Source organism: Podarcis filfolensis (genome assembly GCF_964270895.1).
Source record: "Podarcis filfolensis genome assembly, chromosome: 5".
NCBI classification, from domain to species: Eukaryota; Metazoa; Chordata; class Lepidosauria; order Squamata; family Lacertidae; genus Podarcis; species Podarcis filfolensis.
This window is the reverse complement of record NC_139608.1, coordinates 63,728,671-63,784,272: the sequence shown is the minus strand read 5'-3', so window position 1 is coordinate 63,784,272 and position 55,602 is coordinate 63,728,671. Positions and strand designations below refer to the sequence as shown.

At 43.2% G+C, this 55,602-nt stretch overlaps 3 protein-coding genes across 6 annotated transcripts; 2 read left to right on the top strand and 1 right to left on the bottom strand.

Annotated features, from left to right (window-relative positions):
- Positions 1 to 930: 930 nt before the first annotated feature.
- LOC310762733 (putative lysosomal acid lipase/cholesteryl ester hydrolase) lies at positions 931 to 24,030 on the bottom strand. 3 transcript variants are annotated; one of them, XM_083614201.1, is made up of 10 exons: positions 23,490 to 24,030; positions 13,928 to 14,036; positions 12,872 to 12,989; positions 10,140 to 10,338; positions 8,728 to 8,837; positions 7,513 to 7,649; positions 6,196 to 6,342; positions 4,686 to 4,757; positions 4,495 to 4,566; positions 931 to 3,726 (listed from the first exon to the last, which is right to left on the bottom strand). In XM_083614201.1, exons 2-10 carry the CDS (start codon positions 14,027 to 14,029, stop codon positions 3,493 to 3,495), a joined length of 1,191 nt encoding a protein of 396 aa, XP_083470327.1. In that variant the 5' UTR covers positions 14,030 to 14,036; positions 23,490 to 24,030; the 3' UTR covers positions 931 to 3,492. The 3 variants fall into 3 exon arrangements, with proteins under 3 accessions (XP_083470327.1, XP_083470328.1, XP_083470326.1); XM_083614202.1 differs by lacking the exon at positions 23,490 to 24,030 and adding an exon at positions 16,032 to 16,056; XM_083614200.1 differs by lacking the exon at positions 23,490 to 24,030 and having other exon boundaries at positions 13,928 to 14,071.
- Positions 24,031 to 30,954: 6,924 nt separating this feature from the next.
- On the top strand, positions 30,955 to 40,244 carry LOC310762693 (uncharacterized protein). 2 transcript variants are annotated; one of them, XR_014548141.1, is made up of 4 exons: positions 30,955 to 31,104; positions 34,345 to 35,778; positions 38,144 to 40,064; positions 40,099 to 40,244. XR_014548141.1 is itself a non-coding variant. In XM_083614076.1 (3 exons), the coding sequence occupies exons 1-3, from the start codon at positions 31,049 to 31,051 to the stop codon at positions 39,558 to 39,560; spliced, it is 2,907 nt and encodes a 968-aa protein (XP_083470202.1). In that variant the 5' UTR covers positions 30,955 to 31,048; the 3' UTR covers positions 39,561 to 40,244. The 2 variants fall into 2 exon arrangements, 1 of the variants encoding a protein (XP_083470202.1); XM_083614076.1 differs by having other exon boundaries at positions 38,144 to 40,244.
- A 9,040-nt stretch (positions 40,245 to 49,284) lies between these two features.
- Positions 49,285 to 54,914, top strand: LOC310763212 (interferon-induced protein with tetratricopeptide repeats 5-like). The gene is made up of 2 exons (XM_083615043.1): positions 49,285 to 49,476; positions 52,782 to 54,914. The coding sequence occupies exons 1-2, from the start codon at positions 49,472 to 49,474 to the stop codon at positions 54,217 to 54,219; spliced, it is 1,443 nt and encodes a 480-aa protein (XP_083471169.1). The 5' UTR covers positions 49,285 to 49,471; the 3' UTR covers positions 54,220 to 54,914.
- Positions 54,915 to 55,602: the final 688 nt, after the last annotated feature.

The following is a 55,602-nucleotide window of genomic DNA, read 5'->3' as shown; positions in this document are numbered from 1 at the left end:
CATTAGGGAAAGGTTGGGGCAGCTTCTCTCTTTTTTGATACATGTTACAAAAGCAGTGTCTCCCAGCTAAAAATGTTACGGACCAGTTACAAAGTATCACTGGTAAGTTCACAATGCACCATCTTGTGGCAGAAAACAGCATCAACTTGCTTTAAATTGTAGCTTGCTCCAGAAATGCTTCCAAATTAAAGCAGAAAGGACAGCATTAAGAATTTCCATCTAGGATTTTCTGAACTTCAGACTTTGGGTATTCAATCACAATGAAAGCTACTTCTGGGGTACTTCCTCCCTTTTTTCAAATTCACCTGTCTGCCACCCTATGTCTGCTGGTACCACTCCTTCTATTGGATCACTGCTGGGGTGGCTAGGGGAAGGCCTTTGAGTATAACAGGTTTGTGGCCTCAGATAGGAACACCTGTTAACGCCATATAGCATTATTTTAAGTGTTGTGTGTACACTTGTGTGTCTATTGTGGCAGAGCAGTGCCTCTACAATGTGAAGCAGCAATACCACTGAACGGTCACTGATAAACTAGACTTATGAGGTAAATATTATGCATTGGTTTGTGGGGATGGGAGAGAGTAGGGGTCTATTGTTTCAGACAGACAACAGGAAGCAGACTCTGGAGGCACAGTACTACCTATAAGGGTATTCTGTTATCCAAAATCCTTGTTCTGAATTTTCAGGCATTTCTGCCATGATTGAGCATTCTTACGGACTTTCCAGTCAACTATTTTAAATTAAGCTCATAGAAATTCCACCAGGGATCTCTGCTTTCTGTAACACAAGTAATTTCCTTCCACTATCCAATCTTGTTTGGATAAGACAGGGGTCCTTCATATGTACAATTTTTGTGATTAAAAGCCTTCATTAGAAAGATCTTTTCAGAGTATAATACTTGCATCTGTGGGAACAACACATGGAGACCACTTTTAGTTTCAGTTATATTTTTATTCAATGCTGTCATTTCCTCCCAAAAAAGCTTAGACAAACATGAGACACAGTGCATGGGTTTCCCAGAGTGATTTCTTCAACAAAGTTTAATATTTGCAACTATGCTTCCTTGTTTTTGTTATTAAAATATTAATTTGCACCCAAAGCAGAAAATGGCATATAATAGTAAGATTAAAAAGCGGGCATAACTACAAGTATCAGTTTTCATATTTAGGGGAAGTGGTTAGAATGTCTTAATATTGCACATAAAATGTAGAACTGATATTTGCTGATTTTACAAAACAACCCAAAGTAAAAAGTATTTTTATTTTTTTAAAAAAAACTTTATTAAAGCATTATGAATAATGTTAACTTGTCAGATCCCCATTTCCATCTGTTAATTACAGTTCAGTGCAAAAGTTAGAAAAATTAAGAGAATCAGAGCATAAAGAATCAGAGCATAGACACAATATAATTGAGCATCTTTGGTAGTCAGTCTATGCACTGCCGTTCATTTCATCTCTGCAGAAAAAAAACACGTCTCCAAGTTGCAAACTGAACTTTGCTTTATAAAATCCAAACCATTCCTTTTAATCATTCTTTATGGATCTGTGAAGTTGCAAAAAGAGTCATTTTCCATATAAGCTAGTTCTGAATTTAGTTAATAAAAATATTTCATGCCATCTCAATTCTGAATTCATCTCACAGTTTGAACATATATTTTCACAACACTTCTTTGATATAGAAAAAAGCTCCATAGGGTCTGAAATATCAAGGAGGTAGGTAGTATTGGACGTTTCACTGAGGCTTGGCCTGTGAAACATCAGCCATAGGAAGCTACCTTGCTCTGAGGATGCATTCAGACATGGGGTTTATTGCATTAGTTTTACTGGTTATAATGCTAAGTGCTTCTGTCCCGATCACTAACATTCCTTTTATACTGCAGCACCTGTTGCATTTTAGAACTTGGGCTTTTTGATCAATATGCTGCCATGTTGTGCTAATTTAAATGGTGGTTAAAGAACTATATGCTGGGATAGCGCCCCAAATTTTGTCAATGCAAAACTCCAGCAATTTTCCAAATTAAGACAATTGCAAATTATTATTATTATTATTTCCTGGAGAGAATTAGCATTGGGCATGAGTGCTAAACATCCACTAGATTTCCAGAGGTGGCTGTTGCATTGCGTGAAAGATCACATAAAACACAAAAATGCACAGGTAGGCAAATGCTAGGAAGACATAACTAAATGACATCTGGATGCAGCCTTAGTCTGAACATTTAGCCCATGTAACTCCATATTACCTACAGCAGTTGGTAGCAGCTCTCCAGGGTTTCAGAAAGGGGTCTTTCCAAGGTATACCCAGAAATGACAGGTTAAACATGGGGTGTAAAGGATGTGCTCCACCACTCAGCAATGTTCCACTGGGGACAGCATTATAATACATGCTCAGAGCTTGTATTCCAATAAAAAAGGACTTGTTGGAGAAAGTTTCTTTTTCTTTCAAAACCCTAATAAAATGCATTTAGGCTCAACCTGGCAGCCTTTAAATAAGTGCTACGTACCTTGCTGCTTTCAAAACACAGGGTCGCTGCCTTGGAACAGCACCCACATATTTTAAACATGAACACTGGAAGGCTAATACTTTCGTATAGTTCCACAGCTACAGAAGCAAGCCCTAGATGCAGCTCCTCTTTGAAAGAGTCACATGCATTGTTCTCCCAATGCGACACAGTGTCACACATTTTAAGGCATGCATTTTAATTCCTGAACACATGCCAGTTTATCTTCAAAGAAGTACCAGCTTTAGAACACAGTTTGTGCTTTGATCACAAGGGCACAGCTATAAAGCATTTGTCCCTGAGTAGTTCCAGAGCAGTCCAGGGAACGCACTTCAGAATAAGGTGGACTATAAGGTCCAACACTCAAAAAAAGAGCCCTAGAGGAATCCCATGCTGTGAACACTTAACCACTGCAGTGTGTTGTTTTCTTCTTGTAATGTGCAGAGTCAGCCAATATCGGCAAATGATGGAAGCTTCCCACTGGCATTATCAGACACACTTGGAAATAGGCCTACAACATGCACCCATGCTCTCTGATCGAAAGTACAGCTCATCTTCCTAACTCTGCTATGCGAAGTGGGATGAGCAAAGATCTCATTTTATAAAGCTTCCTGATGTTAGCAAGGCTTTAGCCAGAACATTTCTCCACCCTGCTCTCCATAACAAGTTTGGGGAGATCAGATTTACTTTCAGATACTTATCACTAGAGAAGATTAGCAACAAGGCTTTTCCTTTCCTCAAGACTACCACAACGAGAAGAACACTTAAGTTGTGTCTCAACATCTTCATTCAAGATGCATGAGAACACTTATGAGCAGTGCAAAAATGTAAATTTCCTGAGGTATTACTAAACTGCATGTAGACAGGTTAATAAGAGAATACGTATTTAAAGAAGGAAGGATTTCTTTCCATGATTAAACAAAAAAAAAGCAGCGTGATCATGCTAGTTTCTTGAAGAAATGCTTCAGAATCACAGCTCCTAGGATGATGTGGCCTTATTGATATTTCTGCATCAGTTGAATTATATCTTTGTACATGCGCTGTGGGGCATCGAGGCCCCAGATGAAATCCAGATGTTCCCATTCAGGGATATTCTTGTGGTAAACTAAGTTCGGGACCTGAGTCATCAATAGGGCAATGTCCTTTGGGTCAGCAAGCCAGTCATGACCTCCAGTCCAGAGAGCTGTTGGAACAGTCATTTCCTTTACTTTGTAGAAAGGTGGTGTTGACTAAAAGGGATGGGGAAGGAAAACAGTTAGTTAGTTAGTTAGTTAGCTTGTTTGTTTGTTTGTTTTAAAAAACGGCAAGTTTGTAGTTCAGAATACAACAAAGATTTATGGATAAAAAAACAGCATATGTATACACAGTCTACATTAGGAATAGGGAATGTGTGGCCTTCTAGATATTGCTGGACCACATCTCCTATCACAGGGTGTCCAACTTCCAAGAGACTGTGATCTACTCCCACTGTAAATAAACTGGCAGTGATCTACCCATTGGAGAGGACGAGCAAAGTTGTGGAGCTTTTTTGGGAAGGGGTAAGTCAAAGTTGTTGAGACTTTTTTAGGGAGAGGGATCAGAGTTGTTGAGCTTTTTTGGGGGGCTATCGGTGGAGATCGTAGGATCGACTAGGATCGACCAGGGACAGCCCATGATCGACCGGTAGATAGACCTGTTGGAAAGCCCTGTCCTATCAATATCACTGGTCATACAGTCGTACCTTGGAAGTTGAATGGAATCCATTCTGGAAGTCCGTTCGACTTCCAAAACATTGGAAAACCAAACTGTGGCTTCTGCAGACAATCAGAAGCCACAGAAGCCCCGTCGGACGTTCAGGTTCCAAAAGAACATTCACAAACCGGAACAATCACTTCCGGATTTGTGGCAATCGGGAGCCAAAATGTCCAGAGTGTTCGGGATCCAAGGTACGACTGTACTGGCTAGGGCTGATGGGAATTAGGAGTCCATTGCATTACAAATGAGTGAGAAATTCTTACCTGGTTGTAGTGAGCCATGTTTGCTTTCTTGCTACCCCAGTCAAAGGCTTTGAGCTGCCCAGACTTCACAGCCTAAAAAAAAGGCATGCTGCATTTGTAATGTTTGCATATACCTTCACATATTATTTATTTATTTATTGTTTTTATATGCAGGAAGCTTCTTTAAACAGAATTAAGGGTATAGGTTCTACCTGAGCCCAGTGCAGCATGTTCTGAACAGATGTCCCAGCTGGACAGTGTGTTGAATATACATCTACTCGAGTCTGTAACAAACAGCAACATTATTGAGTGAAACCATCACAAAATGGCACAGCCACTTAATTTCTTTTGTTCCATTTGGTTTATTTGAACAAAAGTACTGCATCAGAGATCATGCAGTTCTGTGTTTACTTGCAGCAAAATAGTAACTACCTACAGCTCTTTACAGAGATCAACTTGGCACTCTAAACAAGCTGCAAATCTCAATATTATGTTACCAGTGACATTACCTTAGGGCAAGGTATTTGAGTTTTTACCTGATTGTCCCACTACATTAGTTTTAACTAACGTCCCACAACATGACTGCATTTTACATATTACGTAGCAAAATTATTTCAGTGAAATCCTATGAGTGTGTTGCGAGAATTAAGTTTTACTGTGTTCAGCAAGGCTTTGCTTCCCAGGTATGTTAAAGCCCTGATAATTCATATAATGATCCAGCACAACTTCCCTAGGGCCAATGCAGATATGACAATAAACAACTGTGGGTGTGTCATGGGATTGCATACTCTCACCTCTCTAGCACATGAACTAATCCTACCCTTGTTTCACGTTGTATCCAATAGCTACCAATCATGGTTAAGGGGCATTCTAGGATTCTAATTGGGAAAAGCTAAAATAGAATTCAGGAGCACTCTTGACCATGTTCATACTGAGTCAAGGTGGCAAGGAAAGAGTGCCTAATGCCACAGCCTGCTTGCGGTCTACAATACATTTTTAAATAGTTCCCTGTGCACCAGCCCTGATTGGTATTCAGGGTGTGGCATAACAACTACAAACATTCATTTCACATCATGGTTCACATTGTAATTCTAAAGCTGTAGTGTGCCACAGATCAATGCATATTTTTACGTGCATTTGTACAAGCTGGAACATAACAATTGTGTTATGTTCCAGCTTGTACAAATGCATAAAAAATATTCAATACAACTGTATGATTACATGAGTACTTTACTTTATTCACATTGTTTATCATTGTAACCCTAGGAAAAGAAGAAATCTGGTAGAAAAGAAAGGAAATAATAATAACTACATCTAGAAGATCACCTAATAATCCACACCAACATTTTTTTCCCCCTTTCCATTTTTACAAAGTGGGCAGTCACAACTTAGTTCTATGCCAGGGTCACTGTTTTTTATTTTTTTTATTTGTATACCGCCCTTCGTCTGCAGATCTCAAAGCAGTTCACAACATAAAATTACAATATACAATCCCATAACAGGAAGAGAAACATATGGAACTATGAGTTATACCCAAGCAATCATGTGTTTTCCAATATGCCAAAGCAACATGTGCAGACACTTGTAAGATTCAAGCAAATTTTGCCCAAGGTAAAGTAAGATATGGATGGCATAAGCGGTAATAATTTTAGAAAAGTTCACACACATCCAAATTATTTAGATCATTGTCTGTACCTTTCATTAGGTAGTCAGAAAACTTACCATATTTAAGTTTTTCTCATTAAACCCACATAGTAGGAAGAAAACATTGCCACAAAGATAATCAAATACAAAATGGTCGCATAAGTGAGTAGCAAGCCAGTTCATAACTTTGTTCTGTGGGAGAAACTGCTTAGTCCCAAACATTGCCTGCCAAAACAAAAACATTAGTATACAGGTCACTAGGTTAAGTCAATCGTCTGTTTCCTGCGGATACTGCAAATCGTATCAAGCAGCAACAAAGCATGACAAAAAGTATTATGAGAATCTTCTACTCAGTCACTTAGGATAGAGAACCCATTCAAATCCCACACACATAGGCAAAAGGATCCTGCACTATATTCTCAACACAGACATTGTCTTTTTTTTATAATAATTTTTTATTCATTTTCCAAACATTTTTATACAATCAACTCATATTAACTCTCACATTCATCAATTTTTGACTTCCCTCAGTTTCTCTGCAAATCTTTCGTTACTCAACACAGACACTGTCATTACAGCCCACTGAAGGAAACAGTACCTACAGCAACACCCTGATGCCAAGTGGCAGCAGCAACTAGTTTGAGCAGCTTAGGTGCTGAAGAGCATTACAAGCAGTCTCGGGTCAACTGATGTGTTTACTTTTGAAACGAGCCACTCATTTAGGCTTTTGTTAAACGGTATGTTCCTTCTTTTCTTCAAGTATGTACAGAGCCAACAAAAAAGCACACTCCCAAATACTTAGTTACATCCAGCAACAATCGCGGACTGTGGTTCAAGCAAGTATTTGGTCCAAAATACTTTGGATGTGGGTGGCGCTGTGGTCGAAACCACTGAGCCTAGGGCTTGCCGATCAGAAGGTCGGTGGTTCGAATCCCTGCGACGGGGTGAGCTCCCGTTGCTCGGTCCCTGCTCCTGCCAACCTAGCAGTTCGAAAGCACGTCAAAGTGCAAGTAGATAAATAGGTACTGCTCCAGCGGGAAGGTAAATGGCGTTTCCGTGCGCTGCTCTGGTTCACCAGAAGTGGCTTAGTCATGCTGGCCACATGACCCAGAAGCTGTACACAGTGGCGTAGCGTGGGGGGTGCAGGGGGGTCGGCCGCACCGGGCGCAACATCTGGGGGTTAGGGGGTGCAAATCCACGGGTTAGGGGGCGCAAATCCACGGGTTAGGGGGCACAAATTACTTGCCTTGCCCCGGGTGCTGACAACCCACGCTACGCCACTGGCTGTACGCCAGCTCCCTTGGCCAGTAAAGCGAGATGAGCACCGCAACCCCAGAGTTATCTGTGACTGGACCTAATGGTCAGGGGTCCCTTTACCTTTACCTTTTTACATACCTTGAACATTAGTTCAGGAAACACTCCAATCTTGGCTAGCGGGCTGGTTGAAAACTTTACGGTGGCTACTGGCGCCAGTCCAAAGAACATCTTTACCTTCTTTGCTAGCTGTGGCATGGTTGAAAATGCAATGAACGCTGGGTAGTGGGATGGAAAAGGAGAGAAGAGAAATGAATATAGCTAGCTGGGCATTCTCAAACAAAACCCAAGATCAAAATTTTAACTCAGATCTCTCATAACACAAAAGCAATGAAGTATTTTATGGCCTGTGTGGAACCATTTACAATCAGAACCTTCAAGTCAAAAGGAAGTTGTTTGCATTAAGAAATCTGAACCCTTCTTTTATTTATAAATAAACTTAAAGTGGCTTAGGAAATTACTATCGCAGCAAACAATTCTAATACAACCAGCATTGGCAAAATTTAAAAGTGGGGGGAAAGATACATGAAATCAGAGTGAAAACCTGGCATAATAGAAAAGCCTTTGCAGCACACATGAAGGTTAAAGCAGAGGGACTCAAGCACACCCCTCTATGGATCTATGGATGGAGTTTTTTAACCTGGGCATTGAAACAGAAAATACCCTTTCTTGCTTTTGACCAACTTAAAACGTTTACGGTTGCATATATATCCTCAACAGTGTAGTAACTGTAAATTCACTTGATCAATAAACTTAAGAATCAACAAAACATGAAGTGACAGTCAGTGGTGAGGTTAAGATATGACTGTGTTGGTTATTCAACTGCAGGTTCTATTCAACATAGCACTGAGGCAAATATTCCATTACAGCAAGGACTTTTCCTTGTGCAACAGAATGTTCTCTCCTTGTGTGCCCCCTGAAACTGTCATTGGGTTCACCCAACTCTCCAGATCAAATTTAAAGCAGATGGTACAGGGGAAGGAGTAAATCTCCTTTTACTACTACTATTGCCCTGTGACTTTTCTGACTGAGAATGAGTGTTCAGCCCACACACTCCCTTCTTGCCTTCTCTCATGGGCCTTAATGCAATACTTCCTGGGTTTGCTGGACTGCAGCTTCCTGTTACAATTGAGAAACGGTTGTTTTTATTTCCACTGTGTGTCCAGTGACACCATGTGTAGTCGTGGTACTATGAACAAGCTTCTTCCTAAAAGTAATTTGGAATAGCAGCTGTACAAAGAAATAGCTGTAGCTATTAGAATTGTCAATGTGCATTTAAGAAACCTGAAAACCTACCCATTGTGGTGCCCTGGGAATGGCCAACATAAAATATTTGCTCCTGTCCGGTTTTGTTCAGGATAAAATCTATTGAAGCGGGAATGTCATATCTAGCCATTTCATCAAAACTGCAAAGGAAAGGAAAAAACCAGCCTATGTTTAACAGACTTGCATATGCAGTGGGACCCACATTTTGTTAGTCTCAAACGCAATGTTCTCAGCACAATGCAGTCGAAAAAACAGACTTGGATTTGGCAGATCAAAGTTCACCACAGACCCATCAAGTCCCCAATTCTCTGAAGGTTTGTGAAGCAGAGTCTTTTTTTTTAATGAAGCCATTACTCGTCCTCCTTAGATATCTCCACCAGTGCTGTTCAGAAATGGTCAATGCCACATTATGAGCAATTCATGAAAAAAGGCCACTACCTAGTTCACAGCAACCACGTGGCTACCAAAATGTGACAGTTTTGACAGGGAAGCTGTCTCTAGATGTCAGATAGCAGCACCTGGAAAACCAAACAAGGCAAACCAAACTTCCACCAAAGTTCTTATAAATCATCAGGGCGGTTTACAAATGCAACATCGACAGACTGGAAGAGGAAGACAAATGCTGCTCGAAAAGGGAGATGAAAAAGCCATGTTTCTCCCAGTGTGATAAATACTGGAAACAATGGAAGAAACAACTATTTAAAATGTCAATTTGGAAGGAACAGAATTTATGCAGTGGGCAGCTTGTTCTAAATTATACACCTCTGGTGTCAAGGGCCAGAGGAAAGAGATGACTCTTCAGCACATAACAAAAGATACATTAAGTGCACCTCTATGAGGAGGGAACTCCAAAACTTAGGGGCTGCCACACAGAATGCCCTCTCCCAGGTGGTCACTTTCTGAAGCTCTGAGGGTGACAGAACTACCAAGAGGTTCCGTTCTCCCATAGAGGGTTTGTAGGCATGGGCACCAGGATAAATTTTCAGCGGGGTTCAAAAACTGAAATGGGAGCAGGCTAGTTTCTCATTTTTAAAAAAAGAATAATTGCACCTGTACAATTTGCAACATATTACAGATTTTACAAATGCTAGAAAGAGTTAACTCTTTTTTAAAAAATTAAGAAAAGGTAGGAATCAGGAAGTTGTAGTTCATCAGCCCTTGCTGCAGATGCTAGTGTCTATAGATATTTTGGTCCTAAGTCGTTTAGAACTTTAAACACTAATGTGAGCACCCCGAATTGGGCCCCAAAATGAATTGCCAACCGGTTTCATCCTTTGATGCTGGGGTTATCCCAATTGTGCATTTCAACCAAACACAATTCCCCATATGTGCAAAATGTGCAAGTTTGATTGTTTATTTAACTACCAATATGAAGAGCATGAGTCTAAAGGGCAAAACCAGGAACCAGCGACATGCAAGTAAGTTTAGATATTTCACCCTACCTGAACATCCAGAATTCTTCTTGGTCTGCTGTATAGTGTATGTGTTTTCTGGACCAAGTGTTACCTCTGCTGTTTCCCAGCCAAACATCATACCCAGCATCAGCCAGCATAAAGCCCAGGCTGTTGTAGTCCAGATTTGTCACCCAGTTACTGCCATCAGCAAGCAAGCCGTGCTGCAGAAACACTGAAGGCTTGGGACCTGAAAGTGAAATGTTTTAAGCAAAGTTACTGCTTCAGTGTCTGCTTCCAACAAGACTGAGATCCATCGAAATTTTTAATGCCAGCCATGTGATCATTCCATGCCTGCTATAAACATGGGGCAAAGACAATGCACAGCCAGCAATTCCACAAGTGGAGTCTTTTAGTCTGGAATGAATAGGGGGGACAGTCAAACAAGTTTTGCTCACCGAAATTAATGAGCATGACTAAGTCAACAACAGGTCTACTCTGAGTAAAACTTGGTGGCATACCACCCAATCACTTCTGAATGCAATGTGGAAAGCAGAGCAAACACATTTTTTTAATATCCAACCTTTGGTCAATTCAATACAGCTCTTATTTTATATGGAGGTATGAGAAATCAAAACACCAGACTTAAGTGTCCTTTGGGAAAACGTCCTTTTCATCCATCACTTTGATACCTTGTACTAAAATTCTCTATACTTGCACCTTTATTACAAACAGATCCACAGCCCCACTTAACAGTTTTAACACTGCAAGAACCATCACTGAACGTATCAAAGACAGCGTATTTGACACAAACAGCCACAAGATTAACTGAAACCGAGGGAAACGAGCTACTTTTCCCTAGATACTTGCTGCCTCTTGATTAGAACAGACCAACTGTGTATGTCAAAGTTTTCGTGGTTGTTGAACATCGCTAGGGTATCCATTAAGCTAAACAAATTATTTGTTCAGCTCCCCCCCCCCATCAAACTTTATAATGGAAGAGGGGTGGAAAATGAGACATTGAAGCTTGGTACTGGAAGCAGGAGGCTCAGACAATCTGCCCTTTCTTCACGATGCCACCTGTGCCTCGACTACCAAAAATCACTTGTTAGACTATCCTTTACTCGGGCTTCACAAATGCAACAGCCCCAGATTGTCCTAGCCCCATACCTTGGAGCGAAGTCCTTTTACTCAAGGAAAAAGCTGCAGACAAGAGAGGCAAAGGCGTTGGGACACTGAGCTGGATGTGCTACCATCTCCACCCTTTTTGAAAGAAGAGGTAGTACTGAATCTCTGTGAATGGCTGAAGCGAGTGCATCTGTGACAACTGCAAAAATACTCTTTTGCAACAAAAGAAATCTGCCCCCCCGCCACCCCAAAAAAGATCACATGCACTTCCCTGTCACTTGTGTCAAGGTAATGCGCAGCTCACAGCTACGTCAGGACTGAAAACAGCTGATGTCAACATGGACTATGAACTAGTTATTCTAGCTTCCTTTTCTGCCTGCCACCACACTTCCCCACTTCTTTTAATAGCTCAGGAAAGGATTAAAATATCCTTGACTTCATATTAGTATGGCCTATTTTATTGAAATCGTAAAAGAAAAAAAGAACAAGAACATGTTGGGCAATTGTGTGCACTTCCTCCCACATTGCTGAGCAGCTGGTGAGACCACAAAATACAAAAGCGGAAAAGGACACCTTGGCTGGCAACCATCACTTTTATAGGAAAAAGGAGACCACCATGTTATTTTGCTACATTGGATAGCAAGAGACACCCAAGAAAGCAAAATGGATAATAATAAAAAGAATAGCAGGCTGCCCAGTCATTATCAACATAAAGTGTCCATCCTACATCTCCAACAATGGAGAAGAGAGCCAACAAACTTTCACTGCTTGGGAAGAGACCTGCCAGCACCCTATGGGCAAATCAAGGAATGAGAACTGGGGGTGGGAGGCGGGCAATGTGCCTGGCCTATGTCCCCACTCACTTAGCAAGGCTTCCTGTGCTCCTTTGAACCAAAACCCTCTCATACCCAACTTCTGAGGGTGGGTGGGTGGAGTAGCTTTAGCTCAGTCCTGCTCAGTCGAGTACAATGTTTCCACATCTAATGCCTTTGGGAAAAGAAGCAGGGAATGTTCACTTCCCCACATGAAGAGAGAAAGTGCTGTGCTCTCCCATGCCCTTGCGGCATATGTAATAAAGCCATACAAGCAAAACTGGTCCCAGTGGAGGCAGAATGGTGCCATGTTTTGGATGAACTCCAAGTGTGGTAATATTCATCTGAATGTCTTGCAAATTCTCTGTGGCTCAGATTATGCTACTGCCTTTGTGGGAGGGGAGAACCTTGAAGATGAAAAAGACTGAATATACACTGTTATTTTTGTAGAAAAAAACAACAGTAAAAAGCTAAATAATAATACCTACCAGACTTCCCTTCTAGCCTCATGCCCCAATTCTTAGATGGTAAAAGGGTTGCGGGGGAGGGGGACAGATTTATTTTGTATGAGTGAGCTCAATATCAAGGTGTATATGTATATATAACTACTTTTTAACTGTTAGTTTCGCTGAACAAAGAATCTGTTATTGATAGATCTATAAGAACCCTACATTATCAAACAAATTATCTATTTTTGCACTGGTGAAACCTGATGTAAGCCAAATTTCTCCAAAGCAAGAAGCCTTCATTTCTTTCTCTGTATCTATAGCTATATCTCTGCATATTATGGGACATTTGCATTTACGTGTACACACAATATATTACCTCAAAACACACACTCACCCTTGTTCCACTGATTTATTTTCCCATGAGGGATTCTGTTAATACTCAGGATATACCCATCATCTGTCACCACTTCATATTCCTCACTGGGATATCCTCTGAAGGAAATAATTTCGCTCTGGGAGGGAAAGGAAAGAATGGGCAGCATTCAGTTGGGAATGTTAGCAAATGGCTGTAAAAAGGCCTAGACAATTGTCTTCCACAGAAGACAGTCAGTACCTGGAGTGTGCAAAAAGGTGCAAAGTTAGAAAAGGGAGGAGGACTGTCCTACACGATCAGTTTATTTGTCAGTTCCAAAGAAGTCTAATAAGTTATTGCTGTGGCCAAATCAGCAGTCTGTTTAGTGACCACCTTTAATGCAAAACCGAACAGTATCCCTGAGGCAATTCAGCTTTCTAGAGCTATCCGATTAGGTACTTGAGCAACAGCCTCATTGAGCCAGCCTCCAGTTTTCCCAAGAATAATTATCAAGGGAAAGTTTGACACCTAACAAATAGTTTAGCACAAGGTTTTTCAGTGTCGTGCCCTCATATGCACACTCAGAGACCTTCTCTTAAATTTGCAGGATTCCACTCTCTCTCCGCACCAGAGAGAGAGAGAGAGAGAGAGAGAATGGGGGAGGGAGAGGATTGAAAGAAGCTTGCTGCTGTAGCAAATAGAAGGCATGTTTCAACAATAAGTCCAGCCATCCCTGTGTTAGTGGGTCACGACAGCATTGAGCAAGACTTGCCGGACAGAAACATTTTGGAATGTGGGCGTCTAGTTCTGCTATCCACCAAGCCTGTCGCTGCCACTTTATATCTTTTATGGGATTGTTGGTTTTTGTTTGTTTGTTTGTTTTGCTTTAATGGCTGTAAGTCACCCTGAGCAATGTAATTGTATCAGAAGGGAAGGTTATGTTCCTAAAAAATAATAATGGTAAGTGAATATTTTCATGCTTCATGTAATCCCAACTTTCAGTGAAAATGCAACTTCAGGAATATCAAGTGTAGCACCAATTGCCACTGATGCCTTTAACTATAATAGATACAACACAGAAGGATAAAAAGGGCTTACAATATTCATAGTAGCTTCAGGGTCGACATTTCGTCTTCTCACAAAGTTTTCTGAAGTTTCAAGTCCTTGGATCAAACTCGCCACAACTATGAGGAGCCACATCCTTGATCTGCATGAAAACAAATTCATCTTTCAGTACACATATGTAAGACTACTTTTCCACAAACCTAAATGAATACTTTTGCAGTGAAATCCACAAAGAGAACAGTCAAGGATGTGCGCACACGTTTCACAGAAAGAAACGGTACATAAAGCAACTTTTGAAGAGTAAGACCAACAGTTTTTAAGAATGAACAGTGCTTTCCTAGAGGGAAAACACCTCTGTAATAGAGATAATTGGTTTTGGCCTTGCTCAAGATCCAGCATAATTCCATGCACATATACCCAGAAGGCAGTTCCATGCAATTTACTTCCAAGAAGCGGGTCCAGGTTTGCAGCCTTGGCTTAACAAAACTTTACATGTGGTGTGCTGTCTCAGTGTAATGGTTAAGGGTACAAGTCATGAATTAACAAATATCTTGTCCAAATCTCATCTTATCGGGTGGTTTCACACGGATTGTTATTCTTTTAAGATAATACTGGTCAACTGTATTTGGCTTTTGAAAAAGGACACTTTGAATATTCCTGTTTGGTTGGCATGCCAAATGGACCATTTGAATTGCGACAGCTATTGAAAAGGCTGAATCAACTTGACATGTGCAACCAGAAAAAGGAGCAGTCACCATTCAATCTTTTGGTGTGGCGGATCTGCTTTTGAAATTTTCCAGTGACCTGTGGAGGCCACCAGTTCTCCACATGATAGTAATCTTGTGTCAGCTTAACACACTTTGTCTTAAATCAAAAGACCATCCCTTGCTCCCTTTCATATCAGCCAGGCCCACACGTAATGCTGTGCCAGAAACCCTGACCTAATAAACAAGTGTGTGTGCACCCACATGCAGGACCATCTCTCTGTTGTTTTGCTGTGCCCTCTAAACAAGCAACAAAGCATGCCAAGAGCCAGCATTTAATAAGAGATTTCCGTTATGTGCAAGCCTGGAAACTATAGATAATGACTTCAAAACAAGCCAGAATATGAAGCCATTATCACCTATAGCCAAACCTCTTCTGGCATATATCAGAATACAGTGGTACCTCGGGTTACATATGCTTCAGGTTACATACGCTTCAGGGTACAGACTCCATTAACCCAGAAATATTGCTTCAGGTTAAGAACTTTGCTTCAGGATGAGAACAGAAATCGGGCTCCGGCGGCGTGGCAGCAGCAGGAGGCCCCATTAGCTAAAGCAGTGCTTCAGGTTAAGAACAGTTTCAGGTTAAGTACGGACCTCCAGAACGAATTAAGTACTTAACCCGAGATACCACTGTATGTATATGTATATGGCATTTCTACAAGGGCATTATATAAACTCATTATTTTAAAAGTTATTTCCTTGATAATTTGAATCATCAACAAGAGAGGGATGAATTTCAAAAGTTGCAAATACTGAATTTAAAAATAATAATAATCTTGTTGCAGTTATCATTCTCTGTCCAAGGGGAGAGTCTTATCTTTCAGATAAAAGACAGGGAGACATGTGCCACCCCAATATGACATGCAAAACATTATTGAGTTTGGCCTTTGATCTGTGACTGTGGCTGTCCTTGTTCTGCAGTTTCCCAACATACTTTTTAACAGCACATGACTGAGAGAAGATAAAGTTCATTGCAATCACGCTTTCCTGAAACTGCTCTATGATCAGCTAAACAAAGCCTGTTTTAGCTAAAAGGCCAAGGGGAAAGAACATAAAAGTCAAGGCACCCAGAGAGTCAATGGTATATTAACATTAATCACATTAAACGGCAAACTTTTCTTTCCTTTTTTTCTAACCCTGCCTTCAGCAGCAGCACAGAGAGTGTAAAGCATATGAGAACTTCCCCCTTCACTTTACATCCATGCCAAGAAATCTTCACCTTCTGATCAAAGATGCACACACAAGGCCAGTAGATGAGGCAACCTTCTTTATCACAGTTTTTTTAAAAAAAGTTTAAGCTTTTGAGCTGAATTGTCTCTTGTGAAAGGCTTTCAGCTTTCAAGGCATTGAAGAAGCAAATGAGGAGTTACCTGCAGACGTTCCAAACCCAAGGGCCACCCAACACAGAGGTTTCAGTAATCCAGCCTCAAGCTTACAAATGTTGCCGATGCATGGATTACACTGGTCAAGCTATCCCCATCCTACAGCCAGTCCAGGGAGTTACACTGGCTGTCAGCCTCCTATTCTTCAGTCTCAGTCTTATAGAACTCAGCACAGAGGAGTACGGGGGTGGTGGTGGTAAGAGTTGTCTCTGCCTGTCATTGGCCACCTGCTGTTCACCTCCCGGCCTTCCACCCTACTGGTTCCAAGGGACATTAGCCACCACTGATAATTGATTCATTTTATTTCTTGCATAAAATGTATACACCGCTTGATTGTGTAAAAAAACAACAAAAATCCTCAAAGCCGTTTACAAAAAGATCAACCAACACTGGTTTAAATGTATCACAGAAATAGGAAAACTTCCCCTATTGCTGTCTCTTCCCTTCCCATTTTCTTTTCCCATCAGTGGGTGGATCTTTATTTAACCCAATGGCACAAAGGACATGGCAATATTCCAGGTCTGTAGAAGTACAAAAAAAAATTGGGGGGGGGAGATCCTACAGAGAAAAATGGAACAATTTGTTGAGTGCGCAGGGGGGGGAGGGAGGCTGGAATGGCTATCTAGAACACTGGACAGGAGCACTCCTTGCAACAACATGTTGTTGCTCATCCTTCTTTCAGAGAACAGAAACATGGAAGCAGCAGGTATTAAGAAACACACAACTGTTCTAAAAGAAGAAGTTAAAGAAGAACTGTTACTTGCTAGTGGTGCTAACATTGCCATGAAAGATTTATTTCTCCTTTCACAGACAGCATCTAACAAGCAGAAGTCTCCTGAGAAGTAGGAAAATACGTATTTTCCCACAACCCTAACTACCTTAGCAATGCTCACAGAGGAAACCACTTTGAAAGAGAAATCCCAAAAGAACCTGGAGAGGTTTAAAAACCAGTAACAAAAACATGACAAATCGACACAGGAAACAATCACAAGGTTGGGGAGTACACTTGCCTGTACATGCTAAAGTTATCAGCTAACCAGAGAATAACCAGTCTGGCCTGCCCTGGTGCCTTTTAACTGTGAAAGTTTAACAACTGCTGTGATCTGTAGAAACCAGCAGGCGAAGTATTTCTGGGCATGAAGGTGAGCATCAGCACTGGCTAATGTCTGCAGATGAAGCTGCTCTTATACACGAAGGACCTGGTTAACCAGTTGTCAATTCCAGCATAGCACTTTCTCTCTCTCTCTAATTGCCCTGGAATAACCGTCATATTCACAGTCACTAAAGTGGGTTAGGATCTCCACTACATTCTGCACAGCTGCAGGGATTACACTGGGAAGTCAGAGGAGCAGTGTTTGAAACTCCCATTGCTCTAGGCGAATTTTGCAACAGGGAATTTCATTAATGTGAGCAGTTTGTGAGCTCTGGGCGCAGTACTGCCACTGCTGGAAGGAAAAAAGGACCTTTTTCTGCCTCCCCACTTCCATTCACTCTCTTTAGCCGGGAGAAGGGGCCTTCTTAAGAATATTAAGGTGGTGTGCAGGGGAAGAACTAGACCATGTGAAAAATGAACGTAAGATTTTAGCTGCAGTTCATTCATTTTCAGGTTTGTATTCTTGTTGTAAAAAAGTGTGCCTAGACACTCCATTGTGGCATCCATAACCTAAGTTTAAGGTGCCATTTAGCTCCTAGCTTTCCTATTTCAGTTTCTAACACTGCAGAGAAGAGAGGTACTATGTGTTGCTCTACCCAATTTTCTACAGCACCCAGAGTTGGGACCATGAAGTATTCTCTGATTACAAAATTAGAGCTTATTTCCTTTCTCTCAAGTTGTATATCCCATATATAACAGAAACCTGTCAAGCTACCTTTTACGAAACCAGATCATTGGTCAATCCAGCTTATTACTGCACACACCAGGGGTAGCCAATCTGGTGACCTCCAGATGTTGTTGGACAACAACTCCCATCATCATCATCATCATCAACCTTTTATTCGACCGTCAGTCAGAAAAAAGTACATTTGTCAATACACAGTTAAAACATCCAGGAAGATTTTAGAACTTAGCCAACACTAAAATGGGCTAAACAGATAGCCCCATATCAATACAGTCAATTATAGTCTTGCGACGCTTAAAAGCTAAAAAAAGAAATTTGGCCACCAAGGAAGGTATAGCTCTAGTGACATTATTCAGCAAGTGTAAAACCTGGTTTTCTCCGGGTAGGAAGCTAAATTGACATAGGTGTGGGTCTATAAAATTTTGTCTAAGCTCTGCATAAGAAGGGCAAGTCAAGAGAATGTGTTCGGTGGACTCAACCACACCCATGGCACAATGACAGGTTCTCTGGGCGTATGGTACTCCCCTGTACCTTCCCCACAATATCGCAGAGTCAAGGACATTTAATCTAGCCGCTGTAAGAAGTCTGCGGTATTCAACATAGTGGATTTCTGCAAGGTAGGGGGCTGGTATGGTCCGATAAATCTGGTCCCCTAGGAACATCCCTGGTTTTACCAGGGCTATGTCCTCTTGCCTGGCAATGTCACTCAGTCTCCGGGAGATCACAGCTCTAGCTTGATTGTACGTCATAGACTCAAAGTAAAGGTGAGACAATCCGCAGGATTGAACCTCGTTAATGACCTCCCTTTCCCACAATGATTGGAAATCGTCCCTCAATATCAAGGGGGCAATACCCACTGGTTTAAAACAAAGCTTGAGCCATAGCCAGAGCTTCGTCTTCAAGGCCACATACCGTAGAGCTTGCCAGCCAACCTCCAATCTCATAACCGCACCCGCTACCGAGGGGGGAATCCTAAGGATGGCTCCAAGGAATCGCGTTTGGATAGAATCCAGTTTCAAAAAATCCCTACGGGAGCCTAAAGAGATGCCCACCAAAAGAAGGGGGAGGACTTTCATTTTTCAAAGCTATCTTCACTGATTGAGCCTGATTCTTAGCATATAGAGATCTAATCTGGATGGCTGCTTTAGATGCATTAGTTGTTATATAGTCTCTATGGGCCAGAAAAGACCTATTTGACCGTATTACTTGTCCCAGATATTTAAAGCAGTTAACCTGCTCTAGGGGGATCCCGTTCATCGACCAGGCGTCCATTAAAATCTCCCGCCAACAGAAAAGTGGCTTCGGGGTATTTATCAAAAAGCGTTTCCAATGTCACTTGGATTTCCTGCCATCTCAGATCAACCAAATTTCTCTTATAAATTGGACATAAGTAGATATTGATCACTACTATCGTTTCCTCTGCTGTTTGCAACTTTATAATCAGCATGAGTGACGACTGGATGTCGATTTTTTCGGCCTGAAGATTTATGGCTAAGGAAACAAAAGTAGCCAAGCCTCCTTGCGGTCTACCATGTGATAACGAGTTCTGCGTGGCATTCAGGTAGAAGCCCTTGTATCCTGTTAGATAGAAGTCCTCACAGGTCCATGACTCTTGGAATAGAAGGATGTGGCTGCCATTTATATAGGCAACAAATGATGGATCTGTCAGTTTGGATTTAATACCAGCCACATTCCATGATAGTAATGTAAGAGGCCGGTTTGTGTTTCCCTCAAGTCTTGATTTCTCTTGCGTGGTTAATCCTGGAGAATCCAAATGGGGGTGTACGCTGCGTGAAGAGGCAGTAGGGTGAAAAAAGGCAGTGATTTTTGATTGTTTGCATTTCAGGTTCAAGTTGTCACATGTCACAGGAACAGCCAGTGGCTGGGGCGAATTTATAGATCGCTGTAAGAGAGAATCTTGATACGAGGGGGTGTTACTAGCCGACAAGTCCATAGACTCGTCGTTTGCCGTATGCTCTGTAGTTGCAGGAGTCATGCCTTGAGGATCGAGGCTTGTTGATGGGAAAGCACTATGTAAGACAGAAGAAAGACATCCTTTTTGGTTAGCTTCCAGTAGCTTGTTTAGCCTTGCCACTGCCTCAGTGTTTGTCCAAAGGGCTACTGGATCTCCCAGTGTCTCTTGCATCGTCATGGTATCAGCACAAGGAATGCAGCCATTTTGAGGATTGGAGATCGTTATCGCTGCAGGGGGGTCCACATGGGCTTGTGTCTGCCAATCTTTAGGAGCATCTATAATGGCCAAGGCTGGACCCGTCAAAGCTCTACCCCTTAAGGCAGTCCCTTCTTGCCGGTGGGATGGTCGGCTAGTAAATCGTAGGGAGGGGTTCATAGGAAGGGTCCGTTGCTGCGAATTCCGGTCATAATCCTCAATCCTCCTTGTAGGCCGGCTAACCAAATTTGCCGAGTTTGGGATTTTCCCAATAATGCCCCTACAGTTGTTAAAGAAGCATCTTTGTGGGAAGATTCCATACCAGTTGAGGCGATTTTGAAGTTTGCTCAAAAGTGCAGGAAGCCTGGGAGAGTCGAACTTGAGCAACAAGCGCTTAAATTTTGGAGTCTCTGGCAGCCATTCTAATGATAAGAGATCACCCTGGGCCAAGTAGGACCTGGTCAACATTCGCAATGAGATCACAGCAGCTTTACAATTTCTCCAGGCATAGTAGGGGAAGCAGGAGTGAGCGATGTTCAAGCATATATTGTTAGGGGTGAGTTGGAGGTTTACCAGCTGCTGCCCCCTACTTAGGCTCTGTGCCTCATGATTATCAGGTCCCTGATGATTTAATGGCGGATTCAATATCGAGGCAGGGGTTTTGGTGAAGGCATTTAGTTTTCCCTCGAACATATTGATGGAAGCTGATAGCACCTTTATTTCGTCAGCCAAGTGCAGGCAATATTTCTGCAAAGTCCTCATCTCCACTGATTGTACTATATCACATAAAGATTTACAGTGAGGGTCGGGGTGGGGAGAGAGGCCATCTGGGCTGGAGGTTATATCCAACAGCGATTTGTCTCCTGGCAAGGGAGTATTTGAAGTCGTTGCGGGGTCATATGGACAGTCTACCTGCTTGGAGGTGTTTAAAAGGTTGTTTGGAGTCATTGCAGGATCATGTAGGCAATCTAACTGCTTGGAGGTAACAGGCGAAGGAGGCACAAGATTGCAGAAAAACTCCTCCAATGATGAGATAGAAGGCTCTAAGGTCTTAGGTGGTGAATCCAGCCCAGTAGGCTTCGAAACCTTAGACATAGGTTCTGAGGCATTAAAGGAAAGGTCTTCCACAGAAGAGGTACGACCACGTTTTAGGTTCGTCATGCTAAACCCCTTGAGCGGCTCGGTTATCTAAGAGTCCTCCAAAGGCCAAGCAAGAGCTGGTGGAAGGCCAGGGAAGTGCGGCCGATGGCTGCCCAAGTTACAGCTAATCAGGTTGTTAGTGAAGCTCATTAGGGAGATTTATGGCGCTGACTTTGCAAGCTTCCACAGGGTGAGTTCCTGGCGTTATCATCAAAACATTATCGTGCCAACTTCCAGAGAAAAATAGGAGCGGAGTAACTTACAGCATGAACTGGAAAGGGGAGCTCCGGCAAGCGCGTCTTACTTTGTCGCCATCTTGGCCCCTCCCCCTGTGGTGTCTTAACCATTGGTCCTGACCATTGGTCATGTTGGCTGGGGCAAATGGGAATTGTAGTCCTACATTATCTGGAGGACACTACATTGGCTAACCCTAGTCTATACTGACTAGTGGCTCTCCAGCATTTCAGGCAGGGCTTTCCCCACACTGGTCCTACCTGCGGATGTCCAGGACTGAGTATAGGATTTTTGCATGCAAAGCTTGTGCTCTACCACTGAGCTATGGTCTTCAGTTGATGGATCAGGGCTGTTAGGAGTGCTGCAATGTTAGCACCATTTTCTTATGTGTTTGTTTAGACCTTTAAAAAAAGGAATTACCAGCAGCACAACAACAGTTTTCAGAGTTGTTCAGCAGAGGCAATTTCATCAGGCACAGGTGTCTCTTATCACTGCAAACCAGAGAAAACCCCCACTTCTGCACAACTCTCAAAACTTGAAAAAGATCTGTCGCATCTGATGAAGTGGCTTCTAGTCCACAGAACCGGGGTGGCCAACATGGTGCCCTCCAGAAGTTGTTGGAACTACAACTCCCATCATGCTGGGCCACTGGTCATGCTGGCTGGGTCTGATGGGAGTAGTACTCCTTATGACGTCTGGAGAGCATCGTATCTGCTACCCTTGCCACAGAAGCTTCTGCCACAAAAATCTGTGGAAGCTTTCTGAACTGCCACAAGACTCTTAATTTCTACTGCTGTCCCTTTTTAGCTGGCCATCTAGACAGAAAGAAGGGAAAACTGGGCATAAATTTTAACGGATTTCAGGTTGCAGATTAGAATGAACAAGTGCCCTGTGCTGCATATCAGTACCCCTATTTCACACCCAAAATATGCAGCTAGAAGATTGGGGGAAAGCTAATCTTTTTAAAGCACCATCTCACCACTTAAAACTGCAAGAGCTAAAGGGTCCTAACCTAAAGTGCAACCCATTCTTTGTTCCAAGGAACTCGAGTAACAGACTGAAAGGTTTCATAGCAGGGAGAAGCCAAATGGGAGCAGCAAAATTAAGTTCCTACCACCCCAAGTAAAACAACCACTATGTTACATCCATCTCCATGCCAGTAATTCATTTGTGATTCATTTCAGCCCGTTATGCAGCATATAAGGAACAAAAAGACACACACTTGAGGGCAAGGCAGGGGGGAGAAGAGGAAGACCTGTAGTGTTAAAGAAGCTAGTTCACTCCACCAGCATGGGAGAATTGTAGAGTTGGAAGGGACCCTGAGGATCATCTAGTCCAACCCCCTGCAATGCAGAAGCACCAATGGGGGGCGGGGGTGCTGTGAAGCCTGCCATTGCCACTTTCCCTCTTTCTAGGTGTTGCCTTATTTGCTGTTGCCAATGCCCTTCTGGCCCATATCGCCATTCCCCACCCCGTACCCTCCAGCATTTCTCCGATGAAAAGAGAGACGTCCCCTCCAACATTTTCATCAGGATGTCCTCCTATTGCATCCCCTCCGACCTTTCTCCGATTAAAACAGGGGCTTCCTAAGGAAAAGCCGGACATTCTGGGGTCCAATCAGAAACGCGGACGGCTTCTGTCAACCCGGGACTGTTCCTGGGCAAGAGGGACACTTGGAGGGCCTGCCAACCCCCCCGTCCCGAAAGCTTTAGCTGGCAACTATCCCCCCAACCCGAGCAAGGGTCCAGCAACAGGCGTCCCTTCGTGCAGGACACGGGCGCCCTTCAGAACCGCACAGGAGGCTCCTCTCGCCTCCACGACGAGCCGGGGCGTCCCTGCGCGTGTCGCCAGGCTCCAGGCCACTTTCCGTTCCCATCCAGGTCTTGGCGCACCACCTTTGCTTATAGCCCCAGGGAAGGGATTCCTCAGTTCCTGCGGACTTCAATGGCCGCGGAGCACCAAACACAAGAGGCGCCCTGTCGACTCCCCCACCCGGCCTCCCTTCAGGCGATGCCCCAGCATCTCTCCTCGCCCCTCGCGCGCTTGGGAAGCGAAGCCACTCACCGGAAAGCCGAGGGACGAGGGAGTTGCAATCCAGGCTTCTTCCCCTCAGCTGCAAAAGGGGGCGCGCGGCACAGCCAACCCCAAGCCTCGCTTGTCCCTCTCAGGCCACGCGCGCCGTCCAATCAGAGCGCGCGAAGAGGGAGAGAATGCCCACCCGCGTCTCTTCCTCCTCCCACCCAGCCGAGGCCTGGGCGCCGGTGGTCGGGGGCTGGCAGAGGCAGCGGGCGAGGCTGAGGGAGCGCGGGCTGGAGTCGGTAATGGCGCCGCCGAGCGTCAAGGGCAACCCGCCTCTACGCCTTTATGGGCTTCCTCTTCCTCTGGCGTCCGCGCGGAGGAGCTGGTGCTCCTCCCGTGGTGGTGACTCATGCGGGCATGAGCACATTTACGAGGAGGCGCGTCCCTTTGAACTCTCCGGGAGCTCCCCGGGAGACCATCCAGGCTAATATTGCCAGCTCTGGCCGGCAGCGGCTCATCCGGGCATCAGAGAAGGGAAGCTTCCCAGCCAGCCCTGCCTAGAGATGCCAAGGACCGAAGCTGAGACCTTCTGCAGGTAGAGCAGAGATGTTCTGCCACTGAGCTACTTCTCAAGTGTTCAGGAGTGGATGTAGTATGCGGGATAACCAGTGCTTTTTTTTTAAAAAAAGGAAATGTTTAGGGGTACAGTGGTAGCTCTGGTTACATACTTAATTCATTCCGGAGGTCCGTACTTAACCTGAAACTGTTCTTAACCTGAAGCACCACTTTAGCTAATGGGACCTCCTGCTGCAGCCGCCCAATTTCTGTTCTCATCCTGAAGCAAAGTTCTTAACCCGAGGTACTATTTCTGGGTTAGCGGAGTCTGTAACCTAAAGCGTATGTAACCTGAGGTACCACTGTACTCTCATTTTGACTCAAGAAAATCACCACTTTATAGTTCAAATCGGGGAAAATAAATACAGTAAACGAACAAAAGTACAAAGAACATGCATTACCTCATATTACACAGCTGACAGCTCACGGTATTGGCATGAGGTTGTGTGCACTAACATCTTCGCGATTCCTCTGCTTGCTGTTGGTGTCGGTCGCCAGATGTCGTCCTTTCAAAAACCATGAATTTACACACACTGAAGGCTTAAACAAACTCAACAGAGGGCCTACCAATTTTATAAATATTAAGTTGGCTACAGTGTTTAAATGCAATGAAGCTCTTGTTGGAGTCAGTATTAAATTCAGCAGTCAGATTCACAAAATGTTGAGGGGTATGCATACCCCGGCATACCCCTGGGGGGGGAGCACTAGGGATAACCCAGACTGAAATTCTCAGGTGCCAGAAAAGGCTATTTATGTATGCAACAACTGCGGCCCTTGTTTTGTTAGCCCCAAAATGGAAAGTGAGCAAGGTCCCAACTAAAGACGGTTGGCAACTTATGTTGACAGAATATGCACAACTTGCAGATTTAACATATAGAATAAGAGAGCAAGAAGAACATGCATTTAAAGAAGATTGGAAAACATTTATTGGATATATGGAAAATAACTGTATACAGCTGGAAATTCTGGCAGCATTAAGACAAATTTAACAGAGTAAATAATTTTTGATGGATGTAAAAGTGGGAAATTGCTTTGAATGGTTATAGTAAAATATGCAGGGATGTATGATATGTAAAATGAACAATCGAAAGAGAAGAAGGGAAGTCATTGGATACAGTGGTACCTCGGGTTACATATGCTTCAGGTTACATACGCTTCAGGTTACAGACTCCGCTAACTCAGAAATAGTGCTTCAGGTTAAGAACTTTGCTTCAGGATGAGAACAGAAATTGTGCTCCAGCGGCGCGGCAGCAGCAGGAGGCCCCATTAGCTAAAGTGGTCTTCAGGTTAAGAACAGTTTCAGGTTAAGTACGGACTTCTGGAACGAATTAAGTACTTAACCCGAGGTACCACTGTATTTTAAAGTTTGTAAAATGCTTATTTGAAATTGTAAAACAAAATTTAATAAAAATGATTATATAAAAAAAGAAGTGGCTGTAGTATGTGATCCATTCAATACCATGAGACTGGGAATTGTAGCTCTGAGAGATCAGCACCCTTAACAGACTACAGTTCCCAGGATTCTTTGGGGGACAATGAGACTGTTAATTGTTACACGTGTGCTCTCAGTGTGTGTTGGAGATGTGACCCATGTTGGGATTGGGCTTTTACAGCACATAGAATCATAGAATCATCAAGTTGGAAGGGGTTCCAAGGGTCGTCTAGTCCAACCCCCTGCAATGCAGGAATCCTGCCCACAGCCATCCCTGGGTGGGCACGAGCCCCCAACCTTCTAGTTAGCAGCCAAATGCACTGGTCCATTGTGCCACAAGGAACTGGGCACACGTTACTGACTTGGCTCTGAGAGCCCCAGGTTGGTGAACAGTTTTGGTTTCCTGTGTGTTAGCAGAAATCCCACCAGAGTTGCAGTGGTTTGAGTGTCAAGACTAGAAGGAGACCCAGGTGTGAATCCACTCAGCCATAAAGCTCAGAGTGACCTTAAACCAGTCATTGAACTCTCAGTCTTGCCTACCTCACAGGGTTGTTGTGAAAACAAAAGGGAGGGAACACACCAGAAAGAGAAAGTGGGAGAAGAAACAGATGGTGAGGGAGATGCTACCTGGATGCTCTTCTGGTAAGAAAACGCAAACAAAAGGTGATGATGACTTGTCCACTTGCTCAACATGACTGAAGTGAAAAGAGGTCACAACCACTAAAAGGGTCTGAGATTTGGACCAATGAAAACGAGTTCACTAATACTAAGAAAAGTAGCATGCCAATCCCTTTGTGGGAAAAATGTGGCAAGACACTAGCAAATGAAAGTGTCCGTTGAGGCACTGCAGTGGGCGGGGGGAGCATAGCACTTTTTAACAAAAGCCACTTGATTTCTCCCCCATCCCCAAATAATAGGCAACCAGTTTTTAAGAGCAAGAAAACTTTGCACCATCTATGACAGGAAGAATGGACTGATCCAACTTGTTCACAAAGTTGCTTCAAATGTAACTTTGATAAACCACTTTCTTCACAGAGAAACCCTAGCTTCCAAGTAGGTGGACCCTGTTCTAGAAAAATGTGTGAAAATTAAGAAAATTGTTAATTTAATCAAAAGCAGTACTCTTCATACAAGTTCTCTGCAAAGGAGTGGGTTCTGCACTCCAAACTCTTCTTACGCATAAAAGGGAGGTGATTGTCAGGAGGACAGTTGCTCACAAGGCTGTTCTGGTTTTCTTCAGAAATAAATAATCAGCATGTGCTTCATTTGACAACTCATGGTGGCTTTTACCACTTTTGACTGGTTTTTGAGTGGTTGACTGGTTGATCAAAAAGTAAATAATTGTTTCTGTCAAAGGAGAAGTTTTGTAATATGTAGAGTGGTTAACTGGTTCACTGCCCATTTCCCCCCAAAACTGTGTGAGGATGTACAGTGAGTACAATTATTCACTGTGGACACAGAGGCACTGGAATCAAGATATGAGTTACAAGAACAGTTCCTTGAGCTCTCTTGTGACACAACCTTAAAAGGGAAATTTCAGCAAGTAACATTACCAAAGTTTTGGATTTCAGTGACTAAAGAATACATACCCAGAATTGGCAAATGAAACAATCATCCACCCGCTGCTATTTTGTATACCACTTGTCTTGTGATCAGACTTCTCAAGAATCATGATCCAAAAAACAACAGTTTAGCTGCATGGAATGAGATGTGACTTAGCCTTTCTAATATGACTCCTCACTGGAATGAAATCTGGAACAACAAACATGCCCAGATGTCTCACTGAAATTTTGAGCAAGTCTGGGGGGAAAACCCACTGGTTTTCAATAGCTTCTCAGCATTTGGGCAAAGAACAACTGTAAAAAAAACCACTGGTTTTCATCTACATAGTAGCAATACTAAGCTTGCTCTGTAAATTGCCATTTTAGGATTAATCATGTGCCTTATTAGTGCTATTAAATATAAATAAAATATGAATATGTGGAAGTAGGTGCCATGTTGCAGGTTGGGAGTCAGAGGTGGGTCTTGGGTCTGGACCATTTGAAACCCACTACTCTAAAGCATAGAAGTCAAATTCTTAGGAAGTTTTATTGTTTTGTCTCACAATGGCTCTGAATACCGTAGAACTTTAACAACGAACATATTCTAGCCAAGATGATGTAGTAACACTGGACAAACAGCTGGTTTCTATTTCTGTTGAAAACACAAACATAACTACCAAAGAAAGGTAACTATGTTAGTTTGTGGATATCACAGCACCACCCTGTGGTGCATAGGCACATATGGCATGATGCCTGGTTTGAGCAAAGCCTCAAGTCCTTTTTTCTTTTGTTGTAAATAAAATGACTGTATGCACTCTATACAACATCTTATATAATCCAAAGGACTGTATTCCTTTTACACAGCATCTTTGTGATCCAAAAGGATCACTTTCTTGCTAAAACATGCTGTTTGGTGGATTTTGGTTGTACTTGTTTTGTACTCTGAATTTTCACGAACTTGAGCCCCAAGAGCTGTGCAGGAGTCCTGGAGCCTTGGACTCTCCTCACTGCTTTGGCTGTTGCCAAACAGAGGAGCAAACCCTAGGCTGGCTGGACCCTTCCTCCTGGCTTTCTTTGTCTCCCCTCCTGCATTCCCTGCCTTGCTGCTAAGGATGGGCAAAGGGGAGCAGCTTTGGGGCATCTTCCATGTTGCAAGGAACGAATGGTTCCAGAAAACTGGGGTGGGTGGGTGGAGAGAGGCGGATTCAACATACTTCCTTTTTGCAGAAAGGCAGCAAAACAGACCACTTCTTTTTTTTCTTTTTAGTGCCTGAGGCATACTATGTAGGTGGTGAGCTGTGTCTGGTTTTCTTTGTCCTTTACAAATTTATGCAGGCCTGTTTTAACACACACATGCAATCTGATATGGTAAAATGGATGGGTGGATCACATGTATTAAAAACGAAAAGAAGACACCCCCTGAATAAAATAAACATGTACAGAGAACCAAAATTACGTAACAGTGCAATGTTGGGTAATCCTTACTTTCACATCTGAGCACACCTGAGGGTGGGGGTGATGTAGGCCTTGGCTAATCTGCTTCCTCCTTTTTTGCCTGGACTGGCAGATAAGTTCTACTGACACTGCTTTTCTTCCAAATTCAGACCCCAGCAGGCAAACTAAAAGTGCACCACTAGGCTGGTGGCATCAGGCTAGCCGCCTCCCTCCACTCAGCATCTAAGACTGCCCGACAGGCACTCCTCACTCCCTGCCATCATTTGCATGGATATGGCTACCCTGAGCAAGCAAACTAGCACACAGCTAGTCTCAGTGGCATTTCAAATTGATGTCCACTTCAAACTGCATGTGTGCAAGCAAGCACCACTTTTGAAACACATGCTTCCCCTGGCCAGGTGCATCTGTGTGGAAGACATACACATGCAAAACAACAACAATAACAACCACCACCACCCAAAAGGCATATATACATATAGCGAGAAGGGAAAACCATTCATGCAGTACCATCCTATCTATGTATTAACTGAGAAAGAAGCCCCGTGTGACTTACTAATAGGGGTAGAAAAGAAATTGGATACAGTTTGGATATAAAGGCAAAGTTACCAATAATCTGCACTTTCCAAAACATCACGTGAATTGAAACAGCCATTCTTCACAATTCACACTTCCCTGAATTTTCCAGTGCAGTTCTCCATCCATCTCTTAAGTTTCACTTTCCACTTAAGTATCCTGTTGTATACTACGGGAGGCAACTCTTTAAAAACAGTTGAACTGAACAGAAGCATACCCCTTCTGTACTCAAGTGTGGCTCAAGCTGCAAATCTAGAGTATATGCACACATTGCAGGGCTCACTTGTTTTTCAGCATGTATAGGATTCAGCTTTTACTCCCTGGTAGTATGGTGCTGTGGGTTAAACCACAAAGCCTAGGGGTTGCCAATCAGAAGGTCGGCGGTTCGAATCCCTACGATGGTGTGAGCTCCCGTTGCTCGGTTCCAGCTCCTGCCAACCTAGCAGTTTTAAAGCACGTCAAAGTGCAAGTAGATAAATAGGTACTGCTCTGGCGGGAAGGTAAACGGCGTTTCCGTGCACTGCTCTGGTTTGCCAGAAGCGGCTTAGTCATGCTGGCCACATGCCCCGGAAGCTGTACGCCAGCTCCCTCAGCCAGTAAAGCCGCAACCCCAGAGTCGTCCGGGACTGGTCAGGGGTCCCTTTACCTAGTATGTTAAAAATTGCACCTTTCTCCTCTCTTGTACAGCAACTCAGGGTCTGTAGTGCCCAAGTGAAAGGGAGGACAGGGCTTTAGCACCTATAACAAACAGACTGCGTAGAAGAGGGGAATTTCAGCAGGATTAGCTTGTCAGGCAAAAGAATCTGATCCATCAAGTCAATTCTAAGGCTGCTTAATTTTTTGGTGATTTGTCATACAGCCATCGCTACAGTTTCCACTTTAAAATACACATGGGTACAGCATATAGCCAAATCAAATCAAATATCTTTAATACGGTCAGTGACCAGGAAGCAATTTATAAAAATATGACATTAAAAGTAGTATTGTGCTACAAATAACAGTAGAAATATGGCCAATTCGCAGAATTGGTGCTTATATTTATGACCAGGTTTTGACTTTTAAAATTTTAAAAATTCAATTCAGGTGTCGCTACTGTTTATTATCGTTCCTTCGATGTTTACAATTTGAACTCCGTTGTTGACGTCATTGCTCGTCTTATTCTTGTTGCAATGTAACAGTACTTTGCCACGGACCTGTTAATTTCGGGCTGTTTGTCAGCTAAGAGGTGTCTGATATAGGTGTCGTCTGTACTGCGAGGTATCTTCCTCAGAATCAGTTCGATCAGCTCTTTTCTTGAGTCTCGATATAATGGGCAGTATAAGATGACATGCCCAATGGTTTCGATTTCGTTGCTGTTACAGGGACATAATCTTTGTTCAATCGGTATTTTATTGTATCTTCCCTCTAGAAGAGCTGAAGGGAGAGCGTTAAAGCGGGCCCTGGAAAATGCCCATCAGTGTTTAGCGTTGTCTAGAACTTTGAGATAGTTTGCTAGGTGGGGCCTTTGGGGGTTGTATAAAAGTTTATAAGTTATCGGAAGTTGATTGAAGTCATTTTGGGCTTCAGTGTCTCTGAGTCTTTCTTTGATTATGTTCTTGGCCCTTCCCCTTTCTAAACTTAATAGATACTCTGGGAATTTCAGCAGGATTAGCTTGTCAGGCAAAAGAATTTGATCCATCAAGTCAATTCTAAGGCTGCTTAATTTTTTGGTGATTTGTCATACAGCCATCGCTACAGTTTCCACTTTAAAATACACATGGGTACAGCATATAGCCAAATATTTAATCACTGATGTAGTCTAGTCTAAACAGTGTCATGGGATCAGAGGAACAGGAAACAGATCCCCCTTTTTTTTTAGTTTCTGTTTCCAGAATCTTGAGCTCATAAGTTTCACTTTCCATTTTCCTTTTGCAAGCGGAGAACAGATTCTTGTAAGTACTGTGAAGGACTATAAAGAGGAAAGAGCACTCCCTCCCATACCCAGTTTTATGGGAAGAGGAAGGTCAAGTTTCATTACACCTTATAAGCAATCTGAGATTATGGGGTAAGTAACAAATAATAGGTTACTGTGTACAGTGCTTGCTTCTTGATTATATTATTCATATGAATGCTATAGATAAAGAGACACTTTTTTTTTTTTGCTTTGCTAGATAAAGAAATATAGATAACGAAATATGGAGCTTAAAAATTACTTGAGGGAGGGCATTTGAGACTGGTTGCTATCACAAAAAAGATCCACTGTGGCATTGTCACCAATTCATTGGTAGTGGAATGGCTAGCAGGATCTCCTCAGAAAAACTTAAAAGATTGGCTTACCACGTAACCTACTTGGTTTTGTAGAAAGTTGCCCATGTAGGAATACTTCTCTGCCTGACTCACCAATTTCAGTGGTACCTTGGGTTACATACGCTTCAGGTTACATACACTTCAGATTACGGATTCTGCTAACCCAGAAATATTACCTCAGGTTAAGAACTTTGATTCAGGATGAGAACAGAAATCGTGCTCTGCAAGCGCGGCGGCAGCGGGAGGCCATATTAGCTAAAGTGGTACTTCAGGTTAAGAACAGTTTCAGGTTAAGAACAGACCTCCGGAACAAATTAAGTACTTAGCCTGAAGTACCACTGTAGCTGCATTTTTTTATTCAGAAAGCCTCTTTCTCAATAAACAGCAGAGAAATGCAGTGAACTGGTGATTCAGGATGAGATCTATTCCTTTTTCTTTCTTTTTTTATAAGATATTTATTAAGATTTTACAAAAAGCAAAAGTTAACAAGATAAGAAAAAAAGACAAAAAAGAAAAGAAACAATACAAAAAATACAAAAATACATAGGAAAAAAAAGGAAAAATACAAAATAGAAATAAATAGAAAAAGTTAAAAAACAAATCCATTTTTTCCATATCTTTAGACTCATTTACTTGTTTCCTTGACCTCCTCACACCTCCCTTTTTTGTATTCCCGTTCACATAGTCAGTTCAGCAAATCCTTACCCTCTTTCATTTATCTTAACTCTATATCTTAACATATTGTAACTGTATATTTTCATCCATTATCAGTCCATTTTTACATATTTATTAACCTTGTTGCTAATGCCACTTAATTTCAATCCAATATCATTTTAACATTCATTAATTTTACAATACTTCTGCAGATAGTCTTTAAATTTCTTCCAATCTTCTTCCACCGACTCTTCTCCCTGGTCTCGGATTCTGCCAGTCATTTCCGCCAGTTCCATATAGCCCATCACCTTCATCTGCCATTCTTCCAAAATGGGTAAATCTTGTGTCTTCCAATGCTTTGCAATAAGTATTCTTGCTGCTATTGTAGCATACATAAAGAAAGTTCTGTCCCTCTTTGGCACCAATTGGCCGACTATGCCCAGGAGAAAGGCCTCTGGTTTCTTCAAGAAGGTATATTTAAATACCTTTTTCATTTCATTATAGATCATCTCCCAGAAAGCCTTAATCTTTGGGCACATCCACCAAAGGTGAAAGAATGTACCTTCATTTTCTTTACATTTCCAACATTTATTATCGGGCAAATGATATATTTTTGCAAGCTTGACTGGTGTCATGTACCACCTGTATATCATTTTCATAATATTCTCTCTTAAGGCATTACATGCCGTAAATTTCATACCTGTGGTCCACAACTGTTCCCAGTCAGCAAACATAATGTTATGTCCAACATCTTGTGCCCGTTTAATCATAGCAGATTTAACCGTTTCATCCTGAGTGTTCCATTTTAACAGCAAGTTATACATTCTTGAAAGTATCTTTGTTTTGGGATCTAGCAGTTCTGTTTCCAATTTTGATTTTTCCACCTGGAAGCCAATTTTTTTGTCCAAATTATAAGCCTCTCTTATTTGGTAATAGTGAAGCCAGTCTCGCACTTTGTCTTTTAATTTCTTAAAACTCTGCAATTTCAATTTGTCTCCTTCTTGCTCCAAAATTTCCCAATATTTCGGCCACTTGGCCTCCATATTGAGCTTTTTCTGAGCCTTTGCTTCCATCGGTGACAACCACCTTGGGGTTTTATTTTCAAGTAAGTCTTTATATCTTATCCAGACATTAAACAATGCTTTCCTAACAATATGGTTTTTAAATGCTTTATGTGCTTTAACCTTGTCGCAGGATGAGATCTATTCCTGCCTGGTTAGCTCGCTGTATTTTCTCTCTGTCCTTTGGTATAGATATTTTTTGCTCTCTCGGCATGCATCAATGACACCAAGCTGAGGAAGTGGGATCTAGGTGCATGAGTGTACACAAAAGGCAAGCAGAGAGCGTGTGAATTTGAGCGTGTATGTGTTATTTAGCCTCACACACTTTGGACCCTAGTTGTCATGGGTCCAAGGCCTCTTGACCAGTGGTGGAGCTGGGGGCTTTGGTACCCGGAGCGGCGGGGCCGGACTATATTGGGGGGGGGGGAGAGAATGAACGAATTCCTATGCATAGTATGCACACCAGGCAGGCCCCACAAATAACCCACAGATGCATTTTAAAAGGATACATTCGATGCAAGAGCACCAGGCAGGCCAGACAGTATTGTAGATGATAAAAATTAAAATTAAAGAATTTTATTACCTGCACTGATGATAGTCATTATTTGGATGGGGGGTCCTTGCCTGGGTTTGGTGCTGTGTTGCAGCCTGCTGGGCTCCTGCTGCCGGCACCTCTTCCGTGCTTCGGGGGTGGGATGGGGGCCCTCCCGCCGGCAGCGGAGTCCAGATCGCTGCTGCACCAGTGGTTGGGCGAGCTCTGGACTGCAGGAAGGTTTCCAGAGGCCTTCCCGCAGTCCAGAACCTTCCCACCGGCAGCGGAGGCCAGACCGCCACCATGCAGCCAGCAGGGAGAGCTCCTGCCTGTTCTCCCCACCCTCTCCCTTCCTCCTCAGGGTTGGGGAGAAGCCAGGAGGAGGGAGGGAGGAGGAAGAAAGCGCCACTGAGGTGTGAGGGAAGGAGGGGGGAAATGGTGCCCGAAAAAAATTCCCCAAAAAATGGTGCAGCCCGAACAATCATGCCGATCCAAGCAGCAATTCCAGGACCGTCCACGGGCCGGATCCAGAGGGCAATTGGGCCTGATCCAGCTCATAGGCCTTAGTTTGTCGACCCCTGATCTAGCAGGTTATCATTTCTGACAATGTTGTGCTGGTTTTAGATCAGGGATGGACAGGGCAAGTTAGGAGAGGTATTGGTCATGGACTAATACAAATAATGATAAGCTTTCATCAGCCTTTCTTTGCAACTTAGTAATGTGCCTGTCTCTTTTTATTCGCATTGTGTAGTGACATTTCCAAGGATCTTTTGTATGAAATACTCCAGCAGATGGACTGCCATTTTACGTGGACATTGCTGGAGGAAGACATTGATCTTGACGAATTAGAGGGAAGAATTGCTGACCAGATTAAGTTTTTAGTGGGCAGAGTTCAACGTTATAACCTGCTGGCCTATGTGAAGTACTTGAATGGCAAGAAAGAGGCGGCTTTGGAAATTTTACAAAAAGCTGAAGAGAATGTAAAAATAGAGGACCCAGAAGAAGTAGGAAAGGCAAGCCTTGTTACGTGGGGCAATTATGCATGGGTCTATTACCACATGGACAAACTTGCAGAAGTACACAACTACATTACAAAGGTTGAAAGTACCTGCAAGGAAAACGGAAGTGCCTCTCCTTATAGGATGGAACTCCCACAGGTGTCCTGTGAAAGGGGGTGGGCACAGCTAATGTTTGGCCAGAGTTATACTGCAAAAGCCAAAGAGAGCTTTGCAAAGGCTCTGGAAAAAGATCCTGAAAACCCAGAATTCAATTCTGGCTATGCAATCTCAGTCTATCGCCTGGAGAGAAAGTATGAAAAAAAATATGTTGCAAAAGGTTCATCTCTGAAGCTCTTGAAGAAGGCAGCAAAACTGAATCCGGATGATGCCTTTGTCTTGTCATTCCTTGCACTGAAGCTGCAGGAAACTAGGAAAGTGGAAGAAGGAGAAGAGCTCATTGAAGCAGTGCTAGCCAAACACCCTGGCCTTCCTTATGTGATGAGGTACGCTGCCATGTTTTACAGGAAAAAGGGTGATGTGGAAAGAGCCCTGGAGCTTTTGAAGGAGGCATTGATCTTGACGCCAAACTCAGGCATCCTGCATCAGCAGATGGGGCTTTGCTACAGAGCACAGTATTTTAAAATCAATGGATCAAAAGACCCATATCAAGACAGAGGACAGGTGGCAGAACTGATCAGACTGTGCATCTTTCATTTCAAAGTGGCAGTGGAATTGAAAACCAAATTTTTTCATGCTTATCTGGACCTTGCAAATATGTATGCAGAAGGGAAAGAGCTCCAAAAAGCAGAGGAGACATTTCAGAAAGCATATGCAGTAAGGAAACTTACTTGTTCAGAGGAACAGGAGCTCCACTTAAATTATGGGCACTTTCTGGAAAATCACAAAAATTCAAAATCTGAGGCTGTTGAACACTATCTGGCTGGGCTGAGGATTGAAAATGAATCATTTCAGAGAAATAAATGCAAATGGAATTTGAAGATGTTAATAGAAAAGAGAATTAAGGGAGGTCCTGCAGATACTAAGAGTTTGGGAATCCGTGCATTCATTCACCAGGTCGATGGAGAAAAGCAGCAAGCAATTGAGTGTTATGAACAAGCTCTGGAAACGGATCCTGAGAATGAAGAATATAGCAGTGTCCTCATGGAGTTGAGGCTTTCTGTACAAAGGTAAACATTTCTACATGTGGCGCTTTATTAATAGTGTGTGTGTGTGTGTGAGAGAGAGAGAGAGAGAGAGAGAGAGAGAGAGAGAGAGAGAGGACATTCACCATCTCCTTGTTCCACAGTATTCCTTTCTTATTCCATTACAGTCCAGGAACTGAGTTGATGGTCTTGTTAAGGCTAAGCATTTTACTGTTTGGGATGTTATTGCCCTGGCCACTATATTTTATAGCCTCTGTGGTGTTTTCCCTCCTAGGTGTGTGGCATCATACTGGGTTCATAGGGAAAGGGCTAACTAATTGTAAAATGACTAACCAATGGGAACCTAGGAGGCAGAGTTAACTATGTATAAGGTTTAAGCACAGAGATTTTTTAGGGAGTGAGAGAGTTGTTGAGAAGTCAGTCTGGAGTTAGAAGAGACAACGAAGATAAGTCTGTGGGTTGGGCTAATCTGGTGTGAGAGAGTGCGATAATTTGTTAAGAGGAGTCAGTCAAACAGTTGAGATAATCAGTCAGAAGGTATTAGGAAGGTAAAGGTACCCCTGCCCGTACGGGCCAGTCTTGACAGACTCTAGGGTTGTGCGCTCATCTCACTCTATAGGCCGGGAGCCAGCGCTGTCCGCAGACACTTCCGGGTCACGCGGCCAGCGTGACAAGCTGCATCTGGCGAGCCAGCGCAGCACACGGAACGCCGTTTACCTTCCCGCTGGTAAGCGGTCCCTATTTATCTACTTGCACCCAGGGTGCTTTCGAGCTGCTAGGTTGGCAAGCGCTGGGACCGAACGACGGAAGCGCATCCCACCGCGGGGATTCGAACTGCTGACCATGTGATCGGCAAGTCCTAGGCGCTGAGGTTTTACCCACAGCGCCACCCGCTTAGGAAGGTATAGGCCGGTAAAGAAACTAAAGTTAAGATACTGACAGGAATATTATCAGAGAAATGATAAACTTGTTAATGTTTGTAAAAAAAAACTTGGGGTTTTTTGGTTCACTTTTAACAACTGTCTGGACTCAGTGTTTTACCAGAGAGTAACTGGTTGGTGGCAGCAGGGAAGCGAGCACAGTGGTGACACAGGGATCAATAGACCGTTAAACGTCCGGGGACCCTGTGTGATCACCACAGCCTCCCTTAACAAATTATTACTGTAGCCACTCCCTTAATAGATTGTGGTAATTATGCAAGAGTCCTTAATTGCATGTAAATTCAGATTATAGAAGTGCATGCTTCCTCATGTGAAAAAGCCCTTGCCTGAGGAAAGCTAGCATTTCATAGGAAAAGGTTCTAGCCTCACCCCGCCCCCGCCCCCCCCCCCCCGATTTGCTAGTTTTTCAATGGGCAGGGACAGTCTAAGCTTGTTCTCCCATATGCACTTTGTAGTGAGCTGTCCACAGACACTTGGCTTGCAGGAGGCCATGAGCACATGCTGGTTCTGTTCCAATTTCTCCCAGGCAGTACACTCACTCTACCCCATAAATTCTTGCACTGAGGGGGAAGGTCTGCAGGGCCGTTAAACAGTGGTAGAAGGCATACTTTTCATGCACAACATCCCAGGCTCAATCCCTGATGGAGCTGGGCAAGATTCCTGCTTGAAACCCTGGGGAGCCACAGCCAATCAGTGCTGATGCTAATGGTTTATTGACACCAATGCATAGTGCATTTCCCAGGCAGAAAAACTGGCAATTCATCTCTGGGTTGGATTTCATTCTAAGACGGGAAATAATTTACAAGTTTTAAAAATTGACCTCTCAGTTGAGGCGGGCTTTTACTGGCAACCCTAGTTAGGATGGTTGACTAGATGGAGGCTGGTTCAAATCTAGCAAAACCTTTTTAGGTTCTTAAAACAAAAAGCACTTGTTTGATGTTTGCAGATGCCAGCATACAGTAAACCTTTCTGACAAGATTTAGTTACCGGTACTCTTTAGCTCAGACATGGATGACACATGCCTCACAGGGCTTACATGTGAAATATTGTTTTATTTCATTTCACTTTTTAATTTGTATACCGCCCTTCTATATTACTATACAAAAGGCAGTTTACAGCAAAATTCACAACAAAGAACACACACCTTACAATAATCTGATCCAATACAAAAAGTCATAATAAAACATAACTTTAAAATGGAATGACTTATAGCAAATAATATCATGTGAATACATATCAAAAGAATCCAGTCCAGACCCACCAAGATAGCGCAGCAACTAGTAAGTGTAAGCTATAAACATGGAAGGAAAACCAAGAGGTTAAAAAATGCACAAACGAAGTCAGTTGTCAAACACCTTTCTAAAAAAAAGGATAATATGCAGGAATGTGCCTTTCTTTGCAAAATTATAAAGAGCCTCTCTCTCTCCTCCCCCCCCCCCATTTTGCAGTGAAAAACGTTTATACGAGATCCTTCAGCAGCTTGAATCCCATTTTACTTGGGCAGTGTTGATGGAGGACATGGATCGCGATGAATTAGAGGGAAGAATTGCTACAAAGACTGAGCATTTACTATCCAACATCGGAATTTATAACCTGCTGGCCTATGTAAAATTCTTGAATGGCAAGAAAGAAGAGGCTCTGGAAAATTTACAGAGGGCTGAAGAGGCTGTTGAAATAGAGTACCCGGAAGAAGTCGAAAAGGCAAGCCTTGTTACATGGGGCAACTATGCTTGGGTGTACTACCACATGGGCAAACTTGCAGAAGCGCAAACCTACATAAACAAAGTGAAAACTACCTGCAAGGAAAATGGAAGTGCCTCTCCTTATAGGATGGAACGCCCACAGACGTACTATGAAAAGGGGTGGGCACAGCTAATGTTTGGCCAGAATTATACTGCAGAAGCCAAAGAGAGCTTTGCAAAGGCCCTGGAAAAAGAACCTGAAAACCCAGAATTCAATTCCAGCTATGCAATCACAGTATACCGCCTGGAGGATTTTTATGGGAAAAAATCTGCAGCAGAAGGCTCATCTCTGGAACCCTTGAAGAAGTCAGCAAAACTGAATCCAGATAATGCAGTAGTCTTGCCTCTCCTTGCGTTAAAGCTGCAGCAAACTAACAACACTGAAGAAGGGGGAAAGTATATCAAGGAGGCCCTCGAAAAGCACCCAAGCTCTCCTTACGTGCTGAGGCATGCAGCCATTTTTTTTAGGAAAAATGGTGACGTGGAAAGAGCCCTGGAGCTTTTGAAGAAGGCATGGAGCTTGACACCAAACAAAGCCTTCCTGCATCACCAGATGGGGCTTTGCTATAGAGCAAAGTATTTTAACATTAAAGGATCAAGAGACAGAGAACAGATGGCAGAATTGATCAGGCTCTGCATTTTTCATTTCGAAGAGATGGTGGAGCACAAAACCAAATTCGTCTATGCTCACCTGGATCTTGCAAACATGTATGCACAAGGGAAAGAACTCCAGAAAGCAGAAGAGACTTTTCAGAAAGTGTTTACAATGAGGAAACTTACTTGTTCAGAGGAACAGCAGCTCCACTTCAATTATGGGCGCTTTCAGGAATACCACAAAAAATCGGAATCTGAGGCTGTTGAACATTACCTGGCCGGGCTGAGAATTGAAAGCGAATCATTTCAGGGACATCAATGCAAGCGTTATTTGAAGAAGTTAATAGAAAAGAAAATTAATAGAGGTACCACAGATGCTAAGAGTTTGGGCATCCGTGGCTTCATTCACCAACTTGATGAGGAAAAGCATCAAGCAATTGAGTGTTATGAAAGAGCCCTGGAAATGGATCCTGATAATGAAGACTATATCAGGGCTCTTTTGGAGTTGAAGTTTTCTGTACAAAGCTAAACATTTCAATATGTGGTACTTGGTTCTTCCTTCAAGCTATAACATATATATATATATATATATATATTATTAAATTTTCTGTTTTACTATTCTAAATACCTATTTAAATATCCTTAAAATATCAGTGACTTCCCTTCTTCTCTTTCCAGGGTTCATTTTGCATATCTTAAATCCCTGCATATTTTACATTAACTAAACTATTCAGTATTCCATTATTACATCCATCAAAACTTATTTACACTGTGTTAGAAACTTTTAGGGTTGTGAGATATTAATATATAATGCTTTTAAAACATGTAACATAACTCCTTTTGTTTTTAGGAGTGAAGTATGGTAAGCTGTGTTTTTAGCTCTGTTGAATTGAAAACTTAAATTGTGAGCTTTGCAGAGCAGAATGCATCAAGTTCAGTAAGAAATAGTTCAGGTATGCAGGGTAACCAGAGCATAATAGTTACATCTGTGTGTTGGTTTGTATGTGACTGGATTTTGCTGGCTAAGAAACAGGTTTAACCTAGCACGGTGATGGTGAACCTTTTAGAGACTGAGTGCCCAAACTGCAACCCAAAACCCACTTATTTGTTGCGAAGTGCCAACACAGCAATTTAACCTGTATATCTCATTTTTTGTGTGTGTTTCACGTTTCTTCGTTATGACTGCAGTTCTAATAAATAATCCTTCATAAAAGTTATTGCATTATATTCTTCATTAAATTATCTTTCCATTGATATATAATTGTATGGTATAACTCAGTGGTTTTTTTCCTAAAAGAAATGTTTAGGGGTACTCTCATTTTGAATCAAGAAAATCACCACAGGGGGTGGGGGAATAAATACAGTTCAAATCAGGGAAAATAAATACAGTTCAAATTGAGAAAAATAAATACAGTTGTACCTCAGTTTTCAAACAGCTTAGTTCTTGAACTACTTGGAACCTGAACACTTCAAACCCGGAAATGAGTGTTCCAGTTTTGGAACTTTTTTCAGAAGCTGAACATGCTCTGTTCTGAATATAACTTCCATTTTGAGTGCCACACTTCCGTTTTCCTAGTGAGGGAAGGCGGGCCAGGCGGTAAGCGAGCAGGTAAGGGATGTCACTGCCACCCCTCCCCCCAGCCTGCTCCTGCTTGCTCCTCTAGGCAGCATTGCTGCTTGCACAGGAACGAGTTGGATCGGGGCTGCTCAGCTGGGGAGGTGCAGGCTCCATCACACTTTCCGTTGAGGGGTTCGCAGCTGCACTCCCCTCAAGGGAGAAGTTTAAAGGAGCCCCCACCTCCGCATCAGAGCCCCTGCACCACCTGAAGGCAGCCAGGCTGAATAGTTGCTGGGGTTGGGGAAGGTGGAGGCAGCCCGGAAGCTGCATCTGAGAGCCCCTGCACCACCTGAAGGTAGCCAGGCACTCCTCAACTGAGCTGCCCCATCCCGCTCCTACTTGCATGCAAGCAAGAGTGCAGGCAGGGATCTCTCAGTGCGAATCTTCCACTCCACTTCTGAGAGATCCCCGCCTCCACTTCTGCTTGCACGTGAGCCCTCCTCTCCTCCTCCTCCCCCACCCTCAGCACGGAAGCTACGGCCCTGCTGGCGCAATGGCACATGTGCCCACAGAGAGGGCTCTGAGTGCCCTCTCTGGCACGCGTGCCATAGGTTCACCACCACTGACCTAGCAGATGAGTAATCTGGCAATCTGGATTTTTGCGACAACGAGAGGCATGAAATTGGATTTGTGGTTGTGGCAGTCATGTACACTGAAGATCTGAACCAACACAGTTCAGCTCTGACACTGAGGTCCTCCTTCGAGAGCCTCCTGGTGGTTCCCTCGTGGCGAGAAGTGAAGTTACAGGGAACCAGGCAGAGGGCCTTCTTGGTAGTGGCACCCACCCTGTGGATCACCCTCCCATCAGATGTCAAGGAGATAAAGAACTCTACAACTTTCAGAAGACATCTGAATGTTTTTATATCTGTTGGAAGGCACCCAGGGTGGCTCGGGCAACCCAGTCAGATGAGTTGAACACAAATAATAAAATTATTACTATTATTATGCTGGCGGAGCCGAGGGAGATTAATACACCTACATGCCAGCTTTAACGTTCTCCAGCCTGGCACTGACCAGCAGCATTTTCAATCCAGCGGTGGGGCTGTTGCCAAGAAGGCAAAGGGCCTATTTAGTAGTGGTGGCTGCCCTGTGGAACACCCTCCCATCAGATGTCAAAGAGATAAACATTTAGAAGACATTTAGAAGACATATGAAGGCAGCCCTGTTTAGGGAAGTTTTTTTGTATTTATAATATTTTGTTGGAAGCAGCCCAGAGTGGCTGGGGAAACCCAGCCAGATGAGCGGGGTATAAATAATAAATTGTTGTTGTTATCCAGGCTATTTGAATTGGAGGACAGAATGGGGGGGGGACCAACATGCTACTGGGGTGGTGGGCTGGTCCCAGGGGGTTACTATGCGGCATGGTCTGAGTCCAGTCCGAGGTCGAGGGTATGGCATGGAGGCTGTCCGTCAAGGCTGAAGCGGGGTCCAAGGCAAGGAGTCAGGTGAGGTCAGGAACTCTGGCAGAAGAGCAGGACAGGTTACCGGCAGGAACAGGTTACCAATAATGTTGCTCCCGCAACCTGGAACTGGGCTGGCTGGCTTTTATCTGCCCCGAGGCATAGGGCGGCCCCGGTCCACAGGTGACTCGCCTCTCCTGGCCTGGAGGCGAGCACTCCTTCTGCAAGAACTTAGTTCCCTCCGCCTCTCTGCCCTGAGCCTCTGCAGCTCAGGAGAGGCTGGAGGGTTACCGAACGCAGAGGCAACCTCCTCTTCCCCTGACAGGGCTGAGAGTGGAGCACCTGCAGGCAATGGGTCCTCCACCACCTCAGGAGCCACAGCAGACTCAGCTGGTGCCTGCTCCTGAGGATCCGGCACAGGTGAGGACCCTTCAGGTTCAAGCCCCAGCCCTGGCTTAGCTGGTCCTAGAGGCGGGGACTCCTGTGCAGGCTGGGATTCCTCAGGTTCAGCCTCTGAATCTGATTCCCAGGCCATCACAGGTGGCCTCTTTCAGGATAACGGAACTGCCTCCCCCTCTGCATGTATCTCTCTCTCTGACTCTGGTGGCTTCTCACTTCCTCCCCTCTTTTGAAAATGCATCCCTCCTTCCCTCACCAGCACTGTAGCATTTCAGCAACTGCAGGGAAGGGATTGGATGTTTGTAAGTTTCCTCATGTCAAAATGCCCACGGCCTGGGGGAAAGCTAGCATGCTGTGCGAAAAGCCTCATCTTAGTTTTTCCATGTACATTCTAACCTTGTCAGTAGGCAGTGCTGTTGTCTAGGCAGTTCTCTTAAGGAGAAAGAAGTCTGTTATTTACCATTCCTTACAGCTGCATCAGCCCAGGCGAAAACAGGTTCCAAATTGCAGTGGGAACAGAGTGGGTGCCGGTGCCTCTCGTTCCACCAGAAGCTTCCTTTCGGAGGTTCCTTACTCTGAAAGGTGGTCCTCCCGATTGCTGACCTTTGTGGGGAGGGAGGGAGGTGAGTGCGACCCTGAACACCGCTGACCATGGGAGCTGCGTGGAAGCAGCTTAAGGAAGTAGGAATATTACAGCAACTTCTGTGTTATGTACTGAGTTGAATAGGATCCAAACTGCAGCAGTCTGATTGGTCCTAGAACAATAGGATCCAAAAGGCAGCAGTCTGATTGGTCCTAGAACAATAGGATTCAGAATGCAGCAGTCAGATTGGTCCTAGAACAATGCAGCAGTATGATTGGTTGGCAGGAACCACCCAATCATGCTCCAGATAGAAGTGAATCCACAACCTGATTGGCTTACAGTAGAATTCCGGAATTAGCCAATCATGTGCAGCCCATTGTGTAAGTAATGTATATAAAGCAGATACTTTGAGGGGACTTTCATTCATTCCTCCTCACCACTATGAACTGAATAAAGAGCATGAAATCACTTTGCGACTCTGAGTATATTTCATTCTGTATCATGGGGATAGTGGTCTGTAGTTTAAACAAAGTCCCCCGATAGCAATCATGTTTTCCTCACAAAGTAAGTCCTAGCTGAAAGCAAGAACTACTGTATATGCTGCTACATCTTTCTGAGTGGACTCCTGCTTCTCAAGTACGCTAAAATTCTTTATTGTTTTATATAGGCAGTTCTCATTTCCACCCTGGGGTGTGGAAACGTCAAACGGGATCATAATCTATGGGATTTCCATCTATTTTCCCTATCTCTATACTTGTCCTTGTTACTGGACGCAGTGCGGTGACGCTCCAGGCGGCATCTCTTTGGTACTTTGTATTTAGAATTAAAGTGGAAAGGTGATCAACATCAGACCGGAAATGTCTGTATAGGATGGATGTTCATTGCTGTATAACCACCCCACAAACCAACAGCTGAGGAGGTGACTCAGGGGGTTGTTGATTTCCTTAAGGTCTTTTTACTCGGTCGTGACTGGTGGGGCGGGAGGCAGGAAGGTCAACGTCCAAGGGAGCTACAGCCAATGGCAGGCAGAGTCATCACAGCTAGTTATAAGAAAGAAGGCTGGCTGAGGTTGGTGGGGCAGTGGCCCATACCCCCAAATAATCTGAGCAATAGACTCTGATTACATACTATTGGTAGCAAGGAAGGACAAATGGTACAGTGGGTGCATTATGCCAGATTTAGCTGCCCGGCAACTGAGCACTACCACCCTAATAGGACTTGGAGACAGAACTTCTGGAGGAGCAGAGGTGAGCCAGTCAATGATCCCAGCAGGCTCGGCTGTAGAAAGGAAGGAGTCTGTTGCAGGTCACATAGCCAAGCAGGAGGAAGGCTTTGCCAGAGCAGTGAAGTGAAGTCTGAATGGGAGTGCAGGACATCATTTTAATATTTCACCTGGGCTGTCCAAATACCTGAGTTTAGCCCTAGGGGCCCAAGCAACGCAGGTGCAACCACACCCTGAGCTAATCTAGAATATGTTGAGGCCACGTGAAACATACAATGTTGTGTGAAGAAGAAGAAGAAAGGCTATTAAATGCACATGGCGGGGCAGGGCACGTACTATTGTGTCCTGTGTGCTTTTGACTGCTGATAACGATCATAAGGGACACATAGGATTTGAGATTTCTTCCTGTGGCCGAAATAGCCTCACAATAGAAAAGGGAGAGTCAAGATGCAGGCGAGGAAGATATCTAAACAGCGCTGTTTGGATTCACTGGCTGAGACTAGGCCAGGGGTAGGCAACCTAAGGCTCATGGGCCGGATGCGGCCCAATCGCCTTCTCAATCCGGTCTGGGAATCAGCATGTTTTTACATGAGTAGAATGTGTCCTTTTATTTAAAATGCATCTCTGGGTTATTTGTGGGGCATAGGAATTCATTCATTTTTTCCCCAAAAAATATAGTCTGGCCCACCACATAGTCTGAGGGAGAGTGGACCGGCCCATGGCTGAAAAAGGTTGCTGACCCCTGGACTAGGGAGACTCTGACCAACGTCAACAAAGCCAAGTCAGAAAGTGTCTCTGTCTGCAGCAAGCCCTCTTAGAAGACATTCAGCTATATAAACTTCCATCACCACAAATGGTTTGGGACATTTAAAATAAATAAATAATAATGACTGTGGATATATGCATTTGAGACTTATTGATTTAAATAGGTTTCACCCTCGGTCCTGACTAGTGTTTTTTTGCTGTATTATCACTGTGCTGCCACATTCACCCACCCCCAGAATTCTTCATTCAATACTGTTATCTTATATGGGACTGTGAATCAGAGTTTCAGAATATTTGCTCTGATTGCTGAAAAAGCAAACATAATTAGGGCACCAAGTTCAGTGACAAATATCCTTTTCTGTATACTCTGGGTGTGGCCAAGGACACAGTTGATAATGTCACTGAAAGTAAATAGTCCCATATAAATATTACTAATAATATTACTAATTTAATACTAATACTAATTTTTATTTTGTTCCATCTTAGTATTGCTTATAATTCATGAAGCTTACTGCAAATGATGTTTTGGGCTTCTAATTTGGGCTTTTGAAACAACAATGTGTGACACTGTTCTTTAGTGCTAGGAGGCAGTTACACAGCCCCCACGGCTTTTGGGTTTGTGGGGTCCATTCTGCTTCCAGTGCATTTAAAATTTGTATGAAAGCATTGGGAACCATCATCAGGGGGTCTGGAGCATATTATCTTCCAAATGCCAACAAACCATCAATAGTTCCATATTCTGTTGGAATCAAGAGAGGCTGTGAAGGTGTCTGGAAGCAGTGAGGGACTGGATGGGGCCAAGAAACTCAGCCAGAGCCTGAAAAGACACGAGGGCTGTGGGTGGTGGTTGCCATGTCTGGGAATTGAGTGTATTACCTGTTCTGGGAGGGGCTGCACTTCTCCTGAAAGAACAGATACATAGTCTGGGAGTACTCCTTGTCAGTGTACTTGGATCTTGTGCCAGGCGCGTGTCTAAATTTTGTTTCTAAATTTAAAACTTTGGTTCAGTAAAGGAGTTTTGACATCTGGGTGAGTTCTCTCTCCCTCAGCTAATTGTTAAGAAGCCCCGAGATTTCCTGCCAGTGTCTCGAGGGCCTATGTGGCTAGTTTCTTATTTGGAATAATGTTTTTCAGCTGTATTATCATGGGAGTCATCACCAGACTTGGGCTTCTGGAAAGTTACATACAGTAGAAGTCTTTTGACTGGCTGAGGAGAGAAGGGCATGGTGCTAAGCAAGGGGGCATTGAGACATTTACTTCACAGTATTCTTTTACCCCTGTTCTGCCCCTACCCTGAATTTTGTTTCCCAGCTGACACCTTGAGCAACAGCCTAAAAGCATGGGTCCAAGAGATTTTCTGCTTGTACTGTGTTTCCTAGGCACAAGTCAGAGCAGTTTTCTGTTAGTCCTGTTGTTTCCCTGGGAAAACCCACTCTTTAGCGCTGTCCGTCCACAGAAAACCCAATTGACTGCTCCGATTCATCAGTAAACAGTAGATTTTTTCGGAGTGAAAGTGTCAGAGCAAGAGAAAGTGTGGGCAAGCCCTTACCTAGACTTTGTTATATTTGTGTGTGTTCCTAAATGTTCTGCGTCATCAGTATTAGCCGATATTATTCTTAATCCTTTTATTCCTATTGGGTTACAGGTTCATGCTATGCTATTTTAGTCTTATCCATAAAATATGTATACTTCGCTTTTCTATGGTTATTTTGGATAAAGCCTTAAGCCTAAACCAGTACCTCAGACCCTTTGCATCACATTTGGATACTGTATATTTGCCTGAAGCTTCAGGAAGCAGGGGGTGATCCCTTTAGCTTTTGCTTCTTGGAATCTTTGGGATGTCCAGCATACAACTCAAGGATTTCCTGGGATCAAGCTGGCTGGACTTTAACAAGAGTGGTTAAAGTCCAGCTTCCTGCCTCAGAGGAGTGGTTTACCCTGAGCTCTGGGGGGACTTCTGCCTTCAACACAGACAAGTGCTGACCTGGGTTCCTGGGTCAGGTTTGAACTGCATTGGGGGGAGGCACCTATAAAGTAGATGAACCATCCAGGACATTGGTGGCAGGGTTTGGGATTAAAAATAGCTCTTGAAGCTGCACCATAAGGTAATAAAGTACAGTCGTGCCTTGGAAGTCGAACAGAATCCATTCTGGAAGTCCATTTGACTTCCAAAACAGTTCGGAAACCAAGGCGCAGCTTCTGATTGGCTGCAGGAAGCTCCTGCAGCCAATCGGAAGCTGTGGAAGTTGTGATGGACATTTGGACTCCAAAGAACATTCACAAACTGAAACAATCACTTCCGGATTTGCGGCATTCGACTCACAAAACGTTCGACTCACAAGTCGTTCAAGATCCAAAGTACAACTGTACACATTTTTCAGGTGTTAATGCACAGATTAGGCTGACTCAACAGCTATAATGTTCCTTGCTCTAGTGAACCCTGTCCCTAGTCTGGACTACCATTATGTGCTGTATGTGGGGCTGCACTTGAAGAAGGTACAGAATCTGCAGCTAGTGCAGAAAGTTGCTGTCAGGCTGGTAAGTGAGCCAGCCTGATGGGACCATGGACTCACCTACATTAGTAAAGAAACAATTTGAATGTGCTATAAACATGCAACACCAGATGGTGCCAGAGAGCAGGACATTTTAATACCCATTTTTCCATAGGGTTTTTTATTATTATTTTGTTATAACAATCTAATTTCTGACTTATTTAAAGTGTTTCTTTTCCTGTGTATCGATCCGCCCCACGTGTCATTAGTTGGCAGTGAACTACCAGCCCCAATTCAAGGTACTAGTACTAACATATAAAGCCTGAATGGTTAGGGACACGAGTACCTAAAGAGCATCTCCCCCAATATCAACCATTTTGGACCCTACAATTGGCATGTGAGGCCTGGGTGGTGCTACCAATGGATGCTGCATGATTGCCATTGGCCTGTGACAGGGAATCTTCAGTGGCAGTTTCCCATCTGTGAAATGCAATCTCTGGTGAGATGCCACTCTCTGACACACACATTTGATGGCTGGAAGTTGCCATTCCTGGCAACCCTGAAATTCCTGGTTGGGAAAAAGTTTCAACCATTTTCAAAATGTTCTAAAGAGCTTTTGGGTGCGTGCTTTTAAAGATGTGTTCTTATTGTTGATTGGTTTGCTGCCGTGGAAGGTTGGGAAAGAAGATGAGGAGTTGGTGGACAATATGGGGCGGGGGGACCTGCTTCAAAAACATTTTAAATTTTTCTTTTCTTTTTAAAGAAGTAAATGAGGATGTAATAAACAGGGTTGGAAAATCAGTTCTGCAGTGTAATCCTTACACAGAAACATGTCCCTCTGTACTCAGTGTATTTTAGGCTGCAAATCCGCAATATATATACACGTGGGTAGCGCTGTGTAGGACTTGCCGATCAGAGGGTCGGCGGTTTGAATCCCCGCAACAGGGTGAGCTCCCGTTTCTCAATCCCTGCTCCTGCCAACCTAGCAGTTCGAAAGCACGTCAAAGTGCAAGCAGATAAATAGGTACCACTCCAGTGGGAAGGTAAACAGCGTTTCTGTGCACTGCTCTGGTTTGCCAGAAGCAGCTTAGTCATGCTGGCCACATGACCCAGAAACTGTATGCCGGCTTCCTCGGCCAATAAAGCGAGATGAGCGCCGCAACCCCCGAGTCGGTCACGACTGAACCTAATGGTCAGGGGTCCCTTTACCTACTGTGGGACTCACTTATTTTTCAGCACAAATAGGATTCAGCTGTTGCTCCCTAGTTGTGTGACATAAATTGCACCCTTCCCCTCTCTTGTACAGCAACTCCAGGGCCAAGTGAAAGAGTGGACAGGGCTCTAGCACCTTTAACAAACTCTGCAGAAGAGGGAATTTCAGCAGGTTAAGCTTGTCAGGAAACATAAGGCAGGTCTTCAATCTGATCCATCAAGTCAATTCTAATGCTGCTTTCTTTTCTTTTCTTTTCTTTTCTTTTCTTTTCTTTTCTTTTCTTTTCTTTTCTTTTCTTTTCTTTGGTGATTTGGCAGATTTCTTAATACAGTAAATATGTCACACAGCCATCAGTACAGCTTCTACTTTCAAACACACAGAACCCCACCCCACCACTCATGGGCACGATATTCAGACAAAAAAAATGTCACTGATGTAGTCTAGTGTAAACAGTGTTATTGGATCAGAGAAAAAGGAAACCGATCCCATTCTATCATACCCTCTCGTTTGTTTTTCTAAGTTTCTGTTTCCTAGCTCTTGAGCAGCTAAGTTTCACTTTCCACTTTCGTTCTTGCAAGCAGAGAGCAAACATTTGTCAGTGCTGCAGAGGGCTATAAAAAGGAAACATCAGTAACAACAGTAAGATTCGCCCATCTTTAACGAAAAGCTACTTCCAGTCCCTTCCAGGGCCAAAGAGAGAGAGAGAAAGACCAAGTATATTTTATAATTGATAACAGATCTGGAAATCATGGGGTGAGTAACAAATGACTGGGTTTCTCGATTTTCTAGGCTACTAGCTCTGTCATCTTAAAATGGTTTTAGATCCACTGAGTTCAGTGGTGTTTACTCCCAAGACTACATAGGATTGCTGCCTAAAGCAACAAAACTAAACACACTTTTAAAAAGAAAGTTAGCTCTATTGAGTAAACATAGAATTGTGCTTCCAATGTAACTGTTAATTTGAAAGCTAAGGGTGGATTAAAACGGTTATGGTATTGATGGCTTATTTCCAGTACAAACTAGTTTCTGGTAGCTCAGTTTAAAAGAAAAGCAAACAATTTGCCCTCAACTTGAATTTGGCCGAAATTGACCTATATGATTGGGTAAATAAAACCAGAAACAAGTTAGATTATGTGTCAGTTTCTTGCACGTTTTCTTCTCCTATCTGCTTAGTGTGAGAAGAAAGGAATTGCTCTGTTCTTCCAAGTGTTGGAGGGGAGGACAGATGACAAAAGGGTTAGTCAATTTGGTGCAACCCAGATGTTTTGAACAGCTGTTCCTGTCACCCATGGCCAGTGACCATTCTGGCGCTAGGGCTGATGAGAATTGTACCCCAGGCATTTGGAAGGCACCATGTTGGCTACCCCGTCAGTGCATTTAATTCAAATTGTATCGGGATGCTACTATATTTGCATGAAACAAAAGACATAAGCCATTGCCAGAGCCAGGTGAGGCACGTTCTCTGAAATGCTTTCAAGGTAACCCTTCTGGTACGCCTATTTTCTCCAAACTAATACCCTGACTTCCTGTTCTCTTACCTGAATAAAGGTAAAGGTAAAGGGACCCCTGACCATTATGTCCAGTCGTGACAGACTCTGGGGTTGCGGCACTCATCTCGCTTTATTGGCTGAGGGAGCTGGCATACAGCTTCCGGGTCATGTGGCCAGCATGACTAAGCCGCTTCTGGCGAACCAGAGCAATGCACGGAAATGCCATTTACCTTCCCGCCGGAGGGAAGTATTTATCTACTTGCACTTTGATGTGCTTTCAAACTACTGTGCTTTCAAACTACTTTCACTGGCTAAATGCCTCAGGCTCCTGGCATACAAGTGAGCAGCAGGTGTTGCCTTCAGTTGCATGTCAATCTTTACCTCCTTTTTGTTAAACCAAGAGGCGATAAGATCTTCAACCAGTTTGCTTCCAGTCTGTCACTTAGTTTCGTCCATCCTGACTCTGAGGCACAAATATGTGGTTTTATTTATTCATTTCATCACTAAGCCTCAACTTTGCTGTATTGTCTTCAGTGCCTACTAAAGCCTTTTCTTTTGTTTCAGCAAGCCTACCCAGGCTTGTAATCTTAGCATTTCATTTGTTTGTTTTAAATTATTGAGTTTAGTCATACAGTATTTTACATTTTTTAGGTAGTTTGTTTATTTTAAATTGATATTATTATTTCTGTTGTTGTTCTAAACAGCTTAGAGGGCTTTTTTCTAGTAAGTGGTATGTACATTTTAACCCTAACCTGACCCCATATAAACTGATGCTTCACACAGAGGAGCTGGGACTTCTAGACTGACCTTCCTCCCAGTATTTGCAAATACCTCCTAACCTCATTCATAGGAGTTGGAAGGGACCACATGGATCGTGCAGTCCAACCCCTTCAATGCAGGAATCTTGCCCAATGGGGGCTTGAACCCACGGCCCCAAGATTAAAACTCTCAAGGTTCTACCAACTGAGCTATAATTCACTGAAGGCTGTTCATGTGTATCTCTCTTTTTCTCCAGACTGGTCATTCCTCCTTTAGCTAAAATTCTCCTCCCAATCCCTTATCAAATAAACCACACCAACATTTTCTTATCGTTGTTTGCTTTAGAACTATTAGCTTGGATGGCTAAATTCAATCCTACAAATTCTTGTTAGTAATACAGTCTGCTTTAAAAAAAATTAAAACTGTATTGTAGTTTCCCTTTTTAATCTAAAATGAGAAAAATAATCTAAAGCAGTGATTTCCAATTGGCTACGTAATGCAGACCCCTTATTTTTTCAGAAGCTAAGCCATGGACCCTCTACGATGGTAGTCTTCATTATGTGAATGATGCCACGGACCCCTGGGTGGATTACACAGACCACAAATTGGGAAAACTGATCTAAAGGATTAATCTGAGTTGTTCCATGCTTAAAACATCCTTAAAACAGCCTTTTTCTCTGAACACACTTGACACCGAACTTTAAAAAGACCTGTCAGGAGCAAGCATAGACCAATGGTATTGAATAGTATGGGAAACAGCCTTATTAGAAAAAATAACCAACAAGCTGAAACTGACAAGGGGACAAATAGAAGAAGACGCCTTTACCCCGATATGGTTACCCTTTATCACATACACAGCCCGACAAGACAACAAGAAGAACCCACCAACAGCATTCAAATCAATCTGGCTAACCTGATCCAAAAACACTCACCCAACCCACTCACACATGGGGGAAAAGTTCGCCACAGCCAGTCACAAACAAACAACCACACTCTAGGCCAACCCCAACCTCTCTCACCACCAAAGAAACACCAAATACAGTGGACGCTCAGGTTGCGAATGTGATCCATGCTGGAGGCACATTCGCAACCCGCAGCGCCGTGTCTGTGCACGTGCAGGTTGCGATTCGGCACTTCTGCGCACACGCAAAGCGCGATTTAGCGCTTCTGCGCATGCGTGACCTGCGAAACCCAGAAATAACCCGTTCCAGTACTTCCGGGTTTCGGCAGGTCAGTAACCCGAAAAACGCAACCTGAAGCGTCTGTAACCCAAGGTATGACTGTAAGTGAATAGTAAAGAGAACCTGCACAAACGACGCTGACACAAAACCCCACACATACACTAAGTAGAATAGAACCATTGCCACCCAACCCCATCCCCACTCACCAAGCCCCCCTCCACTTCTTTCCCCCCTTTCTTCCTAATGTAATACTAACGTCTCGACAAATGAAACTGATCTGCAGAAAATGTAACTTGAAAAAAAGACATTGCACATACTTTTGTAAACCAAGAAATCTTTAATAAAAATATGTTGTTGTTTTTAAAAAAAACTGTAAAAAGACCCTCAGTATGTGGAAAAGGTGATTTATTACATGTGTAACAGCTGCATGTGATAGCTTTCAAGTCAGACTCAAACCAGCCGCATTGTGAAACTTCTCAGTTCTCCCATTTGAAGTACTGCATGCATATGTGGCAAAATCTAGTCATTTTTGAAAGATCTTCCATGACAAATGAGGATATCCTTAGATCTATGGTTTTTTCAGCATATAAATGTGACTGTTTTTTTTCTCTTCCCTCATGGTCTGTAGTGAAATTTCCAAGGAATCTTTAAAACGGATCCTCTTGGAACTTGAATGCCATTTTACTTGGAGGTTGCTGAAAGAAGACATTGATCTTGACGAATTAGAGGAAAGAATAATTGAACAGATCAAGTTTTTACTGTCCAAAGTCAGAAATTATAACCTGCTGGCCTATGTGAAGTACTTGAATGGCAAGGAGGAAGAGGCTCTGGAAAATCTGCAGAAGGCTGAAGAGAGTATAAAAACAGAGTACCCAGAAGAAGTCAAAAAGGCAAGCCTTATTACATGGGGCAACTTTGCCTGGGTGTATTACCACATGGACAAACTTGCAGAAGTACAAAGCTACATAAACAAGGTGGAAACAACCTGCAAGGAACATGGAAGTGCCTCTCCTTATAGAATGAAAATCCCACATATCGATGGTGAAAAGGGATGGGCACTCCTAAAATTTGGGGGAAAGTATCATGAAAAAGCCAAGGAGAGCTTTTTAAAGGCACTAGGAAAAGAACCTGAAAACCCAGAATATAATGCTGGCTATGCAATCACAGTATATCGCCTGGAAGATTATTATGGGAAAAAATCTGCAGCAGAAGGGTCATCTCTGGAACCCTTGAAGAAGGCAGCAAAACTGAATCCCGATAATGCCTTTCTCCTGCCTATCCTTGCACTGAAGCTGCAGGAAACTAATAAAGTGGAAGAAGGAAAAGAACTCATTGAAGAAGCGCTAGGCAAATTCCCTGGCCTTCCTTATGTGCTGAGGTACGCTGCCATATTTTACAGGAAAAAAGGTGATGTGGAAAGATCCCTGGAGCTTTTGAAGGAGGCATTGAGCTTGACGCCAAACTCAGGCTTCCTACATCACCAGATGGGGCTTTGCTACAGAGCACAGTATTTTAAAATCAAATTATCAAAAGACCCATATAAAGACAGAAGAAATATGGCAGAACTGATCAGACTGTGCATCTTTTATTTCAAAGAAGTGGTGGAGCGCAAAACCAAATTCGTCTATGCTCACCTGGATCTTGCAAACATGTATGCAGAAGGGAAAGAGCTCCAGAAAGCGGAAGAGACATTTCAGGAAGTGTTTGCAATGAGGAAACTTACTTGTGAAGAGAAACAGCAGCTCCACTTCAATTACGGGCGCTTTCTGGAATACCACAAAAAATCGGAATTGGAGGCTGTTGAACAATATCTGGCCGGGCTGAAGATTGAAAATGAATCACCTAGGAGAAAGACATGCAAATATAACCTGAAGAAATTAATAGAAAGAAGAACCAAGATAGATCCAGCAGATGCTAAGAGTTTTGGCATCCGTGGATTCATTCACCAGCTTGATGGAGAAAAGCAGCAGGCAATTGAGTGCTATGAACGAGCCTTGAAATTGGATCCTGATAATGAAGAATATTTCCGTGCTCTTTTGGACTTAAGACTTTCCTTACAAAACTAACATGCATGCCATTGTATGTTCTTCATTTTCCCCCATCAGTTAATGTAAGGTAATGTAAAAAACACTAGTCACAAACTTCTTGTTTGGCAGTAGCTCCTTATGAGTTTTCTTTTAAGTAATTCAGCTGAGGAAGATTGCTTTCAAATAGTTAGGCATGTTGCAAGTTTTAATGTTATTGCTGTGACTACCATACATTGTCACACACATATATGCCTTAAGAGATCGTTGCATCAGATTTTTTTAATTGGAAATATACAGGCCTATTTAGAAATGGGATATGTGGAAATTAGTATCCGGGGATCAATGATTGTATTTTAACTAATTTAAGTGCATTGACTTTGCTTCAAACAGATTTGCATAGCTCAAATTAATTCAAAGAAAGCGACCGGATTATATTTGGCAGCAGCATGCAGTAATAACCATTTGTCATTCTAATCTGTGGATCTTAGAATCATATAATTCTAGAGTTGGAATGGACTCCAAGGGACATCTAGTCCAACCCCCTGCGATGCAGGAATGTCAATTAAAGCATCCATGGCAGATGGCCATCCAGCCTCGGCACAAAAACCTCAAATGAAGGAGAGTCCACTCATTTTTAAATAAGTGCTTAATTATCAGGAATTCAGTGTTGCTTATATTTAATAGCATATTTGAATTGCTGTTGTGAACTGCAACAATTAAAGGTATTAAACTAGTCACTGTCTGAGAAATCTTTATGAGGTAATTTCAGACCTATACTTAACAGCTAATATAAATGCGGTGTTTGTAACACTATGCAGAGGTCCTTTTTTCAAAGGTTCACTTCTCAAGATTTCCTATCAACAAATGTGCTTGATCTTCTTGTGATGCTGCTGTAAGGTTTTTAAAGAAACATCAGGTTTACCAAAAGCCTGCCAATACCTTCCTGGTATGTGTGCATAGTGCTGTTTTGGCATATAAGCCAAACATTCCACATCAGAAATAATAAGATTCCCAGCTCTATTTCCACAGATAGCCTGCCCAGGAAAATTAAGATGGGGAAGAGCCAGTGCTATTTCAAGCCCTATAAGAAACCCACAGATCGGTATACTCTACTTCATTTCTCTTCCAGTCATCCACTGCGTTTAAGAAAAAAATCTACCTCGTGGGCAGTTGGTAAGGTTAAAAAGGAATGCTACTGAAGAAAATGATTATAGAAGAGCAGCGGGGCAACTAAGCAGAGCCCTAACCAATAGTTAGTAACACTGTGCAGGAAGCGCTTAGACACGCAAATGGTTTAGACCGGAATGATCTGCTTAAACCACGACTTAACTGTAGCAACACATATCAAACACGCCTTACCACGGCATTGGACTATACACCCCTTGCCAGCTACGTAAGAAAGATTATAAATAAACACTGGCT

Coding starts and splice junctions, on each gene's coding strand:
- LOC310762693 (XM_083614076.1), top strand. CDS start 31,049: ATGGGAAGAGGAAGGTCAAGTTTCATTACACCTTATAAGCAATCTGAG. Junction 31,105..34,344: donor AAGCAATCTGAGATTATGGG/GTAAGTAACAAA, acceptor CGCATTGTGTAG/TGACATTTCCAAGGATCTTT. Junction 35,779..38,143: donor TTGAGGCTTTCTGTACAAAG/GTAAACATTTCT, acceptor CCCATTTTGCAG/TGAAAAACGTTTATACGAGA.
- LOC310762733 (XM_083614200.1), bottom strand. CDS start 14,056: ATGAATTTGTTTTCATGCAGATCAAGGATGTGGCTCCTCATAGTTGTG. Junction 10,339..12,871: donor AATAAATCAGTGGAACAAGG/GTGAGTGTGTGT, acceptor TTTCACTTTCAG/GTCCCAAGCCTTCAGTGTTT. Junction 8,838..10,139: donor GAAGAATTCTGGATGTTCAG/GTAGGGTGAAAT, acceptor TTTCCTTTGCAG/TTTTGATGAAATGGCTAGAT.